General features: G+C 37.0%; 2 long non-coding RNA genes across 2 annotated transcripts; both read right to left on the bottom strand.

Annotated features, from left to right (window-relative positions):
• Positions 1-15,236: 15,236 nt before the first annotated feature.
• On the bottom strand, positions 15,237-17,745 carry LOC117010491. The gene is made up of 3 exons (XR_004420688.1): positions 17,582-17,745; positions 15,530-15,616; positions 15,237-15,441 (listed from the first exon to the last, which is right to left on the bottom strand). It is a non-coding gene; the product is annotated as an uncharacterized LOC117010491 (long non-coding RNA).
• A 4,306-nt stretch (positions 17,746-22,051) lies between these two features.
• Positions 22,052-68,763, bottom strand: LOC117010490. The gene is made up of 4 exons (XR_004420687.1): positions 68,642-68,763; positions 68,419-68,504; positions 29,940-30,019; positions 22,052-22,102 (listed from the first exon to the last, which is right to left on the bottom strand). It is a non-coding gene; the product is annotated as an uncharacterized LOC117010490 (long non-coding RNA).
• Positions 68,764-72,089: the final 3,326 nt, after the last annotated feature.

Here is a 72,089-nt window from a genome sequence, read left to right as displayed (position 1 = left end):
AAAGACATCTGTGAAAAAAGTAATCCTTAGACTTAGCCTAATATATTTCCCAGAAAATCTTCATGGAAAATCTGGACTGGTCACAGTAAATAGGGATGAAGAAGTGCATCTGTTCTGTACAGAAGGGTAAGAGTGTGGCGTGAGATGGAAAGATGTTGCTGGTTTCTTCTGTGTACAATTGTGCTAATAGATTTTCATTACTTATGGAACTTAATGATCACAACCTGCTAGGTACATCTGCTGTACTTCTAGCAAGGGGTTGTCTGTGGTTTAAAGTCAATGGATTTTTGTTTTGTGTTTCTGTGTTGAGCTGCAATCTTTGTTCTCTCTGGGGGATTTGCCTGCCTTAGAGTGGCTACAGAGAGGCAGACACTCATGCATGCACACACATGCATGCACACGTATACTGACAAGCACAGTTGGATAAGATAATTGCATTCTAAGTATTGCAGGGAGCAGAAGGCCAAAATAAGTACAAAGGTAAAATATATAAACAGCGATTTTAACAGTTAGGCAAAAGTAAAGGCAAGAAATTCTCAGAAAAACTAAATCTTTTTACGTGGAATTAAATTCAAGTCACAGAGTGCATTATCTGTCTGTGAGGTTTATCCTGAGAGATAGCACTGCTCAAGAAATAACACAGAAGGATAGCAGTTAAAATTGGTCTGTGCCAGGAAAATATTTTAAGCAAGTTTAATAGCTTGAACAGGTTACAATCTGGGTGTTTCATGCCGAGAAAATGAAATTTAGTTATAAGCATTTTTGCTGTTTATGCGCTCCTTCAGACATAAAACCCTGGTACCATAATGGAAAACTCAAATTTAGATATATTTTTAAACCTCTTACACATCTGAATTATTTTTACCAGAGATTGTTTCTCCCTAAGGGCTTGGTTTCTGGGAAGTATGGTTCAACTCCCACCTAACACTGCAGTCAAGGCCCTCAGCTGGTGCAAAGCACTGTAACTTCCTTCATTACATTGAGGCAAAGCATCCAAATTATTGACCTACAGAGATAAGTATCCCAGCTGTAATTTGCTCAAGCTATTTTTGTCAAGTAAAGTGTTTTACAAACTGAGTTTATTTTTAATTAGTGCGTTTATGTGGCTAAATTTGTCACGGGTGATCAGATGATTTACATTAGTGAAAATTCTAACTTGCTGAAAATATGCTTTGCTACACTTTATACATGACAAGAACAGCCTATAGTGATCTCTTTGCAGGTCTGATCACATTTTATTTGTGCTGAACTTCTCATAGTGGCTACCGTTACAAAAGGATTATGGAACATGTGCTTTTATTTTTTTAATTGTTATTTTTTTTTTTAAATGTGCCTGAAGTTCCTACATTGAAGAACAGCGAGTTTATCTTCACCTTGTGAATATTTTGTTGAGTTAGTACATTTCAAATTTCTTTACATAGATTGATTTCTCTGCTATTATTGATTTTTAAAAATTAATTGTGCCTAAAGTTATAGAGTAATCTTTAACACTGTGTGAAACATGCACAAGATTTGAAGAATAGGAGGACAAACAATGACAAATATGTAAGAATTAATGTTAAAAAAAGATCACGTTTAACTGAATATTCTATTCCCTTGATTTTTTTTTCCTCACTGCCAACTCTGTTGTATTTCATTCTCAGTAAGTTTTACCCAGAATCACAAATTTTGCTAAATAGATTAAAGGTTAGAATTATTCTTGTATTCATGATAAACATGAGACCATTCCTATCAAATACAAATGATGAAGGATGAATGTAAAATACTCTGTGATGCAAGCTCCGCACATCAAAGCAATAACTCCTTTGTGTAAAAAATCAGCTCCTCCTAAGACCAATTATAAATAGAGTCATGTGAAAAGTACTTATTAAACATTTTAACATTTTAGTAGAAGTTTCCTTTTCAGTGATCTTTTTATGAGGAAGGAGAAAAAATCTAACTACAGCATGTTATTTTGAATCACTTTATTACATTGATTAGAAGGGCAGGGAAATTAAAATTTCATCCCTCTTAGGGATTCCAGTTTTAGTCCAAAACTTGGCTCTAAAGAACTGTTAAAAAAAAAAAAAAAAAAAAGCCAACAAAACAAAAGAAAACATGAAATCCAAAAAAACTTAGGCCTTTTTTTTTTTTTTTTTACAAATTTTCATATAAAAATTCTTGGCAATATTCCTGCATTTCTAATGAAAATTTATAGAGGGCAGGAATAGAAATGCAGAATCCAATGGCAAGATGAATTACTTTTTCTTTGAATGAAGGCTTCTCTTGCCAGAATTTGCTAGTCATCATGACAGGGATGATTTTGTATAATTTTTCCATCTTTTGTAATCTGTGATTCATTAAATCATCTAAGCACATGTTGAACTAGACTAAAATTTTGTTGCAAAGGCATTTGGAGATCTTTGGACTTTGATGAATTTGAAACATAATGATCAAAACCAATAGCAAAATCTTTTTTTTCTGTGTTGCAATTTGGATGTAAATTTACTGGTAAAGTTCTGACTTCTAAATATTGGAAGTTCTTTGTTACCCTTTTGAGGAATGGAAATCTCCAAAATAAATCCTAGAAGTGTTATCTAGAAAAGCTGAATGGAGTTGACTGCATATACAGTTATTAAACTTAAATTTAAATATAATTCAGCTTCATATGGAGTTGTGTGAACAATTTCTAAATGTAGTATGAAATTTGCCAGCTTGAGGCTGGTTTTTAGACTCCAGAGGAAATGTTGTGATCATTCAATATTTGCATGGGTTGCTTACATTAGAAGTTTCAAGTAGTTGATTTGTTATTGGTTCAGTTGTTGATGTTTTCTTGCATCCTTCCATAAACCCGTTATCATGAAGATGATCTAATTAAGGAAACATTCTATTATTACAATTAATCTTCCCTCTTCCAGTTTAAGCTGTTATCCTTGTGCTGCACTCCTTGTGATAAAGATTCCCTCCTTATCTTTTTGGTAGGCCCCCTTTAAGTACTGTAAGATTACTACGGGACCTCCCTATGCCTTCCTTTCTCTAAGCCCCTCCTATGGGAGGTGCTTCAGCGCACTGATCATCCTCATGACCCTCCTCCAGACTTGCTTGAGTGGGTCCACATCTTTTTTTTGTGGGAGACACCAGGGATGGATGCAGAGTTCCAGGTGGAACCTCACCAGAGCAGAGCAGAGGGGCAGAATCTCCTCCCTCCCCTGCTGCCCATGCTGCTTTGGATGTAGCCCAGGACACGTTTGGCTTTCTGGGCTGGGAGTGCACATTGCCATCCCACATTAAGTTTTTCATCAGCAGTGCCCCCAAGTCCTTCTTCACAGGGCTGTTCTTAATCCACTTGATGTCACTCATAACCCTCACAGCCTATATCCATGTCCGGGATTGCCCTGACTCATGCAAGACTTGCTTGGTCTTGTTGAACTTGAGGTTCACACAAAGTCCAGCACCAAAATCCTGTCAGTTTTCCTCCGGATGGCATGCTGTCCCTCTGGTGTGTCAGCTGCACCACACAGCTTGGTGTCATCTATGAATTTGCTGATGAAGTGTTCAATCCCGCTGTAATGTCCTGGACAAAAATGTTCAGTAATGCTGGTCAGCCTCTGAGGGACACCATTCATTACTTGGACATGGAACCATTGAATGCAATGTCTTTGAGTGCAGCCAATCAGTCAATTCCTTATCCACAGAGTGGTCTACCCATAGTATCTGTGTCTCTCCATTTTAGTGACAAAAAACTTTCCTTCTCTGCACCAAGATGGCACCAAGCTGGGTGGGAGTCTTGACCTCCTGGAGGGCAGAAAGGCTCTGCAGAGGGATCTGGACAGGCAGGATCATGGGCTGAGGCCAATTGTTTGAGAAAGAAAGAAAGGTCTGGGGGATATGTCACCATGGAGTTAGAGCTGGTTTGAAGACTATCACTAAGTGGAGGGAGAAAGAGAGTAATTAATGTCTCAGAAAAAACTGCTTCAATAGATATAAAATACATATTTATGAGTTGTCACCTTATATAATTCTTGTTACCATCATACTGCAGTGTCTTAAAAAGCTGAAGAAGATTTACTTGGAATGCCACTGTGGCACAACAGAATCTGTCATCTTGTTGGAAGATATGATAGACCATGGAAAATAAGAAATCCCTTTCCTAAGGGAACTGAACATCATCTCCACTGTAAGTTTGTGAATTCATAGTATTTTTTTCATATATTCTTTTACTAATTTAGAAAGAAAACAGACAGTAACAGCCATTGTGAAATGTGCATTTCTGAATTGTTTAAGTCTTAACAAAGGATGTAAAGTATGAATACTACCATTTGGTTTACAAGAAATACTTTCCATGAGAAACTACCAAATAAATTTTGCTTCAAAAATGGGGAGTCAATACATCTAATATCCTATTTTCATAGCTGTAAGCCAGCAAAACTTCACTAGCTTATTTTTGCCAATCTTAATATTGGACTCAAATACTTTTCCAAATGCAGTACTATTATTATCCATTGTTCAGTATGCTCATCTCTATTGTTCTGTCTTCTGGGTATATAGCTTCAGAATGCAAGGAACTGTACCCTTGTGAAATATTTTGATTGTAGTAGTAGTAATAATAATAATAATAATAATAATAATAATAAGAAGAAGAAGAAGAAGAAGAAGAAGAAGAGGACATAGTTTTCTGTGTGCATCAAGACTGATACACTAAGTTCAGACTGATAACAGATTATGAACAGAGCTATGTTTCCTGTGCACAACAGCCCTCAAAACAAAGAATAAAGAAAGAATTTCTCAAAAATTCTTGTAAGAAAGTGTTTTCTTATGTGTGGTAGCACTTAAGTTAGGGGCTTTTGTATCACTTACATATGTAGGAAATATTACAGTCTATTTTTTCCACATCCAGGAAGATTAAAAAAATAAATATAAGCGCAGGAATTATCACTATCTGCAGAAGGATATGTTATCATGGAGTGAATGACACATTTGCTGACATTAGATCTTGTTGTTGAAAGAGCTCACTTCAACAACTATAAAACCATTTTCCTCTAAATTGCAGATATTTAAAACTTATTTAAATTGTAGTGTGTAGATCTGCTTGGAACAATCTGAAAGAAATACTGAGTGCCTAGTAGATTGTTTAAGGCTCTGAAATGACAAAAATGACATAAATGTTTTTTCAACAATCTCTCTGCACTCTCTGTTGTGGTAGAAACTTCATGATGCAGTAATATTTACTGTGACTTCAGAATGGGTGAGAGGTGCTTCCCTCTCTCTTTTTGTCTTGTTGAAGGTTGTGTAGTTGCTAGAATATCAAGAACAGTTGTGAGCTTTATGGCTTTTAGCTAATAAATAAGACTTAAATGACTGTACTTGCTATTTGTTGTATCATGTGTACTTTCATATTTTTATATTAAATTCCTGGAGTACAGCAGAGCTGTACTCTATTTTTTATGTGTTGATATCATTTCACTGTATAGATGCACACAGCTTCAACCGGATTAAAACAAAATACCTGCCTAATGTAACAGAGAGTTATATACTATCCCTAAGCTCTCTTCCATAGGACCTAAAATTTTCATCCTCTGCTCTTCCTTGTTGGTGGTATCCATAAGATTCTCAGCTCCTGTTTGTATTGAACTCTGTGCACGTAAACACTTATTAACAAAACTAAGCACTGACTTAGAAACTTTGCTCTTACTTAAGGTGTGAGTCCCACTGGAATTTTCAAGCCTACTGGAATTACACAGTTTACATTCATATATGACTGTTGTATTTCAAAAGATTTTTCTGAGAAGGGAATACTTTTTCCCCTTCCCAGTTAATTTTATTTATAGTAAAGCTATTAAGAGAAAGGGGACTACACTATTAGTTAGAGTTAATTAGGAAAAAAAAAAAAAAAGTCAGCAAAATTCCTTTAAGGAAATTGTAAATAAAAGTTTCCATAGCTTCCAAAGTTTAGTGGTGAATGCGTTGCTGAATGTATGGTTTGGCTCCTCCCAACAACAATAACTGTAGGATTAAATTAATTACGTTGAAAATTTTGCTTTAGACTACTGGTTCTGCTTCATTGATGAGAGAATTATCAATACTTTGAGGATTTTCAAGTCTTAATTCTTTTAAATTATTTGGAAAAAAATAATAAATAAGACAGATAGAGAAAGAGAAAGACAGAAGGGAATTGCAGAATGAGAGAAGCACATGGGTCTTGATCCTTTCTAGGAAAAGAAAGACATTGGTAAAAGTCTTTAGTCCGTGATTGTAAGTACACTAAATGAAGCTCTCGTTCAATAAAGATTTTGAAAAATTTAGTAGTTCTGAGATGACATGTAAACCCGTAAGTTTCAGAATCTACTACAGACTGCCTAATTAATGTTAAATATAGCCTCATGATACTGATTTTATAATTCAGTATATTTTTTATTGAGCTTTCACCCTCTCTCAAACACTGCTAGAAGATGTCAGCCAATGTCATCTGTTACATTCACTGCTAGAAGATGTCAGCCAATGTCATCTGTTACATTATCACCTTTGTGTTAATTGGAATCATCAGTAAAACCAGCAGGGTTTAGTTGGGTAAATATATCTATAAGTGTATCATCTCCATATATACATATAAATCTCATAAATATATAAACACATTGTGGCTTGGAAATCCTAGGAAACTTGGAGGAAATTTCACAAAAATCCAGCAAGATACCAGTCTTCTCAAATTCAACAGATCAAGAGTTGTGAGCTTAGAGAGCTCTCTTTCCTTGCGCACACCCACTTGTTGTATTACTATTTAATTTAAACCAGAGTACCAAAAATAAGGATAACAAACAGAAGGGAAGAGGTCAGTGAAGTAGGAACATATAGTGAAATTATACCATACATGCACTTATTTAAATCAGGAAATATGGAAAAAAATTTCTGTCTTGGCTTCCCAGCTTAGCTTTCTACTAATCCATAGTTACCTTCAGACACAGCAGAAGATATGTTAAAAAAAAATTGGAATAAAAGAAATCAATAGTGAAACTGATACCCAGAGCAATTAAATGATGTATCAAACTTCCCCCTATTTGGAGAAGCTTTAATCATTTCTGGAGAAGATTTATCCCAAATGGATTTTCCAAAGCCACAAACTACTAAGTCTGACAGGGAGCAGAAACTTTTTCTACTGTATTGTCACCAGCAATAAATACCCCCAAAAATGATGCTACTTCACTTGACGTGAAGTTACAACCCTTTTAATTGATCTTGAATAGGAAGTGGACATAAATCAGCAGCCTTTGAGTCTCACATATTCTGCACCGAAGAGCCTTCTTTAAAATTCTGTGCCTTTCTTTAAACTTTTGAAATAATAGCCTTAACTATGTGGCACCTCCCTACCTTCATAAAAAAGTGGACGAATTACTCAAATATTAAAACCAATTCCTGCAAAATTAATTTTGGCCAGTAACACAAAGTATAGGAACATGAGACTCCAAGAAAGTACTTAGTGACTTTCCATTCTTGCAACTGCCTTGTATATAATTTATGACTGTGAAGGTTGTGGAAAAGAGGCACGATACTGATGACTTTATAAATCTGTCTCCAGCTAAGCAACCTCTCTTACAGACTTCTTCCTGAAGGTGTAGACATCTACACTGCTCTTTACATCCCTTTAGTTTGCAAAGCCTGAGCCCAACCCAAATGTTGACTGAACACAGATGTTGGTCTTCCAGTCCTAGTAAGAAAACACTATGCTCCCTATTATCTGACCACAGTGACCAAATGTTTCCCATTTGGCCTTGTAAGAGTAGAAGACAAATTTCTTGCAGCTGCACCACCAGTGCTCAGCTCTTCAAGACCAAGGATATCTTTCCAGTGCTAGAATATCCAAAGTCATATCACATTGATATATGCCTAAGTGTCCGCATTCTGCGGTGTATCAGGCCATATTCAACCTTTCTTTCACTTCTACAAGTAAAAGGTGCTGTGGGACATTTTAGAATATTGAACTATTAAAGCCCTCACTTCCTCTGCAAGGGGATGAGCAGAAACAGAAAAATGCAGGACCCTCTGCAGTGAATTAAAAAAGAAAGTTGGTCCAGAATTAGAACATTTCAGTTGGAATTTAACTATGATGTAATGTGGGTTTTTTATGTTCTAAATTGGCCCAAATTTAGAAGTTTTTCAATCTACTTTCCAAAATACCAATGATAAGCACCGCATGTTATGCACAAAGATTGCACTCGCCAAGACTGTTAGGTGTGTTTGCCATATCATGTCAGTATCATGTATCAGAAAATATGTTCATGCATACCAAATTTGTGCAATAGGAGGGAGGGTTGAATCAGGGAAAAAAAAAAAAAAAAAGTTGTTTCTTTAATTTCTGTGGCTCCATTGCTATCAGAAATGCCCAGTTCAGTTTCAGGAACGTAAAAATAGAAAAACAGCCTCTTTTTTTGCTCAACACAGCACTATGAAATGCCACAAGGCAAGGAGGACTTTTTGCCACAAATAAGCTGCCTTGATATTTCAGAGCATATGGTATGTAAGATCACACACTGTTCTATGTATCCTACCATGAGTAAGAGCAGCAGGACAAGTGGAGGAGTTGAAAGTAGCATTATTTCAGACTTGCAAGCACTTATATTTGGATAATATTCCCTTGCGTCAGTGAAAATGATACTAATAGAAAAATTAACCCAGTGTGGCAAACAGTGCGAGAACACTAGGCCTTGAGAGGGAGGCTGATCTCAGGCAGGATAATTATCCAGCCTGCTTACTTTAGGAAGCTACTGATCCACTGTGTTATTGATGTGCTGAGACACAGTACCTTCATTAAGAGAAGAGGAATGAAGAGAGAGTTGTAGGTTAAATCCTCATCTCATGTTTCAATCCACATTTTTGGACATCTACAATTCCTTCCAGACAATCAAGATACTTATTTTCTCCAAGTACAAATACACTTATCGGTGTTCTTCTTTGTGTCTTCAAAACAGTGTGAGAATGTGTATTCATATGTTCCCTGCAGTGAAGAGTTCATATGCAATGCTCAATAGGTATGGCTTAAGAAAGCAGTGTAGTTTATCAACAGAAGATTCAGGGTCTATTTTCTATTTCAGTGTGTTTTAGGAAAATGGAAGGACAGCAGTGGAAAGACTTGCTTTTAAAAATCCGATCTCAACCACTAGACTATTTTGGACTGCTCAAAGAATATACTTGGTGCAATGTTTGTGGTCTTAAAATACTTCCCTTTTTCCCTCTTTCTTTCGTGTTTTAAGGCATGTTATGTATTTAAAAATTTGCTCCCTCTGTAGTACCTTTAGGATATTGTCAGGCCATACAAGTTGTGTCTGAGAAAGCAGTGTATCTATTTAAGAAGGTTTTTGTTGCAACTCACCTCTGAAGCTGGGCAACCAGGTTCATTGTTGAAGGATCCCATGAAAACCTGGGCTTCATAAAATCCTACTTCTTCCAGTGAACACCCCAATACCTCCTCTGTGATGAGTTCTGGACATGAGCAGTTTTCTTTCTGAAAGATTATGGAAGTCTGGTGGCAGAAAGAGTGGGGGGTGAGAGTGAGTGTGTGTGTGTGTGTGTATGTGTGTGTGTGTGTGTGTGTGTGTATGTGTGTGTGTGTGTGTGTGTGTGTGTGTGTGTGTGTGTGTGTGTGTGTCCATGCCTGGACAAAGTTTCTGAGTGAATGTTCTGAGTTTTGTGTGTGAGCTATGGTGATTCAAGGTATGATGAAGAGACTGACATAAAAAATGCACTACCCTGCCTCCACAGGATCTATTGCTTAATGGTGGTTTCTCTTTTAGTTTGAAAATAGCTTGTTGCTTGTTTAAGTCAACATTTAACTACAGGATCCAAGTGACCTACTGTAGTTTTCAGAAAGCTGAAAAAGCGAAACTGTAGAATGTGCCTTTATACAGACATATTTACACAAACTCATCAAATCTGTTGAATAAATGAAATGCAAAAAACCCCTAAAAACCAAAAACAAAACCAAACCCCAAAAAGATGTCAATAAGAGTAAGAAATAAATGAACATATTGGAAATTGAGAAAACACAGGTATTCTGAAGAAATAAAAAGAGGGATAATAAGTTCAGCAAATATGCTAAAATACTCTTCTATGAGGAAGCATTATTAAAAAGGCTTTCAAAATAGCTCTGTTGATGTAATTGGAGGGATAGGGACAGGTATGTATTAAATGAGGAAGAAGATGAATGAGAACAGTCATAAAGACAGAAAGAGAAATGAGAGGAAATGTTTATGAGAAGATTGTTTAGGTCTGGAGGAAAGGATGAAGGGATTTTAAACAGAGATATGAGGGGGTAAATAAATATAAAAATATAGCATAGTGGATATTTCTGAGTCCTGTCTCTACAAACAGGCTGATGTTTCAGAATAACAAAGACAGCATGCAAGTTTTGAAATTCCATTAACTTTATGATGATTCATCAGTTGAGAGTAGACTTTCATTTTAATATGAATGAACTGTCCTAAAATATAAATTTCACTTTTATAATATTTTTTTTCAAATTAAGATTATAGCATCACAAGACAATTCAAGTCAGCAGGAAAGTCTCCATTTTGACCTAGAACAAGCTCAGTTAAATGGTCAAACCTGGTCTCGGAGCATTATCTTTTATGTTCCTGGCTGGGAAACAGCACCACCTCTCTGAGAAATCCCCATTGTCAGCTTATCTCCAGACCCTCTAGCTCTGCTCAGCTCACCAGGACAGAGGGATCTGCTTAAGCCAGGCATTGCTACTGGAGAGAAGCAGAGATGATACCTGTGTGCTGTGTGACCAGGTAGTTGACGTGCTCAGCCTACTGGAAGAGCTTAAAGAAGAAGGGGAGAGGTGAGGAGAAATCAGCCATTGGGGACTTTTCCATCCCTGAGAGAAATGCAGAGGATGGAGGCTCAGCAAGAGTCAGAGGAGCCCTGGCCTTCTTGGAGGGGGCATAAAAGATGGTGGGGGAATGGAAAAAGGTCCTTACAAAAGAGGTCCAACAAAATGACAGCCAAGGAAAATCTCCATCCTTTATTGGATATAGAGGGGAATATTGTCACCAAGTATGAGGATAATTAGGTTCTTAATGCCTGCCTTTTCTCAGTCTTTAACATTAAGAAGAATTATCCTCAGGGCAACCAGACCTTGAGTTGGCAGACAGGAATGAGCAGCAGAATAGATGTCCTGCAATCCAGGAAGAAGTAGGTAGTGGCCTGCTGCACCACTAAGATACTCACAAGTCTGTGGGACTTCTTGGGATTCACCTGAGAGTACTGAGGGAGCATGGAAGAGCTCAGCAAGCCGCTCTCCACCATTTATCATCAGTCCTGGCTAACCAAGGAGGGCCCAGATGAGTGGAGGTTGACCAGTGTGGTGTCCATCCACAAGAAGGGATGAAAGGAGGATGCAAGGAACTACGGACCTGTCAGTCTGACCTCCGTGCCCACAGTTTATTGAGCAGATCATTTTGAGAGTCATCATATGGCACATGCAGAACAACTAAGGAGTCAGACCCAGCCAGCATGGGTTCAGGAATGGCAGATCCTGCTTGACCAGGCTGATCCCCCCTTCTATGACAAGGGTGACCTCCTTGATGGATGTTGCCCATCTGGACAGTAAAGACATTGACATAATTTCCCATGGAATTCTCCTGAAAAAGCAGGTAGCCCATGGCTTGGACAGGAGCACTCAGTGCTCGATTAAGAACTGGCTGGAGGCCAGACCCAGAGAGTGGTGGTGAACGGTGCTGCATCCAGCTGGGGGTCAGTCACCAGTGGTGTCCCCCAGGGGTCTGTGCTGGGGACAGTGCTGTTTTATGTCTTCATTGATGATCTGGATGAAGAGACCGAGTTCACCCTCAGCAAATTAGACTGAACTGAGGGCTGAGATCAATGAGATGAGGTTCAAAAAGTGCTGGGTTCAGCACTTGGGTCACAACAGGCCCATGAAGTGCTAAAGACTGGGGAAGAGTGGCTGGAAAGTTTCCCAGTAGAAAAGAACCTGGGAGTCCTGGTCAACAGTGGCTGAATGTTAGCTGGGAGTGTGCCCAGGTGGCCAAGAAGGCCAGTGGCATCCAGATTTTGTATCAGCAATACTGTGGCCAGCTGGACTTGGCCAGTGACTTTTCCCTTGTACTTGGCTCTGGTGAGACTTCTGCTTCAGTCCTGTGCCCAGTTCTGGGCCCCTCAGTTCAAGGAAGACATTGAGGTTCTGGACTGTGTCTGGAGAATCACAATGAAGTTCTTGAAGGGTCTAGAACACATGTCCAATAAGGAACTACTGAGACAGCTGGGGTTATTTAGTCTGGAGAAAAGGGGGCTTAGGAGGGAGCTTAATATTCTCTGCAACTACCTGAAAGGAGGGTGTAACCAGGCAGGGGTGGGCCTCTTATCCCAGGTAGCTGGGACAGTGACAGAACGAACACACAGCCTTAAGCTGTGCCATAAGGGGTTCGGACTGGATGCCAGGAGGAATTTTTTCACAGGAAGGGATGTTAAACTTTGGAATTGACTAACCAGTGAGGTAGTGGAACTAACACACCTAGAGGTTTTCAAGAAGTGACTGGTTGCAGCACTTAGTGTCATGGTCCACTTGACGATGAAGTGATCAGTAAAAGGCAGGACTTGATCATCTTAGATCTCTTTTCCAACCTAAAAGATTTTGTGATTCTGTGACTCACTCCATGATTTTGATACTCTTTGATGTGAAGCTGAACAGTAGCATCCTTTTACCCACTTTGAATAATAGGTGCAGTGTTTTCCTCCGTTTGCACACACTCACTGCACTTCAAAGCTGTTAGTGACTATGAATGCATCTTCCAGATCATTTGGTGTTTTTGGATGCAGGCTATCTACTCCTATGGACTAGTATGTGTGAAACTCATGCATATCTGCTCTGACTGAATCTAAATCCATGGCTAATTGTTCCCTTCCTTGAACTTAGTTTCTCAATGCAGAATCATGGGACACTTTTCTTGCTGAAATCTGACACTTGGGATGTGTTAAAAAGGAAGGACTGTGTGGAGAACTACAAGGTCATCATCAGAGTATGCAGGAGGACAATGAAGAAGATCACTTGACTTTGAATCTGTTAAGGGATATCAAGAACAAGAAAGGCTTCTATGAGTACATCAGCAGCAAAATGAAAATTAGTGAAAATGGGCATCTCTGCTGTATCAGATATGTGTCCTGATGACAGAGACATGGTGAAGGTGGAATTACTGAATACTTTCTTTGCATCAGTCTCTACTGCTGAGGTCAGTCTTCAGGGATCCCAGACCTTAATGGTAAGAGAGGAAGGTTGAAAAAATAAAGACTTCCTATGGTAATAGAGTTGTTTTGGAAATTGGCTAGGAAGACTCAGTATCCATGAATCCATGGGCACTGATAGGATACACCACAGGTTCATGAGGAGCTGGTAGATGTAGCTGCTAAGCCACTCTCCATCATCTTTGAATCATGGAGAACAGGAAAGATGCACAAATACTGAAGAAAAGTCAGTGTTAATCCCATCTTTGAAAAGTCTAAGAAAGAGGACATGAGAAAGTACTGGTTTCATCTCCATTGCTGGAAAGGGAATGAAATACGTAATTCTGGAGGTCATCCCCAAGCCTGTAAAACAAAAGGTGTAGTCAGCATGGATTAACCAAAAGGAAGTAAGCCATGCTTGACCGGTCTGACAGCTTTCCACTATGTATTGGCAGAAGAGGTTAACAAAGAATGAGTAGTGCTTGTTGCCTACCTTGACTCAAGCAAGGCTTTTGGCACTGTCTCCACATCTTCATAGGTGAGATTAGGAAATGAGAGTTAGATGAATGGACATTGAGGTAGATCAAAAATTGGCTGAATGTCAGAGCTCAGAGGGTCATGATCAGTGGAGTACAATCCAGTTGGAGTGCAGAAATAGAAGTTCTTTTTGTCCTTAACCTGTCACATGAGACTTAGAAATACTACCCAGGCATGCAGAGATGACATAGGGAAAGTTAAAGCTCAAGTGAAGTTAAGTTCTTTCCTTGAATCCTTTTCCTTTCACCACTCATATGCTGCCATTTTGTGTTAGATCTCTGTCATGAGTTCCCACTAACCAAACCACTGTCCTGAGATGCCTGTTTTCCTCCCTAAGTGTGTAGCCTTGTGCATTTACTTCTCCATCTTTGAAATCTAATTTTCAGTATTAAGCTACTTTGTTGTTGAAATTTCCTTTGCATTTATGATGTTATGTTGTACTGGTTTTCAATTTATTTTGTCAGTTGGAGCCCAGCACCCTAGGAAACAAAGCTTTTATGTTCCTTTTCATTCTACATTGGAGATGGAGCATGATCTAGTGCTCCAAAGAGTCAACTGCGAGACTTCTTGTCTTCTGGTTTGAGAACAGCTTTTAATAAAATCACGTATATTGCTAGGCCATGAGCATTGTTTTTGAAGAGTGGCTGGGCTTGTAGTTCAAAAATTGCTTCTGAGATAGAAATTTATTTTTTACAGATTGGACAGCTACAAAGAAGGAACTTGCCTGGAATAGGGCAGGTTCTCATATTCAAAAATTCTTGAGATTTAATTAATTTTTGTTTGATTTTCATTATTAAACTCCTTTCTTTGGTTGCTACTCTTTTAACAAGAGGTATAAGCTGCCTGAAAAAAGTGGCCTTGTTCTGTCTGAGGGAAATAAAATAAGCAATCATGCAAAGACAATTTTTCCCATTCTTCCCTCTTTGCTCAATCCTTTTTTCTGACAGTATCATTGTTCTTACAAAGAGCCAAGTATTTTAACTGAAAGACCCTGAGCTGTGAGATAGCAGGCATTAGGTTGGAGAACCATCTGTAATTTAGCACTGTTAGTAAAATTTCAAAAATAGGAAAGAGAGAAGCAGCTTCATAAATGACAGGCTTCTCCAGAGAGATAAGTGACTACTCCTAGCTGCTCCCATGTTAAGGGTTAAGATTAGCAGGAATTATGTTTTTTTTTTTTTTTTTATTTCATTAGTTTGCTTGTGGAATAAACAATTTTTTTCTGTTTTTGTTTTTATTCAATTTTCTTACTGCTATTATTCCTGTGATAAATAATAAAAAAATAAATTAATGCAAAATACTTTGCACTTACAGAAAATACTTCTAATCTAAGCACTACCTTTTTTCTCTTCCCTTCTGATCTTTTTACCTGTCTAACACATCACACAAAAAGACACTATCAACATGTGAAGGCTGGATTTTAAAAGGAAATATTTATTTACAAAATTGAGGTGTTATTCATACATTTTGTGAATTATGTCTGCCTAATAGTGTACATCTTACTTCTATGGATTATTTAATCTCACAGGATGCCGCCCTGAAAAAAGATTACTGTATTTTTCATTTTGCTTCCATAGCTGAAAGCTGGAAATGTTTTATTTGCTCAAAGTGATTATAAAATAGTATAGCTTAATATGTGGTAAGGGTGTCTTCCAGTAGATTGATGTTTTGGCTCCTGATTTTTCACGCAGGAACCTGCAAATCACAATAGACTTGTTATCTAACAGTCTCAGGTCATTATTTAAAAGTTATTTCTGCATTGTTGTGACACCAGTAGACATACCTGTGCAGCATATTAGGAATGGTAGTCAAGGAAGATATGATCTGGCTCTCTATTATGGCTCTTCCTCTCTTATCTGTTGTAACCATTCTGAAAAGATAACAGGACATATTGTTAGTGGACTGTTTTTGATTCTAATTATTTCTTGCTCACTTTTTATGAGTAAGTGAAATTAGATTATTTAGACATATTGTCCACAGGTGAAAAAAAAAAAAAAAAAAAAAAAAAAGTAGAGATTTGGGTTCTTGAATAGACTACCTAGACTCAAAATTCACCAATCTGAATAAATTCAAGAAAAGATGCTTATACCTAGACCAATTTTTTCCTCATTGTTTTTCAAGGAAGATATCAGAAAGCAGCACCCACAGAGATTTCTATCTACCCTCAGGAAAACATACTTTTGGTTACTTCATCTTTTAACATTCAGACTAAATAGACGGTCATTAAATTTTAGACCTGCTTTTCATGGTTCTTGGTATACTTGGTATATACTGTGTCTCAAATTTGATGGTATATTAAAAATAGCAGCAATAGTATCCAATATTATTATTCATCTCAGTTAATTCTAAAGATATTAACATTTATCCTTTTCTTATATTCCTTGAATAGTATTAGGTGAATGTTTTTTGAGAGGTGGTTGCAATGTCCCACATTTAACACAACTGGACCATTCAGGAATTATGTGAATCTGTATCATGCAATGGAAATAATCTATCTGAATTTTTAAAACTATATCAAATTCTCCAGAATTGCTTGAGAATAGCAAGTTCTACTATGTAAATAGAATGAGTTTTACTAACATATTGCATGCATTGAAGCATGTCCACATCACTTTGTAATAATGCAGAGAAGAGGTGGTAGGAAGCCATCTTGGCCAGCATGATAATTCTGTGATGGTTCCTCCAAGTAGCCACCCCCTTCATCAGATTGTAGTTAGCAGTTTGGGCCAGGTTTGGTCAGAGAAACCAAGATCAGATCCTAAAGAAATTCTTGCAAATTTAATCACACTTCCCTTGTCTTTGCCTTTCTCTACCCTTTCACTACCCTCTACCCTGCAATTTGTTAATTGCAATATCCTCCTCTTATTTTTTTGAAATTGGGTATGGTATCAGAACCATGTATATTTACAGACTACATAGTATATTTATTTGTTATATATATTTTCTTAACCCTCACTCCAATCAGTTAGCTAAAATAGACTCACTATATCTGAAGTGCAGCTGCTGACTTGGCATTCTCTTATATCCTGCGGTGCAGGATCTCTGTTGTGTATTTTCTTTTCTACATAATCTTTGAGACTATTGTTGAAGTCTTTCACAGTAAATGGTGATAAAAACTTGAGTGAACCAAGTTTATCTATCTACTGCTGCACTTAGTATTAGCTGATCACTTGAGACGTCAAGGCATTTGCCCCATTTTTGCAAGTGAGATGCTATGCAGTGTCATTTGTATTCACCTCGGGCAGATGCTGAGCCTCTGTTCATTTCATCAAAGAACTATTTATGAGGCTGTAAAAAAGATTAGTTTCTCCAAATAGTCTCCAAATTAAACTTTTGAAACTTTAATGTTGGCACACAAGAATAATTACAGTTATAAACCATTAAACATTTAGAGGAAATTTATAGTATTGGAGGAGAAAATTTGCAGCTGTGGGTAAATGCAATAAATTTCCTCTGAAGAGCATTTCCACAGAAACATTTCTGTCTGAGAAACAAAAAATGTAGAACTTTATTAACATCACCAAAATTCACAGATGATGTATTTACAAATTAATAAGATAGGAAGATTCACATTTTTAGAAAATGCTGTCAAAAAAATATAATACATAGTCACATATTTGTTTGTTTGTTTGTTTGTTTTTACATCAACAAGTATGGCTTTCTGAATCCACTTGTTATATTAGACCACATATACTATGTGATCTCTGAAAGGCATGAAATATTTCACAATATTCTTCTACAAATTAACGCATGCCTTCAGAGCAGTTAACATCTAAAAGGCTTTGTCAGTCCTTCAGGCAATCCTTAGACAATTCCTATTTTTCTGTTACCATACCTGTGATTTAACATTATGCAGAATAATCTCACTTTGATCCTCCAAATTTTTTCAAATCACAGAGAAAATTTTGTGGAACTTCTGCTCAGTCTCTTGATATCTGATAACCCTCTGTTTTCTAGAAAAATCCTCAAATTAAATTAATTTATTTGAGACAAAGTCCAATGCCTGTGGAAGGAAGTAAAAGGGTTCACATTAGTATACCTGGGCTTTGATTCATCTTATTTTTACTTTAATAATGGCATGCATGACCTTTTTTGAAATATTGGAACTTCTGTCTTTTCAAACAAAATAGGATAAAACATACTTCCTTTCAACACTTTATGCCTGAAAAAAGCAGTAGTATTTCAGATTCCTTAGCTAATTTTCAATTTAACCAAGTTACTTAATTCATTATTCACAGCAATCAATAATACATTTAAAATTGTTTAAAGGCAAAGCATCTCACTGGAATAGAATAAATCAGAAATATTTAATTAATCAGGTAAATTATACTCTAAATATTTTGGTATTTTGGTGGGAGACTGTACTTTTTATGATTATATGTTTGCACATCACAATAGGGCATGACAATGATCTCACAGTGTAAGAAATTATGTGTTGGCATTTTGCAGTTAATAACCATATAAATAAATATAGTTGCATAATTTATTTGTGACAAACTCTGTTACATGTTTACATTGTGACAGGAAATGCTATCTAGCACAAAAATCTCATATTTACCTTAAGAAGCAATGCTTTTCTTGCAGTCCTGTCTTAATGAACATCATGGGATTATTAAATTTTTAACGAATTATGGAATACTTAGTGATAAAAAATATTGATTTGGACAGCATTTGTCTGTGATTGATAAATAAATAAATAAATAAATAAATAAATAAATAAATAAACTGGAGAATCAGACTCCTAGGTGTGTGCCCTAGGTTTAGATGTACTTTTTTCAAAGGTGCTAGTCACTACACAGCATTCTTGTTTAGACAATTCAGATGTTATAGGTCTCAGCCCAAGATCTATAAAGAACATTAATGAAGACACCACAATGGTTTCCTGCAAACAGGGAGACTCTATTGTAAGAGACTTAAAGATGAAAAATATCTCATACACTGTTGAGATCACTGAAGGATTTTTCCCACTGTAGCAAAGTGTGAAAGAAGCAAATGCTCATCTGCACCACTGAAGCCCACCCCTGTTGCAGATACAAATGCCTCCTGGATTCTGGGAAAGTGGACTGTAAGTTAAGCTACTTAATAGGAACTCGAGATAAGATAAAACTGATACTATTATCCAAATATCTCAGCTTTAGGGTGAAGCAAATAAGGCTGGAGGACAAGTATGTATCCACAAGGAAAGCCAGCTCAGGAGATGTGCTAAATGTTGACTCTGGATGGGTGTAGAGGGCCAGAGGGCCCAGAATAAAGATGAGAGGCCCACCCACTTCAAAAGAGAGAAAGACAGACCATGGGACTTGGAAACAAAGAACCATTTAACCAGTAGATGAAGAGGATGTGTAGCCAGTGTACATAAATTACTTCATTTGCTAAAATATATGAGTGTTGAGAAGTTTTGAGCTACCTCAGGACCTCCACCACTGAGGGTGAAAAAGACCAACAGAACATCACTGGATCCACAGGGTGGTGTCTGTATTTTTACTTAATCTGTCCCTCTCTCACTCCCTTTCTTACTCTACTTTTCTATTTCTTTACATCTCTGTCTACCTTAACTTTACTGTTAAATACAATCCATACTATTGAATTCAGCATATGGTCTTATTACATGTTAATTCTGGGAGGGACATCTCTCTCTGGTAATCAGATCATAACACCTATGTTATCTATCAGCAAAATGGAGTGAACATAATGCATGTTTACATACATGAAACCACATTTCAAAGAGTAAGTGAAGGATCCAAAAGACCTTTGTACCATCTCATTTTTCCTTCTGTCCTGCTTTCTATAATCCCATTTATGCATTTCACGTATTTGCTAACTTTTACAATAGTTGCTTAACTAAAATTAGTCTTTTCATTTAAAAAGCAGTGAAAAAAGTTTTAAAATTACTTTTCTACTCAAACGTGGGGAATTATTCTTACCAAGGATATAAGAGAAGGTGACTTGTCTCACACAATTTATTCATTTATGCCAGCTGACAGAGCAAATGAGTCAGAAATTGCTGCCTGGCAGCATTAATAAGTGTTCAGATTGATCAAAAGGTCTGGACAGGTGAAATCATTCTAGTAACATATTGATAGTTATTGAGTATAGTCAGGACTTCAGGCATCATTTCTACTGGCTGATTATGATTCTGGTTGTATATTACACACACAGAATCAAGACTAGATAGACCAGATAAACACTGGTCTATCTAAATAGATAGAATATAGATATTTTATGTAATAGGCATTTGTAACTCACTGTCTTAGATTTCTCCACACAGATAACCAAGAATGCAATATTTGATGCTTTCTATCAGTCACCAGGAAGAAATTTCAGTTTTTATGCCTCCAGATATAAAGGAATACATCACAGTATTAAGCATACCGCTGATGGATGTATTGTTTGTAGAAGACGGAGAGGAAAAATGGAAAAAAAAAAAAAAAAAAGAAAACCAACAAAACCCACCCCCCCAAACTAAAACAACAGAGGAAAAAGCCCAAGTGAAAACAGTAAGGGAAAGACCTTCAAATAATCTCAGGAGTTTAGGTTTACATTCTGGGAAAAAAAACAAGGAAAAGATAAGTGGAAAAGAGAACATTGATTTTAACATTGTTAATATTTACTATTATAGGGTTTGTATGTACAGAAGTAGGATTACATAATATTAATATTATGTATTATAATATGATTAGCTAAGGGAAATATAGTGATGGATGACAGATTACTACAATTTCTGTGCTGCAAATGTATTGTAAGGCTGAGATGCTTTCAAGAAGTGTCATAGTTGCAACTATGATTCCTGAGCAATGATCACAACACTTTGCAAATACGTATTGATTAGTACATTACTAAAATGCAACTTTGAAATCAAGAAGTAGGGTGGCTCAGTTGTAGCTAGCAAATGTCCTGTGTGCTGAGAGCTGCAGATATTCCTGACTGTGAGGGGAGATGTGAGACACCCTTTCATGATGGTGTAATTATAAAAGATAAAATTAATATCTACATAAAAATCACTCCTCTACTTCTTCCTCCTTCAAGCAATGAAAAAAAAAAAACTGTTTCAGAATGAAAATTGAGGTTAAATCTTCTTTGTGCAGTAGATACAGGAAACTGCTGACTGGCTGCTTGAGCTAAGCTAAAGGTAATAATTACGTTTTTTATGTTTATGTGACAGAAGATCTTCCAAGAAATCTATACCTGATAAGGCTGAGATATTTGTTTTCATTAGTTTGATACACAGTCATCAGCAAAGTGTAATAAACCTGATTTCTTATATGTCCTAGGGATGGTTATAGACTTTATCATATGATGAGAAAATGGTTGTTTCTTTATCTGTGCATGACTGTTTCTCCTGCTTTTAAAGAAATTCATGTATGGGTTATATACTGGTTTCCTCAATAATCGGGGATGGAGGTGAGGATGCAAGTCTAATTGAAGTGCTTTTTAATTAAATTACTGTTAATTTTAAAAATAATTTTTCTAATTAAGAAAACAGGCATACTATCTGAAGGGCTATGTTTGGCATATTCTGACATCTTCTTTCCCTGCCTAAGTTTGTGAGGCTTTATTTTCTCTCCTATTCTAAATGCTAGGATAGGAAAACCTGTCAAAGAAAAACAAGAATTGAAAGCTTTTTAGACTGATGTTGTCTTACTTATTCAATAATGACTGTTACTGCACATTACATAATCAATCACATTGTTAAAAAAATTAATCATGCCTGAAGTTCTTTCAATATTAGGAAGACAGTTTATGTACTACACTTCAGGGAAACTGGATAGTACTGGCAGAGTGGCAGTATGATAGTACTAACTACCTCAAGTAAGAAGATGCTGACTATTGCTGGACCTCCTATTAGGGAACCAAAACTAATAAAAAAAGAATTGTTGAACCACAAATGCAATATAATTAGCTATTGAAGATCAAGTTGCAAGCTAGACCAGGTGTCCAGCATTGGTAAATTACATAAGCTAATATTCTTAAGCAGACACAGGAAAACATGAATGTGAATAGATTAAGCTTCATTTTCATTTATTGCATGTTAACAAGATAGCAACTACTTCTGTGGCCAAATCTAAAAAATGTTGGTAGATTATATTAAGATAATGGTTTTCATGCCTCTACACCTCAAAAATGCAGGTCTTTGTGTTTCCATTTCATAAAAAGTGAATTGTAAAACTGTATGTCAGGTGTAAAGGAGTATCTGTAAGTAATCCTTAGGCACACTGTGAAGAACATTCATCCCTGCAATAAAACTCAGCAGCTGCACAGTAGATCGTGTCCAGTGCCAAAGAATGATAGAAATGGAAGATGAAAACATTACCTTTTTTTTTGATTGACTCTCTCTTCCTGAGATGAAAATTCTAACCTTCAAGCAGAAAGAGAGAAATTACTTGAAACTCATAGATTTTCCCCACTTCTTAACCTGTGCTTGTATCTAGCACATCTTGACAGGCAAGTAAAGTAGAATCTTCCAATTTCATTAAATTTCACATATCAACATAAGATGTTTTAGCAATTGTTTCATAGAAACCAGAAAATCATGGTTCAGGGTTCAGTAGCTTGGGGCAATTTCATTCACCATTTTTTGGTTTTTTATTTTGTATCTACACTTTATGGAAGCAGACACACAGCCAAAATCTTTAAAACTTTTTATAATAATAATTAGCACCTGCTCACATCACTGCCATTAAATATAGAAACTGAATTGCGGTTTCCAAAACAATGATCATCACCTGAAGGAAATTGAGGGGAAAACTAATCTTTTTTTGCCTGTACAGCAAAGCCAACTTCTTCTCTATGAACTTTTTGACTTGACCAGGTGAAGCTAATGATTGAAAAATAAAACCTAAACTTGGGCAGCAGTATGTCCAGGGCAAGGAGTAGGGCAAGAGGAGAGAAAAATGGAAGATAACGGAAAATGAAGGAAGAAGGTGCAAGGGCAACTGGGTGAGATGAATAATGAAGATGATGATTAGAAAATTTTGTATAAATATTTTGTTTCTGTCTCTGTGAAAGGGAATTTTTGACCAGACATTCTTCAGATATTCATGAAGTCCAGCAGTGCCTCTCCAGTTCAGAAAGACTACACCAGTTCTAGGTTATGACTGTTCTCCAAGTAATTTGTCTTCACCTGCACTTAGTTACTTGGGTCTGAAAGGCTGATTTTTTCCCTCAGACCAATCAGGAATTAGGTTCACGAGAAGATGCTAGCAAAAAGCATTAAACAGTGCATAGTAAACAGGTTGTGGTGCTCGTGTGAAGTAAATGGAGGACACAATAGATCAAATTGTTCACCTATCCATGAAAGGTAAGAAATGTCTGTGGTTTTATGACAGTGATGTCAATTAAATATCAATTGACAGTTAAAAGAGCATTTACTGAGAGTTAATAGGAAAGATGATGTGTAATCTAGTTAAAATATAATTAGATTTTTTGCACAGACTTTAATTGGATTTTTAGAAGCTAGCTATATTAAGTTAATAATTGTGACAACCAGTAGAATATCTAAGTAAATGTCACTATTTTTATTAATTGATATTTAATTTTCTGTAGACTGCCTTGGCAAATGTTAATTAAGTGACAGAAAATTCCTTACAAATTTTAACATATTAATAACCTTAAATTATACCTTTATTGCTCACATAATTGGAAGTTAACCATACAGCTACATACTTGCTCTCTATCCCTTACACAGAGTTCAGGAGGATGAGGTTTCTTATGGGTCAATAAACTTATCAGTTGATTAGTTGTAGAAAGGAGAAGTGAAGGCTAATCCTATGTAGTTGTGGCGTAGAACATATTAATGTCTGCGAAACTCCTACTTCCATCCAAAGGAATTTGAACCAGGCACAGTGTATATTTTTCATGATTTCCAGAATATATATGGTAGGAGTTCATTAACCAGGGCTGTAATGGCTGGGATTCAGAAAAACAGTAAGTTAGAATGCTTACCTTCTTGATAATCAAAACCTTGTGGTTGTTTCTGATGAGTAAACACTGCCATTAACTGGTTGTAGAATTTGCAATTTAAATCATTCAGTAAAAGAGAAGAAAATTCAGGTCAACATGACCAAATACTTTACCTTTTGTCAAAACAGAGGACATATTTATTACTTTAAAAATGAGTATTTCTGAGAAACTTTTAACCTCAATCCAGAAGGCACTTTCATTCTCCTGACAAAGCAAGTTCTTCACAGGCAAGGCTCAATACTAGCCAAAAATACCAGCAAGTCCAGAACTCTTTTTCCTTCTTATGACCAGATATTTTTAGGATCCTTATGGAGATACTTAGGATTCCACATCTAAGAGGCAACCAGGATAGTGAACTTCTGGTGCTGTGTATTGGTTAGTTGTTTTTGGACTTACCAAGTTATAACTTTAAGTTGTCTTACTTGCAAAGGGGAGAGCTTTACAAATATTGATTTATATCTGTGTCTATTATGTGTCTACACATAATTTTCTTTAATAAAAGAATGGGATGCAGACAAGGAACTATCAAAGATGCAGACCTAAATTTTTTCAAGCAATATTTTTTAAACTTTCACTGAGTGAAAGCCATGGCCAGTCATACCTCAGTGATTTACATGAACAATTTTAGCACCGGTGGTTTGATCCTCGTTTTCCAGAGATTCTGTGCCAGAGTAAATTGGGGATGTTCTGTGAAAAATGGGCAGTCTACAGGGAAAGTAAGTGATGTTTTAGCTACTCTCTGTGGAGATGAGTGCGCTGGGCATGTGTACTCTTTTCTCATAAGTATCTGAAAATATTGAAAGAAACTTTGTCATATGAGTGAAAACATTGCTATCTTGTTTGGGAATTCAGCAGAAGGAGCATCATTTGTCTGAAAAGAGCAGACTGCCAGAAAAATCACTTGGGTGCAGTTATTTTAATCCATACACCAGCCCTTCTCAATGTGGTTGAGAAGGTACATATCTTGTACTTTTCTCCCCAGTAAATCACTTCTCCTTTCATTTCTAGCTAAAATAATTTTCTTCCACTCAGAAAGAATTAATATTAAATGCATCCTTATGTTATCTTTTTTTTTTTATCAATGTCTTAGTAATTGAATTGCTATTGATTACATGTAGAAAATTTTATTGAACTGGGCTTCTGCTGCCTTTTTTTTTCGAGATGGCACTTTGGAATTCAACTCTGAGTTGTTGTAGGTAAGACATACTGTCCAAAGCTGGGGAGAAGTTGTCTCTAGGGATATGGATGCAGCTGAAAGTCTGTTCTGCTGTCTTCTAACTGAATCCCAATTGTCATTGATGTAAGGTGATTTAATATGTATGACAAGGTATGATTTGTGTGATAACATCATCTATTATTTAATTTTCTTTCAACTTCCAGTCTAATATCTGTGTACTTTATTTATAATTATTCTGTTATATATTGTCATCTGAATAATTTTGACTAGTCAACTTCCTTATATTCCAGATTAATATTTCTTGATCTGTGTAATTTATTCCCGTGTTTAATGGACTATATTTTTCTACATGCCAACCCACATATTAGAAATAACACATGGCAAACTCTATTTGCATGGATATGAAAAGATAGGGTTCCAGATGTTTGTACATGGTTTTTCTAATTGTGCAATTTAGATGAAAATGTGCACATTATTTATATTGAGGTAGTTTGTGACGTCAAAATATACATTGCATATATTGATATCAAACAACATTTTTGTACCTGATTTTGTTAATTAAAGTGAGGGAGAAAATCAGAGATTTCTTGGTCATAATGGATTGTAGGGGATTCAAAGCATGCTCAAGTGATAACTTTCTGATCTTAGCAAATGTTTTACTCCTGTTAGAAATATTTTTAAGAACTTTCACTTCCAAGATATTTACAACTTTTACATCAATGTAAAAATATTGATGGACAGTGAAAAGAAATTTTTACATGCAAATACTCATATGAACAAACACTTTTATCTGGCACAAATCTTGTAGGGCAAATGTGATTATTGTGGGGACTGCAACTTTAAACTGGTTAAGATTTGTTTCTGTTTTCTGTCACATGAAGAGACAAGGGATAGCCATTTAACTAAGAGCTGTCTTGCATATGCATATTTTAAATATTTTTTTCTTGTGTAACCGATATGAAAAACTGAAACTAAAATATGTCTTAGCAATACATTCTTAAGGACATATTTTGAATAATACTCAGCTAATGGAATGATCATTACAGTGCTTCAGGACAAAATTTAAAATTATTTATTTGTACAAAAATGGTATTGAAATTTTTATGTTTTATTAAAATTAATATATCCCCCAAGAAACCAGATTATAGTAGTGTTATTTTCTGATAAAGTAGTTCCAGATATGCAAAATCCAATATTTAGACTTTTATTACCTCTGACCTCCAGATAATTTCTAGCAAGAAATTGTAACTGTTCACTGTGTAGGTAAATTTTACAGAAGATGATTTTGAGGACAATGAAACCATAGGCAAAATGCGTAGAATATTTATCCTTATGCAATTTATCTTTACTGTATAAGAGTTTAAATATATCTGCAGAGCTAATCTGATTGAGTATAAATCAGTTCTGAGTAATAAAACTGTCCTTTAATTTGAAAAAACATGTAAACATATCTTTTGTTTTGACTCTGCCTGGTGTTCATGGGTTCTTAAGGACATGGTATCTTGAGTTCAGATACTTTGATTTTTTTTTCTAGAAATAGCAGAAATATTAGTGAAAGAACTGGTGAATTATTTTGTAAGAAGCTTCTTAAAGACCATCTCCATGTGACATTTTTTCTCCCTAAATCCTCAATTCCTTGTTTGCAAGAGACCAAAATCCATGTCACGTGGTGGCATATGCTACTCTGCAATACTCATCTTGCAGAGTCCAAAACTGGGAAGACTCTCAACATAATTCAATTGTTCTTCTGTTCCAATTTGCATTGCCAATGGTTTGGCTCTGCTTTTAAACACACATAAAAATATATATTTAATTATCATGAAGAAAGGCCCTTTGTGCATATCTATTTAAATTGCATATTCTAGGATATTGCATCAAACTTATTGTTCTTCCCTGGAATAAACAAGCTAACCTTCTTCATGATCCTGTATACCTTCTGACATTTGAAGAAATTTTTGTTTTCTGTGGTGACAACACCAATTAGTTTGTTATAAACCTATTTCACTCACAGCTACCTATCAGTATGTAATTTTATGAGTATGTAATATGATCTTGATTTTTTAAAGGAAGAACCCCAAACATCAGTGAATGTAGAGATCTAGGATGCAATAGGTAAGTACCAATCATGCTCAGTAGCAGAGTTTAGGTTCCCTCTGCTGAGGCACCACAAAAATGTCTTGTTAACTTTACAGTTGCTATTACTGTCCTACTGAGGAATTTCTAGGGATCAGCAGTACATGTGAGAAAGTTCTCACTGAAGTGGTTAATCCTCCACTAATCTGAAGTGAATGGGACAACATAAACATTACTGCAGTCAGATGGGTATTTTTGCTCTAAATGGATTTTTCTTTCTTTTTTTTTTTTTTTTTTTAAGCTGGTTAAATAAGAAAGTTCAGGAATTCAGACTTAGCTATTGTAGGATATCTTATTTACAGTTGTATATCATATGTGCAGTTTAAACTGAAGATAAGAGTTTTGCAGTTTTGCTATAACTCTATAAAAAAGGTAAACTGCTGAAGATAAGCCATGAAAGTAAAAGAGTATTTCTGTGACTGTTCATAGTGGGCAATGATATAAAGTACAAAAAAGAGATGGAGACTAGTTGTTGCAATCTGCAATTTTTAACTTTGAGGAAAATTGAGGAATTTTAAAGATTGTGCTAAATAGGTCTATGTTGTGTGGAAAATGGGAAAAATATATAAAATAGATCTCAGACAAAAGAAGGTCTAAACAAAGATTGAGCAAAACTATTATTAAGTAAAATAAACAATTTTTTTTTTTCTGTCAGGACAATCGGAAGCAGAAGCCAAAAAATTAGAAAATTGGGTAAGAGAACTTGTTGCTGATGGTAATAAAGTGATATTTATTCTATTTTTTGGAACTCATACTAGACCTTCTAGGGCAAAATTTGAGCATAAATATTTCTGATAAGAAAGTTTAAACCTTTCAGGAAGAGCAGAGGAGTGAATAATGCCCCAGTTCAGTGGCTACTGTCACAAACAGAGGCTCGCCCCACATCACAGAGAGAGAGAGAGAGAGAGAGAGAGAAAGAGATAGAGAGAGAGCGAGCCAGCAGCTGAAGGGTATTGATTGCAAAATATGAAATGCAGACTGACATTGCAGAATTTTTGGAAGCAAAGTACCTTCTCTTTTTTCCAGCCTTAGTGACAATGAACTAAAGATTTTCCTGTTTCAGAACACAACATCCTCATGCCTGTTTAGGTAAACAGAGATTTATTGAAGAAACTACAATATCTGCTCTACCCTTGAAATAGAAATTATTTCATATTCACTGCCCTCTTTGATATGTGTGAGCTTAAATTTTTCTCTAAACCACCATAATTCCACCTGAAATACAACAATCTACTGGTCAAAGTTTACTGTATTACCTCCATACTTTAAACAAAAAATCTTCAAGGTATTGTCTCTATTCTAATTTCCCTCTTCACCATCTTAAAGCTGCACTGTACAGTTTTGATAATTTATAGCTACTCTACAGCAAAAGAAGAGAGTTATTCCTGTACTTCTGTGCCTGACTAATGTTTTGTTTTATTAGGAAATAATTGTTGCAATTGCAACTTGGAAGTGTCTTTTCCACCATCTTCCCATCTACAGGGAAACCAGCTGCATCTCATTTTGCCACCATTTACAATAACTAATTCATTTTTGTGTTCTTGGTGGGGGGAAGACAGACCATAGTTTCTAGTATTATGTGAGCACAACAGTCTGTGGACTGTATATTTTCCCTATGACACCAGCAATAGCTTAGACTACTTGTTTCAATTGTTAACATCTGATATAAACTAAGTTGCACTTTGAACTGTTTCCTTCAGATGATTATTCCTTTAATTTTTCTCATTGTTGTCAGATGTACTGATATATAGCTGGTCTTGCAAAGGACTGTTGACTTAAGAAACTTTCTATCTTGTTTTTCTGTATTTTTGTCCTCCCACAAATAAGTTTGGCCCCTGACTGACATATGTTTAGACATATATAATCTTTTCATCAAAGAAAGATTATTTGACACCAGCTCAGAATTGTGTTTGCCCTTCCTCTCTTCTTTTAGCAAAATAGTACCATCTGGCACTATATTACATTCCTTGAAAGACTGGAAAAGGATGGGAATTTTCTGGGATTAGTAGCTGAAAAAAAATCCTGAATAGTATAGTTATGTCTTTGTCCAAAAAGAGACACAAAATCAGTCATACAAAATCACTGGCTGGGAAAGCTCTTTTTTCCTTTCTCATTCCTTAAAGAAAAAAAAATTAGAAGGTTTTCTATTATTGGTTCTACTGCACAAAGAGATAGAACAAAACTCAACAGAACTCAAATCAAAATACTTTATTTAATAATGAAAGGATGAAATAGTATATTTTTATCTGTTCAAGAAATTTCTCCATAATGGCTTTTGGGACCTCAGTGCTCTAATACTCTATAAGGCTACTAATGGCTTTCTAATTTCATAATCTGCAATGCTAGAATTTTAAATCTATTTGCTTGAATTTCATGACATGTGTCAGGGGCAAAAGGATGTATTTAGTGGTTTCATGTTGCATGTTCCTATTCAATTAGAGGGTGCTCAAATGTCTTCATCAGGAACTCACACTGCAAGTTCTCAAAAAGAGAAGGTAAAGAAAGGAAAGGTTACTTTATCATTAATTTCAATTTTTCAATTAAGAAAAGCAAATCCTTCGTGAACTTTTGAATTGCAACATATCTCTGGCACTGTTTTCAGTCGGAATTCTTCTTTCAGGAGGCTGCAGCTTGCCTGTGTGGTATTAAACTTTTCCCCTTCCCCTTCCCCTTCCCCTTCCCCTTCCCCTTCCCCTTCCCCTTCCCCTTCCCCTTCCCCTTCCCCTTCCCCTTCCCCTTCCCCTTCCCCTTCCCCTTCCCTTTCCCCTTCCCTCGTATTAACAGACAAAACCTGTTAGTAACTTTCCTTTAATCTTGCTGATTTTTTTCTCCATCTCAGTGCAGAGTAAATTACAGGTCTTTCTGAGAGGAGAAATTTTGAACAGGAATGGGAAGGAAATAGCTTGAATGCACTGTTTCTCACCTTTACAAGCCTTGGAGGTATGAACGGATCTTTAAATCAAAATCAGATGGGGGTTTTAGGTCCAGAGATTTTCAAGTTAGCTGTTATACAAACAGAGTCCACAAAAAGAGGAAAAGGCTGGGCTTAGCAATTGATGCAAAATATCTATAAACCTGGATTTTTTCAGCCTATAGAGACTTGCAGATTTGATGGTGACTCTTGCTTATTCTTCATTGGAGAAATGAAACAGAACATTTTACCCTGTGGAGAAACTGGAATAGGAGGTAACACAGTGTGGTGTTTCCTTCTAAGAGAACAATCTTAAGCCTTCCAGTAAAGATATGACCCTCCAATCCATGCTGACTCTCTCTCTGTCCAACTTCCTTATGCTGAATGCTCAACCTGATTGCAAAAAAAACCCTTCCTCCAATGTTTCTGACTTGGAAGAGAAGCACTGGATGTCTCTTCCTCCCACTTTGGACCCATTAGTTCAGTAAAAGTATTTCACAAGCACCATAATATGAATGCAAAATTTGTCATTATTGTTGATGAAAACTAAAAATTGTACTAAAGGCTCTCTTCTGAACTTAGCAAACATATGAAATGAACCTTGAAAATAGTGATACTGAGCTTTCATGTATCTGATCTGCTGCCATGAGGGATCAGGTATTCACTGTAAATTTACATTACTCAGAAAATTTTCAACAAATCTGGATGTCTTAGCAGAAGATTCAAAGCTATTATTGCACTCTCCAGGAGAAAGCAAGTTGAAATAACACATTTCTGTTGTGATTGCAAGGGCCAGTTCAGGTTCTAGCATTCTGCTAAATCAATTTCTCTCAGAACAAGAGGACACAAATCTATCAGATCCAAACCTTGGCTGGGACTCTGCATTTTTTTGACCTTTGTTCAAATTAGATTGTTGCTATTCTGAACCACACCATAAACCTTCATAAGTAAAGAAGTTCAAAGGCTTCTTTGAACCTATTTGTGTTTCAGTTTAATGATTCATTTGTCATTTCTTTGTTCCAACTTCTGCATCTTAATGCCAAGAATCATGTAATAAATCATTCTTGTGCCCTGTAGTAGTATTTCACATAGTCCTTAAAACCATTAAAATACCTGATACATACCCCCTGTACTAAAGTAATTCAGGAGAATGAATCTTAGTTGCAAACAATAAAGTATGGATTTAGTCCTTGTGAGTTAAAATGAAAATATACACTCTTGTATCCTGAACACCATATGACATAGCAGTAGTGTCCATAATCATGTCTAGTTTTATAAGACTACATGTGTATCTTAAATTATTGTCTTTTCAGAAATAAGATTTAATGAACTGTTAGCTAAAAGTGCATACTGTAGTTGCAGTAAAGAAAAAATAGAGATTTGTCTAAAAATAGTATCAATTTACTTTCAATATCTTGAATAATTGCTGCTGAAAACTAGAGGAAACATTGCAGTAAATTTTAATAGTAGTCTTTTCTGCACCTTCATTAAAATTGCATGTAACATTCCTAATTTTATTATTTCCTGTTTTAGGATGCTAACTTAATGACTTTAGTTCATTTATTTATTTGTGATGGGAAAAAAAAAATCCATGCTTAATTAAAGAAGCATAAAAGGGAAAATAATGCCCTCAGATAGTCTAAGTGGCATTTATCACTGCTTGTGCTCTAATTTAAGTTTTTTTTGCATCTATGTAACATCAGTTTTTAAGCAGCATAAAATTGGTACAGTTGTATTGAGATTTGTTAACCTACACTGGGTAAAATAACTTTCAGCATAGTTTATTTGGTTTGTATGATCTGGGCATGGAGTGTAGCACAGGACAATGATTTCTGGACTCACCCTGGTGTCTCTCAGAGGAGGATTTTCTTTGTAAGGGCTTTCTACCAACACACTTTTCTGGGGCTGCTTGGCTGAATTTGACAGTCAGGCACCTAAAGGCTCTCTCAGAGGTCTTTTGGGAACATCGCTGTTAACTGCATCACCCCTTCTTTTAGGAGTTAGGAAAGTGTATTTGTCTTCATCTTTTTTTGTACTTTTAAATAATACTTTTTGTTCCCCCTCTATTGTGTTTTGTTAATAATTTTAAAGATTATTTGTACTTTCAGATCTTTTTTCTAACTGTAAATAGAAAACATGGCCCATGCAAAGGAATAGACTTGAGATAAAATCTGCTCACTGTATTTGTGTGCCATGGCTTACATATGTGATGAACATGACTTATATGATATGTGATGAAAACCCTTAATGCAGAGCACTAGTAAAATAAAATACAGCAATGCCTCTCCCATCTTTTGGTGCAAATCAGGACCAATCTGCTGGGGTAAATGAAAGCTGGTAGATCACAGGTGCTGACATTAGCAAGCATTTTTTTTCCCTATAATGTCAGAGTGACTGTGATGCTGTTCCTATTTAAAGACATTGCTGTAGAAGGAAACAGAATTTTCTGGACTGTGACTTTTAAAAGTGCCTCATAATTCAGATGTTTACCAGTTGCATTGAAATTATCTCTAACATCTGAACCTGTTTTCTTTCCAGACCAACAGTTTCCTGGAAAGAAAACACTCAATTCATTTCTAGTGATCCTTTTATGCTTTCTACAGATAAAACCTGAAATTAAAAGCTGATCTGTGCCATTTGTTTCTGTCATTACAACTTTTGCCAATCAGTCACTAAAATGTCAAAAACTTTTTGATACCATTCCAAATTAATATCCTAGGCACAGCAAGAATAACCAGGTAAGGAGAGCAGCCACACACTGTTTTAACTCTTGCTCTGAAGGTCAAGAAGGCTGCAGTCACCAACTTTTTTTTTTGTTTTACATAGAAGAATAAGGAGAAAACATAAATAAGTGTGACAAATAATACTTGTGCATGGATTATGTTTCATTCTTTCCTCCTCTTCTGCACACCTTAAACAGCTACGTTCAAAACTGTCAATCTTATACTGGGAGACCTCTTTCTTAGGCAGAGTAAATGCTTCTTAAAAAGAGGTAAAGAACCATTTATTTTCTCACATTGCTGTACAAGAACAGTTTTTGTTGTACTAGAGAGAATTACTGCACAAGGTAGTTAAGAGTGCTAGAGAAAATTTGATATTTGCTTGTCACAGTTGTCTTTTTCTGCCTCTCACTGGTGTAAGAGTGTTACATTTTAATTATATGCATGACTATCAGGTATCTTCACAAAGAATACTTTGACTGAAGAAGTCTGAGAACTTTTAAATAATCTAGCTTTCTTATATCCCTCCCTTTTTAAAGCAGCTGGATCCATTTAAAGTATAGATCCATATCACACATCTACATATAAACACTGCAGCAGCTGATCATTCATTGTTACTTTACAGCTTCCCAACTCAATTACAAGGTAATTATTATGTGGTCTTGTGAGTTTTTTAACAAATTCTCCATTGAAAACCTAGGGCAACTGTGTTAAATCACTCTTGAAATGATTTACCATTTTTTGATTCTCTTTTCCATATATTGGAAAATATGGATTAAATATGTTTGCTGCCTCCAAATGAAATGACCTCCAATGATTAATACATGAAGGCAAATAGTCAAGAGAGATTGATGCAGGATTAGCAACAGTGTAGGCAAAACAAGTAAATTATGAGTGATGATTCCACCATTTTCCCCAAGGAAATAGATATAGTTTTTAATGGTTCAACAGGCTGCAGTTTACAGCTCGACCATCTAATCATGAATATTGCATTTCCCTGCTTTACCAGTGTGATTGACTATCATTCTAAAAGGGGCCAAAATATGAGTGGAAGAGTGACTCGTAGCAATAAATGAAGACGAAACAAGCTGTTGTGAGATGAATTCAAGAACTCCCTTTTGGATGTTAAAGTCATCTGCCATAGCTGAGAAATTTCCTCTTGATTGCATCTCAGTGACTGAACAAGCAGCTCTGCCCTACACACCTTACATTCCAAGATTTCCTTAGCATTTTATTCTGATTTTACTCACAAACATTAAAGGTTGAAAAAATAATGTTATTAATTAATCACATTTTCTAATGTTACTCTAAAGAAAACTTCTTTTTTCAGAAGTGCCTAATTCCTTATTCAGAATTTGAGTACCCCCACGATAAAACTAGTGTGTTTTTTAATTGAGGCACTGCTAAAATATTTCAATCCAAATACAGTTTTCCTTCAGATTCATAGGAAAATCTGTATTATAGGGTCTTCATGATACTAAGCTTTTGTGTTTCTTATGATAAATTTAACTGGCCATAAGTATTATACCACTATTACTTTCCAAAAATACACTGAATTTCTTGAGTGAATTAACATCTAACATGTGGGATTTTTCAAAAATTATTTTTTATTCTGTAAAAAGGATACTTCAGTGAAAAGAAAATTCACTCTTCATGACACAATTTTATTGCAGCAACCTAAGAGAGCTAACTGGAGCTAAAATGGGAGGCAACCTGAGATACAGTGGTTGTGACTGGTAGAGTTTGCAGCCCTGAGGAATATGGATCAGGTAAGGATGAAGGCTAAGCTCTAACTTCCAGACTTCCTGCTCTTCAGGCAAAGTCAGTGAAATTCCCTGGAAGACTGCCCTCAGGGACAAAGGAGCAAAACAGAGCTGGCAGATCTTAGGGAAGTCTTCCATAGAGTGCAACAACAATCCTCCATTGTGAGAAATCAGTCAAGGAATGAAAGATTCTATTACATATTTCAATTTTAGTAAATTTTGCTGAATTATTTTGTTATAGTCATCTAATAAAAGCAGAAAAATACCATAACATGTAATATTGCTATAAACTGATTAAACACTAGAGTATTTCTTTAAAAATATTTTTATTAGGCAAGTGTAAGTATGCTTTGAAAACTTAATTGCCTTTGTCTGTATTTTATAATAAATTATTTTAAAACAATCAGTTTTTAAAAGCCAAGAATAAACCATTGTTATAGCCATGATATATCTGTATACTTGACACTATGTCACCATTTGCACATAATTTTTAACCTTTTTTTCATTATACTCTACATTTTTCGTCTAAATAATTTTGAGAAATTTTTTGTACAATACCTCTATGACCAGATGAGAGTGATAGACAATCCATTTCATGTGGAATGAGGGGAGAAAAAATATGCCTGATTTAACTTTAATCGGGTTAAGCATGAATCACTGACCAGTTCAAATTTGATGTGCCCTATAGATAACCAGGGCCAGTTTTATCTGTATCAACTTTCCAGTTCAGTACATTATTTAACCAAGGCAAGGCAGGGGAACCAGAAAGCATTTTCATGCATCACTTCACCCAGACTGCTCTGTTGTCAAGCATTGTTGAAAATTACAAGGAATTGTCATAAAATGAAAAGAAATCTCAGGTATAATGAATGCTTACTTGTCTTTTACTTGGGGGTTCATCTGATGCTCTGTATCAATGTAGAAAGAGCAAATGCTTCAAAGCCAACAAAATCTATTCCACATTATATTCTGCCACAACATGAGGAGCTGTAAAAGTTCCTTTATGTAATCTCATGTGAGGTACAGCAAAAGAAGGTTTCCATCCATTTTGAAAGGGTAAATTATCCTTGTTAAAAACTACTTTTAACAAAAAAAAATTAACTCATTCAGGTTGTCTGTCTCTTATCATGACTGGAATTTCTACCACTTGCTACAATTCACTGGTCTTCAGTAACTGCCGTTATTCAAGGCTTAAATATCCTAGGTAAGTTCAGCATCTTCTTACATATCTGGTTTAGGAAGAGAAAATTTTAGTGTCATTTCCACTATTGTTGAGCAAACCTTGGCAGCCTAATTTATGTGAGAAACACTGCTGAAACTGTCTTTATCAAAATAAGGGCTAGAGAATGACTAGGATCTAACATGGATATCCATATAGAATTCACTAACTCATTGTGGTTTTTTTAAAGGTCCATAAACTGCTACATTTACTGCAATAGACTATTCTCAAATTCTCTGCATATCTGTTTCATGCACTGGTTCCTTGACTGGTAATAGACAAGGTCAATATCTTTTTAATCCTGAGGCTCATTTGGTATGTTCATTGAAATGTTTAACAATGTGTTGTTTACTAAGAATTAATTCCTGTCAAGAGAACAATTGACTGTTTTCTTTCCTATTCTGAAATGAGTACATTGAAACTGACATACCCCATCTTGAAAGTATCCTGAAATACAGCTTTGTGAATGGGGCTGGGGGCTGTGATAGAGACCATCTGTACAAAATTCTGGAATGGTTTTGGATTCTTAAAGGCACATCCATTAAAAAAAAAAAAGAAAAGAAAAAACAGTCTTATTTTAAAGTTCCAATTTATGTCTTAGTCTTATGGCTATAAGAAAATGAATGTTAACATTCATTTTAATGAGGACAGACTTTGAGTCAGCTTGGCCAGATGCATGAGTTTGATGCTTAGTGGCAGATATTTGGGGCAATCCAATTTAACATGGGAAGAAGAAATGAACAGCATACCAGTTTTTATATAGTAGTAGTATTTGTTGTTAGGCTTATACCCAATATTTAGACTGATTAAATAGTCAGTGGCATTTGTATTATCTGTAGGTAACACAACATTATTTGATAAAGTCTGAATATTGTAGCCTTATCAACATGTAGACAGATAAACCGCACAAGCACAAAGGCTGCCTGGGATTAACAAGTCCTTCTTTTTCTCCATGTGATTTGTAAATCCACCAAAACAAAATTCTATGAGCAGGTAACACCAAAGTAAGCAAATAAAGTAACATATGTGGAAATGTAACATCTTAGCTCTTCTTAAAAAGCAGCCCAAACCTCATCAGTGAAGAAAAAAGATCACTTCAGCAGTAATACAAGCTATTAAGATTTTCTGCCATGTAGTGCTTTGATATAGTCATGTCAGATGCAGAACAAACTCTGTTAACATTCTGTTATTTTTTAATAGTTTCAAATTTAATTTCTGACTAGATCTGAAAACCTTTCATCATTTACATCTAATCCACAACAGTTTTGTACAGAAGAAAAAACAAGACAAAACAACACCCTAATCAAATAAAACAAAAACCAAACAACAAATGTACTAACAACAACAACAAAAAAAAAAATAAAGTAAAAACAACCACACAACCCTAATTGTACTATGCACCACTGACCTCCTATTGATGCTGGAGTACAAAGTGTGTGACCAGGTGGATGGCAATCATATTGTTGGTCTGGCCCAAAAAACATACAGACTGAGCAGTGTCATTCTGTGGCTGCTAATTCAAGCTACAAGCTCAAGAAAAAAAAGAGTCATAGAAGGCACACTAAACAGTGATCTGACTTTGTAATTGTATCTACACTGTAAAAATGTATGAGTGTGAATGGCTGTTTAATTTCTGTCTTCCTCCCTGTTCTGTCTCTTCACGACAGTGTCACCAATTACTGCTAATTACTGTGGTGCTTCTAGGTTTGGCAGCACTGGAACGAAAAAAAGTCACTCAAAATTTAACACGTTACTGGAACTTGAGGGTATCCCTAATGCTCATAAGCGACTGACTGAGACAGACAATTTCTTCTTAGCAGCCTCATACGGTGCAGTGCTTTGAGTCTGTGACCAAAACAGCACAGTAATCTAACTTCTGCTGAGCAGCCTTTGCACAGCATCAAGGCATTCACACTGACCCTCCAGCAAGGTGTTGGGAAAGGGCACATACAGGACAGCTGACCCAAACTATTCAAAGAGATATCCGTACCTTAAGGCATCATGCGTATCAGTGAGGGGAGGGTTTTAGGTTGGGGGGTATTGCTTGGAGACTGGTTGTGCATCAGTAGCTTGTGAAATTATTTTTCTGTTTGGGGTTGGGGTTATTTTTTCTTCTTTTTTTCCTTTGCAAGTTAAAATTTCTTCATCTTGGCCACTTTCAAAAGAGAGCTTTCTCTGTTTTGCTCTGTTATCTCCCTTGTCTTGCTAAGTGTGGGGTAGGAATGACCAGCTGTGTGGTGCTTAGCTCTTGGCTGGTGTCCAGTCACCACACAAGATGAGTACAAATTGTTTGCTCTGGAATTAAAAAAGATAAAACAAATTTTTGAACAATACTTTCAAACTTTTTTTTCAGCCTTAGAGAACATGAGAGGGAAAATAAGCACTGTCACCTCCCCAAACAAAATATAGAGAATTTCTCTTGAAAAGGGAGTCTTTTCTCCCTCTGTGATCACTAGTCACAGGCAGTAGTAGTTATAAGCAAAACTGCATTAAACTTCAAGATTTTTACTAATGCTTTATTTCTAAGAGAAGTTGCTGGTTTTATATTATATGAGGCTACATAGAAAGTTTTAAATTATTTTTAGTACTCTCTTATATACTAAGCAGCCCATCCAGACCTTCATTTTCTACAATGTCCATAAATATGGTAATTTTAGCATTTCCCACTTCTTTCCCTCTCAGAAATGATCCTTTCAGTGGGCCTGCCACTTCTGACATTTTCCTTCATTTTATAGAGATAAGTAGCAACCTGGAAGTGCCTTCCCAGAGCTCCTTGTGACAAGAATTCATAATATTGATTGCCAAAAATTACTGGCTGAAAGTAATTTTATCTAACAAAACCACTCTGTGGCTTACTCAAGATGATATAGTACCCTTTATGTTACAGCTAAGAGCTTAAGCATGTAAATAAGAAGAAGCCCAATGTCTAATTAATATTTAAAAATAAGATACCAGGCTCTTCTAAAAAGGTTTTAGCATTCATATTTTTTTTCTTAAAACCCATTTTCCTTAGAAGAATGTACTTTGGGGTCTAACTGAACAATTTTCAATTGATCAGGGCTTTAGTGTTTTACTGCAAAGTGGTGAGAACTACAGAGCTATGTAAGCCTCAGCTCTAAAATGGGGGGAAATGCCTTTAATTCTTAAATATCTGATCGCATAGAATTAACCTTTAAAAAAGTTTCTGCCTTTTTAAAAGAACTCAGAAGCAGGGGGGAAACCCCAAATGAATAAAGAAGGAAAATACAATTGGAGGAAATTCTGATACTGGATACAGAAAATAAAGAGAACTGCCTAATAAGCATATGTAAATGAAAACTCACATTTTATAATATTCTGAAGTCTGTGGTAAAATTAAAAGAGTTTTTTGCAGATATATGTCAACAATGTCAACTTTTGTACTCACAAGTTACTGAAAATTTATCTTTGTATTACAGAGCAGGAAATTACAGAGCAGAGATCTTAAATGAGATATCCAACTTTCTAAACAAGGTCAGAAGTCCTGTAATAGAAGTTGAAGATAAAGCAAAGCTGGTGTTCAGTCCTAGCCTTCAGAGATAAACTTAACTTTTCTACTAAAAACTATGGGGGAAAAGTATCTATCTATTTATTAGAAAGAATTTAACCCCTCAAATACCCCTTGTGAGGATGTTTAAGAGATCTCGCCTCTCTGCATCAAGTCTCTGGACTCTGCTGCCCCTCAAGACTGTCTCCCAAAGGAGTCTTTCAGTCAGACTCCTAAGCAGTCAAAAGTCTTACCTCTGGAGGTCAAAAGCAGCTGTTCAGCTGCCGTCTCTCCTTATTTCTACACGAATTTACATAATTTCATAACCACCTCTAGTCACATCACCCACCTGCCCTTCTTGTTCACAGACAACAGGTACAGCATTTTGTTTGATTTCCTTCAGGCATCTAGCAAGCTGACATGCCCCCTGAGAACAAAGCTAAGAATCACGAGACTCCTCCCTGCTGTTTCACCTTGACTGGGACTTCTACAACAGGTTCCTCTCTTGATACGTTAATGATCTTTTGTCTGGTTCCTGTCCATAAATGCTCAACCCTTTCCTTATCATCATCAAGGTGTAGATAATCAAAGCACTCCCCTACAAGTAGGACCACCCCACTCATTCTTCAGCTATCTCTTCTGAAGAGTTCATAGCATTTCATTGCGGCACTCCAGTCACGTGAATAATTCTACCATATTTCTGTAATTGTGACAGTGGCATAATTTTCTGTCTCCATAATGATTTCCACCATCTCTTGTTCTTGTTGGTGGAGAGATACTTTGGGTGGGCTAGTGACACCTTTTTGGGGGTGAGACCTTTATTTCTGAGTGAATGTTCTGTGATTTCCAGCACATGAACAACCCTTGTGTCTTTGTTGCCACACAGATCTCAATCCCCCACCCAAATGAGATGTCTGGGGTGTTGGATGCATTAGTGCAGGGACATTATAGATGTGCTCCAGTGCACTCAGGACATTGTGGAGCATGCTGAAGCACCTCACTAGCATACCCTTTCTGAAACACTGGCATGCCATCCCCAGGCTCATCTCCAAAAAGCTTGGTTTTATCTCTCTCCCTACTCAGACCTAGTTTAAAGCTCTTTCAAATACTGCTAATGCTTGTGCAAAGATTCTTTCCCCTTTAGGAAAGGCGAGCACCCCATCTCTTTTCAGCCAGTTTGGTGTAGACTAACCCATGATCAAAACCCCCAAAATTCTGCCAATAACACGAGTTTCAGAGCCAAGTGTTGGTCTTTCTGTGTCTTCCAATATTTCCTGCAGTTCAAAGGATAGAGGAAAACAAGTGTTTGAGTTCCTGATCCTTCAATGAATCAACATTCATCCAACACCTTTGCAAGGCTTACAGAACAGGTTTGAAATGAACATAAACAATCCATCTCTCTTAAAAATTAGTTATTGTTATTGTTATGAATAAAAAATAAATAATTATTATGGTAGGTATGAAGTTCTCCCAGGTAAGATTGAATTATTTTCTTAATTTTTATTTTTGAAAGCGTAAAACTACTCATATTTTTGTATTTTTCAAAAGCAGGGGAGGAATTGTATGGTGTGTATAAAATAATGCAGATAGTCCAGGAGGTAGAGATAAAGAATGTAAAACAAAAACTAAGGCCAGAAGTATTCTCTCAGACAGTGGATGAGTTTTTATTTAACTGTTTCTAAATGGTGCACTTTTGGGCACAGATGCAATTTGGAAATGTCATTAGAAAGGTGAATATTTTGAGTGACTTGGAAATAATAGTTGACAGTGGAAAATATTTTGCTTTGCAGCCACTCTCTGTAGCAGTTTCAGCCTTAAAAACATTTCCTTGATGTAAAAGTAGAAAGACTAAAAGTGAGTTGAGACTTTCAAACTATGCATATCTGAAATAGGAGATACCCCATATAGTACCTATCATTAGTTTTAATATCACACTCTTAAAAAAGGTCATTCTATTAAGAGACACTTATTATATTTGCAAAATATGATTCATAGCTGTAAAAATGCAATAGAATTACAAAATGTCATGACAGAAATGTTTTTGATTTATTGCTACAGAGTTATCGTCCATTTTAAGCACTTTGGTAAGTGGAAAAGAGAATTTGTGGTTAAACACTAGACTAGGAAACATGGGGTGAGCCATGTATGATCTTGGACAAGGTGCCTAGCCACTTCTCATAGATTGCTCTTTCCTAGATTACATGAATTGATTACATGCAAAATCTCCACAGATGTTGCAACCAGATGCTATAGGAGTAGAGTCGGTTAATACAGTCAACATATCCACTACAAGATGAGACTGCTGGGAAAAGGAAATTAAGCAGACTTTCTGGTTGATTCCCAGAAAAAATCCCCCAAAAGTCCCAGTAGCTATTTTTCCTCATAGAGTACTTGTATTATAGTGACACAGCTACTATAACAAATATGTTAGCATTGAGGGTGTGCAGTATTATCTCAAGGTAACAAAGGGATGTTCAATACAATAGTTTTTCTTCTGTTTGTCATACTCTGAGTATTTGTTAGGTAACTTGGAAGCATTTCTCTAATGTGATGGAGGCAATTTGTGCTGATAATTTTTTTTCCAGAGAGTTTTACCTTCTTCTTTTATTAGATAAAACCACTTCTTTCCTGGATATTTACAAACAGTAGACCATTAGCGGTATAGAGGACTCATCATCCATTTGATCACCTACGAGTCAAGTCCTTAGCTCATGTAAATGGACTGATTTATCCTTCTGAAGGGTCTGGCCCTACCTCCTAAAGGATAAAGTTATTTCCTTTTGGATTACAGTGAATGTACTCAGTAGATCTTTTATACTACTGCTGCAGAATAGGAGCGATGGCTGGTGACATACAGAACTCCAGGAGAAATACTTAACTTTTCTTGTAACCTAACAATGTACTACATTAAATCCTTGCAATGAAGAAATATTTAAACCACGATACTAAACAGTCTTCTTGGTGTGTGGCTGTGACAGTTTCATATTTACAAAATTGGCAAAGTTTGAAAGAAGGTGGCAAATTATTAAGAAAAAAATGACAAGTGGACTGACCGCATTTTAGCTAGATGACAAAGGCTGTGTTTATTTCTTCTGAAACTTCAGTTCCAGTCATACAGTTGTTGAGGTGTACACACATATACTTGCTGATGCAAGTTCCTGTATTCTGGTTTTGAAATAAAAGTTTATGTCATCTCCTCTGGTTTTTGAACCAAGTTGATGGATTTAAAGCTGTAATTCAAACCCAAAGACCTCTTTTTCTTTTGCAGTATTAGTCATGCCATACTGGAATATGGTTCCTGGGTATGACTTTGCTTTGTACACTGATTCAAACTTGCTGGATCAGACAGCAAAATTATTCAGCACAAAGCAATTGCCCTGGAATTGCACAGAAATACAGGTATGCAGCACCATGTTTCCCCTAGTGCACCTAGAGAGCAATTATGGACTGGGATGTTCTTCAGATTTACTATGTTTATTTGATCCATATATTTTGGGGTAGACCTCGTGCTCTCTGCTGAGAATGATGGAGAAAATCCAAGAGAGATAATATATTGTGTTGGGAGCAGGAGAACCCTACAGAATGATCCAGGAGTAGTTTTGTGAAATGCCAGAGCTGTCTAGGAAAAAGGACACATCTCTGGGGATGCAGGCAGCAACAGAGATTCCTGCTGTGCAACTATTCCTAACACACTCTTTTTAAGCATGTCCTAAGCTGCTGTTATAAAATATGTATTGATCCCTCAAAAAGTCATTGGGGGCTGACTGCTGGAGGTACAGCCATGTAGACTTCAGGGGTCTGCTTGTAAGCAGTCCCTACTTACCCCATTAAGGCTGCTCATGCTTTCTGCTCCATCAAGCACTGCGATGTCAGTGAGAAAGTGCTGAAGAAACCAGATTTTCTGACCATGGGTAGGTGACAAAAGTTTGTATCTTTTGTTCATTCTAACACAAGTCTTTATGCTGCTCAATACAGAAAAGTATTTTTCTTCCCTCCATGAATAGCAGTAATCACTGCAGGTGGTTAGTGACAGGTATTACTGCCAAGATCATCCCCACTTCTGCCAATATCGTTCTTTGCTTCTGCCACAGGGTCCCTCCCATAAGGCAACTCATGTGAGAAACCCCAAAGAGGCTGGGAAGTTTTTGTGTGGTACCATATGTCAGCTGAATCCAGTGGGCATTAGTTTCTGAATTTGTCAGTCTCAAAAGAGATGCAGCTGCACCAATTATCTCTTCTGACTATAAAGCAACATTTCCTTTTTCCAGTCAGTGGTCTGATATAATGCTGTAGCAATGGCAAAACCATTAACAAGCTGAAAGAGTCACATGTTGGTTTCCATTGTTGGTCCAGATTTACTGTATAATTTAGTTCTGCTGATCCTGTCTCTGAGTAGTCTGTTTTGCCTAGTTTCGTTTCTTCTCTCTTTTAAAATAACTTTAAGTTACTATTATCATCAGGAATAAAACTTACAGTAATTTCACGAATACAAGCCGCACGGACTATAAGCCGCATCTCTGGGTGTTGGCAAATATTTCGTTCTTTGTCCATAAATAAGCTGCACCTGAGTATAAGCCGCTCTGTCGTTCGCAGCGAGGACCTGCGTGCAACAAAGTTGCCAAATAGTAACAGAACCGTGGCAGGGCGGGGTTTACTGGCTCAGCTAAGGCTGTGCAGGCTCAGCCCGCTCGGGGCTGCTGACGGGGCCAGGTGGCCCAGCTCGGTGGAGCTGCTCCGCGGGGCCACTCGGGGCCGGCCGCCACTGTCACTGGGCTCAGTCACCCCGGCCCGGTGCTGCCCCATGGCAGCAGCAGCAGGTGGAGATGGAGCACCCCCCACGGCAGCGGGCGGGGACGGAGCTTCCCCGCTCCCACGGAGGTGGCGGCAGGTGGGAACGGAGCCTGCCTGCTCCTGCCGCGGCGGACAGGGACAGGAGCCCCCCACTTACCCCACAGGCCACGGAGGTGGCAATACGGGGCCCCCGCCTTCCTCCCAGGCCGTGGGGAAGGCAGCACGGGGTCCCCCCGTCTCTCCCCCGGGCTGCGGGAGAGGAGGGAAGGAGAGAACTCTCCCACCTCTCTCCCCGCCCCCCGTGCTGCCTGCAGGGAGCCAGGCTCCACCTGCAGTGCAACAGAGTAACAATTTGTAACAATCACTAAATACCGGCTTTTAGTGGCAAGTTGCTCGACTTAGCACCTCGGTTTCCACTTCTGGGGGTGGAAACGTCAGAAAACTATTCACATATTAGCCCGCTCCTCAGTATTAGCCGCATTTCCGGTGTGGGAGCCAAATTTTAGTCAAAATGCTGCGGCTTGTATTCATGAGATAACTGTACATGGTTTCCTCTTTCCAAAGACAAGCCAAGTTGTAAAGTTTTGCTCTGTTTTTATAAAATACTGATGGCATTAAAAGCCCCATTTTTGGCCCTGGAATTTCTACTTATTACTTTACTAGACCAAGCAACAATACCTTAATATCCTTTTTTTTTTCTGCATACACATAAGAAATTAAGTAACTACATTTGGTACTTCATAGGCAAAGAGGAGGATAAAATATTTGTTTGTTTAGTCGGTCATCTTGCTATGCAAACAGACAGGAGAAACTTGCAATAATATACATAATATATCTTCTAAAAGAAAATTAAAAGACATAGCATATAGGTATTGTGTCTTTCTGGTCATTTCTCTTTGTAGAATATGTTATCTGATAAACTGGTTACACCGTTGAACCTAGAATTCTTTTTTTAATTTCATAATTAGTTCCCAATAAGATAAGCAATATATTTTCTCTATAGCTGATCTGTCTAATTAGTAGACTTTCTGTTTGCAGTTGTAAGATTAAGCCTTATTAGTATACTTTTGTTTAAAAAATACTTCCTAAATCTCTATGAAATTCAAGCCGCAAAAGCTTTGCTTAGTCTTCTAACACCAATCACCTAGTTTTGAAACAATGTATAAGCATAAAAACCATCATCGTCCCCAGAGGAAAGTTTAAAACCTATGAGGTTTTATTTCTAACAATTAAATTTTATACCACATTCTTAAAGGTTTCAAAATACTGTTATGATCAGGAAGGGACTGAAATACTGTAACACAAGACAGATGTGTGAAGCAATGTTAAAAACTGCATAGAATATGATTGTCCCTGTACATTGTATGCAGTCTTCTGTCAACTAACTCATTTTATTCCTTATTGTTATAATAGATTTCTTTGGTACAAAAATAACCAAAAAAAGTATTTTCAAGAACAAAAAACTATCAGGTTTTAATTCTACATAAGGTAGCTGTTTTATAACTGTAATGAATGCAACAGGTTCTACAGGATGCTCTAGATGTTTTATGTGGTGCCTATGTATCGAATTCACTTTGTCCAGTCATCATTTTATGGTGAGCTCAATGGTTTAAGCAAAAACTGAAAGCCAAACTGTTCTGTCAAATCTGTCCAGAAGTCCACTAGTTGCGGTTTGTCTCCAAACCCCCTTGGCAGTTCAACCTCCAGCAGCAGGTGAGTCCCATGCTATAACTCACTCCTCCCCAGTGGTGTGGGGGAAAGTATGGGAAGGTTAAAAGGGCACAGTTTGAATTTAAAGCAATCATCTAGCAGGTGTTTAGCTATTTCCAGGAAAGCAAGGCTTCATCACACATCTGAGAAGGCCAATGCTGTGACTTCTAATGTTCCCTCTCCCTCTTCTTTCCCATCTCTTTAGTGCTGAGCAGTGACATCATGTAGTATGGAACATCCATTCAGTTCTCAACTGTACCAGCTGTGTTGCCTTCCCATCTAGTGCACCTCCAGCTGCTCACTGGAAGGGTAGCATGAGCCACTGAGTAGACTCTAGTGCTGCGCAAACAGTGCTCAGCAACAGCAGGAGCATGGGTCTGTAATCTATATTGTTTTGGTCTAAAACCTATCATCCTATGAGCTGCTATGAGACAACTGTATCGTAACAAGTTCTTGAACAGTGAAGGGTTTTTATTTGCTTTTTTTTTTGCAATAAGTTTATACATCGGTAAACCAATATTTAAGTGTTCCCTTGACTTACATAATATGCTGTGCTGATTTGGTACGACCTGATTTTTTGGTAGTGGATGGTGCCAGAGAGGTGGTTTCTGTGAGAAGCTGCTGGAAGTTTCCACCACGTCTGGCAGAGCTGGTCTCTGATGACTCTGAAGATGGACATGCTGCTGGCCCAATCAGAGATGTTAGTAGCACCTCTGTGATGAAGAAAATGAAGAAAAGAAGAAAATCAAAACAGCACTGGTGCAGTTTTTTTCCTGAGGTAGTGAAGTGCCACCCCTGGGACCATCACCAGAGGCGTTAAATAGCACCAGCACCACGGTACCACCACTGCCCGCGTGCCATGGAGCCACCTGGCCAGTAGTAGAGACATGGGGAGCAATTCCCCGATGTGGAACCTGGATGAGAGCAACTTCTCAGCACGGTGGGATCATGCAAGAATCTTTGAATTAGTGGAACTTGCTGGCAATGGTGCCTACAGGCAGCAGTTTTTCTTCTAGTCAGAGAAGAGGAGGAAGGGAGGACATGTGAGGGAAAACCACATGATGACACCAAGATCAGTGGAAAAGGAAGAGGGGAGGAGGTGCTCCAAGCCAATATTCCTCTGCAGACCTCTGTGGTGAGGACTATGACAAAACAAATTGTCACCCTGTAATGAATGGAGTCCACGGGGTGCAGAGACCCACCCGCAGGCTGCGGGAAAAGTGTTCACGCTGGAGCAGGTGGATGCCAGAGAAAGGTGTGGTCTAGTGGCAGACCCGAATAGAGAAAGAGGGTCCCTGATTCCAGAGACAGAGAGAACCCTGGCTTCCAAACTAGAGCAGCCTATCTTTAAACAGGATAACCCTGTGGACGAGTGACCCATGCTGCAATGGTTTTGAGAAGACGGTTTGGCTGTGGGAGGGACCCCACGGCATAGCAGAGAAAAGACTTCTGTCCCCAAAGGAACAGAAAAAGATCTCAAGTGACAAACTGAACAAAACCCCCATTCCCTGTCTTCCTGCACTGTCGGTGGGAAGGAGGGAGAGGCTGGAGGGGAAACAAAGTGTTTTAAAGGCTTCTATTTACTTCTCATTGTCCTCTTCTGACTTTGCTAATAATAAATTTACCTTATTCCTTTAAATTTGAACCTGTTTTATCCTTAGAGTATCTTCTCCCAATCCGTATCTTAACTCATGAGCCCTTCAATAATTTTTTTCCCCACTCCTCTGACCAACCATAACAGACTTTTGTGGGTGTTTGGCAATTGGCCGATACTAAACCATGACAGATTTCTATTGTCTAAAAAGGATTATAGGTTTGTGAATTCAGGTTCTCACAGAGTTCATTGTGCCTATACAGACCTGTATTGTCTGTATTTAAGTTTCAGTCTTGTAAAAACCTGAGGAAAATTAGTAAATAAAGTATCTCATAGACAATAAAATGTGAAAAAGAAATCAACAAAATCCATGAAAATAGACCTATTCTACTTTTATTAGTGGCTCAAAAATATTTATTTTCATTTCTTTATTTTAGTGAAACATTCAAGTCAATTAAATTATACTATCTTTTGGCATAAGGTAAGAAGATATATTTTCAGGGTGGGATATGAGATAAGCTAGGATAAATTCTTGGAAACAGTCACTTCTTTTTTCTTCTCAATAGACAGAATGATGAGGCACATTTCATCCCTTCCTCTATCAGGTAATTTGCAATTGGTCATCTCCAGAAAGAGACTGTGCAGGCAGAGTCATATATAATTTATGTTACGAATTACCTAATGTTTAATAGATATAAAAGGTAGCTGGAGGAAATATTGGTACATTCACTATTCCTACTGAGGGAATCTAATGCATTTCTACTGGACAGGCAGATATCAGCCCTGCTGGTGTTCATCAGATCTGTTCCAGGAAGTCCTTGGGAAGTCTGACCTTTGAATTTTCTCTGTTGCTTTTTTGACTTTGTTCATCTTTTGGACACCAATATACAATTTTGTTTCAGTATTAAAAAATCTTGTCAGTACTATTAATCAGGAGCACCGTGAGGTTTTTTGGTTTCTATGACAAATATCTCAGCTATAGCCAACGCCCTGCTGAGTAAAGTGCCAAAAACTGCTAATACCCCCAGTCCAGGTGTTGTGAAAAAGGAAGCACACCAAATCACTGAATTTTAAGCACTGTGCCATAGTAAGCCCAAAGAAAAGATGGCTGAAATTAAGAATGTGAAATACAAAACAGCTGCATCTTTTCCATGAAGTAGAAGGGACATATCAAGTTTAGCTTAGGTGTTGGATCCTCCTTTTGACTCACACAATCCAGCAGGACTGGTAATGACAGATAAATACCATGTTCTGACTCCCCTCAGAGTCAACAACCAAGTCAGTCTCAAAGGGAATTTATTCCTGTCCTCTCTCACACTCAGTTCTTCCACAGAACTTATGGTGGTCATCTGAATGGGGCTATTGCAAAGAAATTTCCAACTGTTCACCCTGGATGCTCTTGGGATAGGGTAGATAAAAATCTAAAGCATCCTGTTATATGTAGTCCATCAAAAGCATAAAGAATTTGAAACAGTGTTGATCAGGTAATTTTTCTTTTTAAAAACCTCCTAAAGAGGGAAGAATCAAGGTACAACACACACAGGGTTTCCTAGCCACTACAGCATTATACAGACTGCATGAGTACAGAAATATTATTAATTGGCTAACCCACATAGCATGGAGCAGACAGGCAAACATGCCAGCAGGCCATTATTGCAGTGTACTTATCACTCCCGGTACAGGCACTCAGAGAGCCTCTGCTGCCCACACACAAGACAGCTGGGAGTGGGCATGTGCTCTTTGTACCAGGTTTAATGTACCAGGCTTAACCTCAGTACTCTGAGAGGCTCTCTTTGTACCATGTGGTGTTTTTCTTGGGTATTCTAGACTCTTTATATCCTTGATATACTTTTCTGTTGGATGTTTTCTCTGACTGTCACATTTCACATCTAAGCTACAACTTCTTTAAAAAAGTCTGTGGCTGACTTACAGCTCAGGAGGATATTTTTCATTACAAAATCCAGGATTTGGTCTCAAGTCACATATCTTGTCTAAGGCACTTTTTTACACAACCATGAGCTCTGGGATGCAGTTTCCATGGTTGATGGCTCAAGGACGCTGACCTCACAATTTCTCTCCTGCTATAGGTTTAGTGCCAAGGGTCTGTGTCCTACTGCCTGTGAGTTGTGGTTGCAAGTCATTCTGATGTGATGATGATGATTCTTACTACATCTCTATTCAGACTTGCTCCTCTCCTTGTGGTTTGCTGAGGGTGTAGTACTCTTACTTATGGGTCTCACATATGAACATCCTCTGGTTTTATTAGCAAGTAAGTAATATCAACAACTTAACTAATAGCACTTATATACCTCAAAAGTGGAGCATTGTCTCCAACTGTAACACGGCTTCCAAAAGTTTAGGAAAAATAACATTTTGATTAATAAAGAATTTCAGCAGATTAAAATTCATTTAAAGCTGGTACTCTATTTCAGTGATAATTTTATAGAATTCTAAGACCGTTCATCTTGGAAAAGAGCTCCAAGATATAAATTCAACCTTTGGCTGAACACCATCATATAAACTAAACCATAGCACTAAGTATCACATTGAGTTGTCTTTCTAACACCTCTAGGGATGGTGAATCTCATCCAGTTCCATGAGTCTTTCAGTGACTAAGCGGCACAGTACGTCACTATTACTACTACTCCCTCCTGGGTTACATGAGGTCAGGCTGCTCCCTGTCCCTGTGTACCAGCTCAGGGGACTTGCCCTACTTGCAACTGGTCTTTCTGTGAAAGACTGAGACAAAGAAGACCTTAAGTATCTCAGCCTTTTCTTCATCCTTGGTGTAAGGTTTTCCTGCCCTGTGAATACTAATTTTCATTATCCATTTTTAAAAATTGTTTCCACACCTGATTATAGAAAATTTCCAGCAATGTCTCATACTGAGTGTCAAAACAGCTGGCACAAGTATTGCCTGTTTGTCACAACTCCTCAACATTCCCAGTGCTCACATTGTGGCCTGTGATAGTACAAAGCAGTGTCATTTCGTATGGCACATTTTAAAGCTGAAATACAATTATAAGAATGGATCTTATCTGTTACCCTGAGGAAAATCTGGGTTTTAACTCTTGTCAAAATATCTTTTAGAAAATCTTTAATGGTACTTGGGGTCTTGATAAAAATCTTCATACATCATAAAGGTGTTATTGTCAGCACAACACTGGAAAACCACTCAGAACCACTCTGTTTGGTATTTATCATGCATCATAATTAACTATTTAGTTAAAGAGGATTTTTTTTTCAGTCAGGGAGAAATAAATCATAATGGTTGTCTCTGAAAACCAGGAAATAAATTCCATCCCATTTTACTAGGTTAGATAGCTGACAGTACTTTATTAGCTGTGCTGGAAGGATGGGGCTTTCCCCTCAAAGCATGTATGCCCTGTAACCTAGCAGACTGGTTATATTTCTGAAACTAATACAAATCCATCACTTTCCTGAATACATGTGTATATGTTAATTATTTCAGTGGGCTTGTTTGGATATGGTTCCAGGTCCTCTGATAAATCTTTTCTCCTTGAAATTATCTCAAATATGTGGTCAGGTCATAATGTACTTGTCTCCTCAGTCTTTGCTCTGATACACAATCCTTGTTTTCAAAACTAAGCTATCAGCTAGTACTCATTAATCACTGATGTAAATAAACAAGAAAGCGTTAGCTGACACAAGGCTTATTAGTCACAGATGTAGAGAGCTAACACAAGGCCACATTAATCTCTGACTTTTGTACCAAGTACTGAATGGTACAAAACTAAGAATTAACCATGAATATACGGAACATACACCATGTGTTAAAGTTAAAAGAATTTCCCATCTTCTCATATTGCTGCAGAGACTTTTTCTTAAAGGAATGTAAATAGCCTTATAACAGAACTGTTCCATTTTAATCTTTATGTGCCTGAATATTTCCTCCTTTTTTTATTAGCTCTCATTTGTACAATAAATGAGGAATTGTGTATAAAATTTTATTTCCTTTTCCAGATATTTTTATTATATTTGTGATTCTACTGCTATATATTGTGCATGGGAGCACTAAACAGCCATACTTGAGCATTAGCTATTCATTTGAAAAAGTGGGTGTTTCAATTAATATAAATTTTTATCCTTAAATTATATCTACACAATTGCCATGGAAATAATTTATCATTCAGGTACAGCACAAAATGTAAAAAGAGATTAGTTTCAAGAGGGCTGTAATACTGTGGAGGTGCCCTCTGTGTCTTCTGTTTTAATAAAAGAGCTTGAAGTTTGCAAAATTTTCTCTTAGCTGATAAAAAGACAGCAATTGGTAACCTACGTCTTTTGGTATTGTCTAGTACTGCTGTGTAGTGCTAAAAACTAGTTACCCAGCACTGAACCTCAGAAATACCTACTTCTTATTAACCCATTTCTAAAGAAGGACTTGTTCTATATTCATTAAGACATTTAACACTTTTACTTTTGGGGGTATGTACAGCTTTCTACATCTTCAGAATACAGACCTGGCTGCAAAATTCTTCATGGCCAGTTCTCTTTAATCTTCAAAAAAGCAATACTTTTTTTACTTTTGTGCATGCTAAAGACCTAAAATTAGGTTTTTTCAGACAATGAAAATATTTTTTCTAAGAATTATGAGAGCTCTGTTTCTTGATCTGCTTTGATTTGACTTGATTTGGAACACTAATGAAATCTTCCCACTGAAATAAAGGAAAAGCCAAAAAGGGAGCATCTTGCTCTTCCTGTACTCTCAGATTGTCTGCCCTACTGATGTAAACATGAATAAGAATAGCCTGTATCAGACATATACTCAAAATGAGAGGACTGAAGCTTGATTGGGCAGTAGGCATTTGCTTTGTGGCCAAACTCATTGCTGAGTTGTGGATGACTGCAGATGCAGATCCCACCAAACTCAGGCATCAGGTGATGATTCAATGCTTGGGACAAGCTGCCTTTATGTGTGTGCCTATAGGAAGCCTTATAAAAAAAAAAGTGTTACAGTAATTTCATGACCATAAGGTGCACTGGACTATGAGGCGCACTTCCGGGTTTGGGACAAAATTTTAGTCAAAAGGGTGTGCCTTATAGTAGTGAAATTACTGTATATCTTCCAACTGTGCAAAAGGAAATGTCACAACCACACATCACACATATCACAGACCTGTAGAAGGTAACACACCCCAAGTACTGCTACCACAACTTTTATCCCATTAAAGTAGAGTAACAGGAATTTCTAGTTTAAGGAAGGTGTCCACTGACACTGAGATTTAGATGTTAACAGTTACTTTATTTGTATCTCCAACAAACAAAAAAAAATCCCAAAAAAAACCCCCAAAAACAGAAAAAAATTGACCTATACAAGAAATAATAAAGAAAAAGGAAGAATTTCAGAAAAGGAGTGATCGTATTTTTTATAAAGGAACTGATACTTTTACTGACTGAGAATAAGTAACTACCATCCATCCACTCTGTGAAAAATTATGTCTAATGGTGATCACAATTCCAACTCTAAAAAAGGAGGAAAACAAGGCCACAAGAGAAAATAAAGGATGTGTCTTTATCTCCTCATGTAAGAGAAATATGGTTTTAAAGAAAACCAAATGCAAAATCTTGCCCAAGTAATGGAAAACCAATCATCAAATTCCAAAGACAAAGGGCACCAGATCTTTCTTTAGCATGTTCTTTTCACTGTTTAAGTATTCTCTAATTCACAAACTTATTATGTGCCCAGATCTTCCAAGGCATTCAAGAGTCCAAGTTGTGCTTGGGATTTCAAGGGAAATTGGACTCCCATACAAGGACCAAAACACCTTAGAGAACATAAGACATGAGGAAAGATTCTGATACTGTCCTTTTTTCAGTTGCATTATAATTTTGCTGGTGAAGGCTTGATCTTGCAACACTTGTATTTTTAACTTAATGCAGTTTACAGCACCAATGATGAATATCATATTACTTGAAGTGCATGGACTTCCATGGTTCCAAACATGCACAAATTTTGGTTTTATGTAGCTCAAAGGCAAGTTGTTTTTCTCTTGAGATATTTCTTTCCTCATAGATGACCTCATTCCCTTTGTATGTAATACAGAATACTTTTATGTTCCAGAAATTCCAAGATTAAAGATGAAAATATGACTATCTAAGTTTGTCTTTAATCAGTGAAATTAGAAAAACAGTACCTAAATGGAAGTCGCTTTAAGCAATTACTCTTTCTGGTTTCCACAGCATTAATTTAGGTGAGTCAAAGCACTACTAAGTACAGAAGATAATTAGTGCATTGCAAGTCTAATTTTAATTCATATTGCCATCTGTAATGCATTTGATTTAGGTTCAAGTTTAAATGATGCATTGTTACAACACCTGACCAAACATCACCTGATCTGTTCAGGACACAATCAGGAATTCATAAGCAATATCACCCTGGATGGAGACGTAGCTTTTCTGACTACAGTACAGAATATTCTAGTTTTTGTATGAGATGCAGGGTGCTTGGTGAAAATAAATAGCTCAAACATGACCTCAGGTGTACTGACACAAAATATCAGTGTACTTTTGCCAGTTTGCACGAGCCCTTTTCTTCTGTAAGACTGGGGTACAGTTTGATGGCTTTTAGTTTCCCCATAAAGCGCCACTGAACTCTGAAGATGACAAAAGGTACTCAGTGATCTTCTGGTGAATCTTTCCCCCTACAGAACCACATACCCTCCCCTTTCAGATTATCTCTGATAGGCAATATGGTTTGTCCTAAGATGACAACATCAGGTGGGAATAGCAGGAGGAATTTTTGCCTACTTAAATAATAATGTTGATTTCAGAGATGGAGGAGTTGTGAAGATTTTAAATGACTTTGTCACACAGTGGTCCACAAAAAGATTTAAAATGCTGCTGGAGACTGGGCCAGCTGGGTAAACTGATCTCCCAAGGTTGCAGATAGCTTCCCTGAAGAGTCGTGTCCAGCCTGAAGATAGCGAACAAGTTCTTTTGGACAGGTGATTAAAATACTAAGGTCCAAGCTAATCTTGAAGCAGCTTCAGAGAAGCTTTTTTCTCCTTTGTAACTCTTTATTCTACAAGGTCAAAGACAGTAAACATGTACATTTCTAGATGAACCTGTTTATATGAGAGCCCTTTAGACCTTCTCATATTATATTGCATTGGCAATATTTAGACATCATATTAGCAATAAATCTAATCATAACAATCTGCTTAATTAGTGTCATACTTCTCACACCTTACTGACAGTCTTCTCTCTACTACTCTGTTACAAGCTTTCAGTGACATGGTTGACAAACCCCCTATAGCAAGCAAAAAATATCTAGACTCCTTCTACATATCAGTCTCAGTACAACTGATGGTCATGCAACCAATGTGACTTGGTTTTCTTGACTCTTCTAACTCCTTGAAATATGCAGAAACTCCTTCTTCCTCGCATCAGGCTACCCCATTCTTTTGCTTGAGTGCTCTCTCCTCAGCCCTGATGGGGATGATTTTGACGGTCTCATAGATATCAAACTGGGTTTAGACAATGATGCTTTCAGGTTTTGCTTTGTGGAAAGTCATTCTGAGTAAATGTATTATTTTTCAAGCGATGAGGAAAGAGGAGGAAGAAATAATTCATAAGCATACAAAAATGGAGGTGGCTTCTTTGAACGTTTCAACATGGGCAACACTGTGATCTTGTCAAGTGGCTGAAGAATGCTCATACTTTATCTTCCCCTGTATTCCTTCTGAAGCAAACAATACTAATAGAAATGTGAATTCTATTAGCTTTTGCACAGTGTTCATAAAAGCCTGTACCAGTCAGACTTACTTGAGAAACAAATTACAGTAGTTTCACGAATACAAGCCGCACGGATTATAAGCCGCACCCCCGGTGCCTCGACAATGTTGCTGTCTTTGTCAATAGATAAGCCGCACCCCGAATATTAGCCGCACTTTCGTTCGTCGCGAGAATCCGTGCGCAGCTTTCACAAATTGGCCAATTAGTAACAGGATCACGGCATAGCGGGCTTTACTGGCTCGGGGCGGGGCCAGGCAGGCTCGGCCCGCTCATGGTTGCTGACGGGGCCGGCCGGGTGGTGCTGCAGCCGCCGCCGGGCTCACTGGCCCCCCTCTCCCGTCAGCACCGCCCCACCGCTGCGTTAACGTAGTCGCCCTGCCGGCGGGCCAGGCACTGCCGCCACTGGCAGGCATGCCGGCCGCGTCGCCGCTGCGTTAACGTAGTCGCCCTGCCGGCGGGCCAGGCACTGCTGCCGCTGGCAGGCATGCCGGCCGCGTCGCCGCTGCGTTAACGTAGTCACCCTGCCGGCGGGCCAGCCGCTGCCACCGCCGCCAGGCTCGCCGGCCGCCCCCTCCCATCTGCACCGCCGCCGCGTTTCCTCGCCCTGACCGGCACTGCAGGCCCCCGCACCGCCGGGCTCCCCCACGCTGCTGGCCCCGATTCTGCTGGGCTTCCCCCGCTGCCAGGCAGACCCACCCGCCGACCTTCCTGCTTCTGCCATGCTCCCCTGCACTGCTAGCCCCAGTTCTCCCGGGCTCCCCCGCCCTGCTGGCCCGGGCTCTGCCGCCCCCCCTGCCCCGCCCTGCTGGCTCAGGCTCTGCCGCCCGCCCCCCACACTGCTGGCCCTGCCTCTGCCAGGCTTTCCCACCTCAGCCGGGGCTGGCCGGGCTCCAGCTTGGCTTGGGGCTGCCGCAGGCTCTCACTTCCATGTTGGCAGCTTTTAGAATTTTGTTAATGTATTAGCCGCCCCGGAATATTGGCCGCACTTCCGGGTTTCCACCAAAATTTTGGTCAAATTGGTGCGGCTTGTATTCGTGAAATTACTGTAATTTTAAATGCAAAGCCTCAAATTACTTAAAAAACTTCCAATAAGAGAATTTCTTCTCTTTAAGTATATTTGAAGCTATTATTCTAAATATTCAGGATTCATCATAAATCAATGTGTGTTTTTTTAGCATGAGTTGGTGTAGAATTGCAATTATATATCATTGTTCAGCAAAGATTTTACTGTCGAATTTGGCAAATCTGATACATGGTACAAATTCTCTTTTTCTTTGAAGAACCTGAGGATCAGTGAGGGTAAGAGTAAGATATTCATGAAGCATTGAGTTTCCAAAAATAGCATAGAATAACAATTGATATTTTTAAAAATATCAGTGTGGTACCATCATGAACTTAATGAATAAAGTTATTGTACCTATACCTTAAGGTATCGTCCTTATTTATGTGGAACCATGACTAAATACTGAGGGCCGCATAAGCTGAGACAGGTTGAGAATTCATTCCTTTTTATTTGGAGTGTACCATGGCAGAGACCCTCTGCAGAGCATGCACATCAACATACTTATGCGTCTTGGCCATGTCCCAACCTTTGTTATAACTGTACTGCAAGGGAGAATGACAGCAGGAATTAAAGGGTATCAACCAAGGTAAAATTATTACCATAAATAGAGATTATAAAAGTACAGTAATTTCACGATTATAAGCCGCACCATTTTGACTAATATTTTGGTCCAAACACGAAGTGCGGCTTATAATCAGGTGCGGCTTATATATGGACAAAGAACAAAAAGTTGCTGTTTTAGGAGGACAGGTGTCTGCTAAGAAAGGCAGGAGCTTCTCTTTGAAATAGAGAATGTAAACCCCCTCCCTCCAAATTACTATAATTTTGAAATCAAGGGGCTTTCAGGAAAAGATATGGGAATTAGGAATAACAGTTCTTTCCTAGGGAAATTAAAATAGAAATATTGTGCTACAAAGGAACAAACTCCAAACCCTGACAAAGTCAGAGTACAACCTGACACCCCGTCAGGCAGGGTGTTGGTAGCAGTCCCATTAAATGGTGGTTGCAGTTCTGTAGTGACAGATGGGGTACAGTTGAAGCAGTGCTCCTGCAGAAGGTGCGGTTTCCTTCCGGAGGACCAGTGGTGATGTGGAGAAATCCAGCTTCCCTCTGGAGTCCAGTGGAGAAAGGGGCTACCTTAGTGTCCCAAAACCTCTGTTTTTATCTTGGTAAGAAATGTTGGGCTCCTCCCCCTGGCTGGAGCAACTTTCAATGGGATGCAGTAATTTTATCAGTCCCACAGTGGGACTCAATGGCCATGAGCAGAAAATGACTGACTGGAGGAAGGATGGGTTGTGGAAAGATAAAGAACACTGCCCCGCCTGGTTTCAATGGATGGCCCATTAGCAGAATATCTACCGTTGAGATAAGGATCACTGCCCCTGTCCTCAACAGATGGTGATAGAATAGATACCTTTTATCACACTCTGTATTGTAACATGCGGCTTATAATCAGGTGTGGCTTATATATGGACAAGAATGAAAAGTTCCCGACACACGGAAGTGTGGCTTATAATCAGGTGCAGCTTGTAATAATGAAATTACTTGAATTGCAAATTTTTACCATAGCTTTTTTTAAATAGATGGTGTTTTTTCATTGCCATAATTCTGAATCTACATCTCAAATAAATTCAGAATTCCAATTACAAATTCTTATCAATTGATTTTTCAAAACCATTCAAGCCCAAAATTCAATGCATGTTTCAGATTCAAGTGCAGAGATTGTTTTTCCTTAAGAACTTTTTGGCAATAAAACTTACGTAAAGTTTTTCTTCCTTTAGTTTTTATTTGAATATTTTCTGAAGATACCCTAATTGTAGCACTCCAATGGAAAGCAAAGTTTCCAACAAAAACATTCACATTAAGACCAAAGGGTATATAGATGAAAATAAGCTACAGGGAAAGACTGAAGCTGAGTACTTGATGGCAAAATGAACTCACTACTACCTTGCTGCTCCACCTGGAAACAGAAGTTATTCTGAATTGCATTTAACTGCAAGTCTTGTGAAAAAATAGAACCATTGTAGTTATTGAGATAAACAAAATCTCATGTATTTCAACAATCTTTAGAATATAGATACCACTGTCCTAGAGCTTGTCTAACTTTCTGGGTTAATGACTCATATTTTATACTGCTATCTAAAAAGTGAACCTCATTAAAATTAATGTATGTCATTAAAAAAAGGTCTAGAAAAATTGATTAATTTAATTTCTCTCCCAGGAAAGCATAATATGTGAAAGAAGTTACCATATTTTCCTTAACACTTTTAAATGGTAGCAAAATAGCCAAAACTTCAGAATTATCTTAAGGACTTTGCAGAAAAAAATGTGATAAAAATGGAGGAACAGCTGCTGGATTTCTTTGGAAAAGCTTTGGCCTATTGAAAGAGGAACTCTATAACTTATGCATTGTGATTTACTTCAGAGAAGTTCTTTGATAACATCTGAGAGGAACTTTAATCCTTTGAAGCTGTACAGTAGAAAAGATGTGCATGAATTTTGCTCTATGCTGTCATTATAGTTATTGTGAGCATAAAAGATGATTAGTCAAGACATTGAAAAAGTTCGGCCTGAACCTAGAACTCCATCTGATCATTCCACTCTGTCAATGCAAAAACCTGTTTCAACTATGACTGTTTAAAACCCCCACAATATCAAAGACATTATGGATCCTTCAGTCAACTAAAAATAAATTTCTTTCCCTGAAGACCAAAATTACAAAACTTGAATTTTTTATCAAGGTGAGCACTATTAATGGTTATGGTGTAGAATATCACTAAGCTAATTAAATGTCTCAAAACAAACAAATCTATTAAATCTCTTTACAAAAATGTTCTGAATCAAAGCATTAAAAAAACACTTAAATACTTGCACAAATGAACAAGTAAATAAACAAAAAATAAAACAAAAAAAAAAAGAGAAGGAAAAGCAATAAGACAAGTAAAGTGTCTGTCAATGTTTTCGGATGAATATGTCACAAAATTTTTTGCAGTAATAAGACTGAGATCTTGACAGTTGCTCTTACATACAGTGTTATGATTCCCATTGCATTTTAGCAGCTTGTAAGTGACTGTGGCATTTCTTGAGAGGTCAGTTGGAAACATAACCTGCTGAAGAAGAATTGTCAACAGAGATAACAGCTAAGTTTCAAAGTTAAAAAAAATTATCATAACTGCTTTTTAAAAACCCAAATAGCCTCTCCAGTTAAGAAATTCTTCACTGTTTTTTCCCATGCAGGCTTAGATGCTGAGCCTTTACTTTCTTTAAAGAGACATGCTAATCTACAACTTTTTTCATTGGTTTTTACTTATTTCTTGTGCCAGACCATTGAAGATGACGAATTCTTGCAAATCATCTCAACTAACTTTAGATATAACAATGGCTAGTTTTCTTTAGAAAAGTTGATGCATTAAGTGAAGCCTGAACATACTGTTGATTAGTTACTGAGCAGTTATTTTCAAATGGTTGAAATTTGGTAAACCTGAATAGAAATCTCATTGACAGGATTTGTGTATCTCTCTCCCACACAGAGTTTTGCAAATCTCCATTACAAGAACAAAGCCAAAACAAATCAAACACAGGGGACAGAGATATTTTACACACCTTGTTTCTTGGACTTTGAATTAGTGGGAATTGGTTTAATGGTAAATTACTTTGGGGAAAATTACCTTAGTACTCTACACAGTTCATACATATAATTTAAACATCCTCTGTCATATTCCATAAGTGGTATTTTTTTTCAAATTGGGCTGGTTTTGGCTCTTAAACTACCTGAATTTACTCACAGAAGGAAGTACCAGCATTTATTCACAGAGGGATTTGAATATTTGATTATATGGAGTAGATGATGGTCATGATGTTTTTTATGCAGAATTATTATATATCAGTTCAAACTGATCTACTAGGAGCTTACATACACAGAAGTTAAATAATGTATTTTTATCATAACCTATTGCAAGTTGTTATTGTCAACACTAAAAGAGGTACTCCTGGTAATTAAGTGTGTGGATATATCTAGAATACTATGCCACAGAAGTTTCCTGACACACACAGTAAAATGACAGCATAATTAAACTGCATTCATATTGACTCAAACTTTGAAGTGCTAGTGGGTACAAGTCTCCTTGTCAGACTGTAAATTTAATTTTTACTTTTCAACCCAGTGTTGTACTCCTTCTCCCAAGGTTAAATTGATAAGGCAGCTGTGAAAACTCAATTCTCCCTGTGGATGTTCAGCCTTCACAGCAACCGTAATATCAGAAGGTTTGGTACCTGCAGCAGGATGCAAATGACTTCACCCAAGTTAGAAGAACTTGGAATGGATTGTAGGAATGGATTCATGCATACCTACAGTAGGTAAGGAATGGATTCATGCATCGTGCATAAGTCCTGGTAGTAAGAGTTCACAGGCTCATTAAGAGCTCCAGGTGCAATATTTTTCCTGTGGCCCCTTCCCTTTTCTTTGTGATGCACTTGCCTAGGGAGCCCTCTTCACAAGTTTCCTGCATGGGTAAAGGACAGCAGGCACTTCTGAGCATTGAACCTTGACATGCCAACCATGGACTCCCTCAGGAGCTCAGCAATAGGATTCTGGCCCTCATCTTGTTGTTTTACACCCACACGGGGCTGATTTTTTGGGGAAGAAAAGCAATCCTTTAGTTGGTACTTCTCCAAATGGAAGGAAAGGAGCATGAGCATCCATTGCTTTTCCAGGAATAGTAGCAGTGGGAGGAGTCCAACTGTGGACAGGATACCTCATAGGCGTTAAAACTCAACTTAGATGTGCATGTTGATTTCATAAATATACATTTAACTTTTGAGACTTAGAGCTGTGTGGGTCCTGTGCTCTCTCCTTGAGAAACTGTGGCACAATAACAAATAGAGAAATAAGTTTTTTATTTCAGTTTTTTGCACTTTGAACAAGCCATGTGCACGAGAGTTGTACACTTCCTGTTATCTGCCTATAATTCCTTCTCAAGTTTAGTATGAAAACTGTGACTAGGGGAGGTTAAGAATGGAGTTCTGAGGATACATGAGTAAGAGTTACAGAGTAGATGAAAAGGACAACTGCTTCTTCTTTCATCCTGGTTTCAATGATACTGCTTCTCGGTTACTACTGACTTAGCCGAGTTAAGCTTAACCCTTCTCTGATTCCAGAACCACTGTGGAAGAAAAGAAAATGCTTAAAATGCATTCAGAGGATAGCTGGGAATCTATACTCTCTTGTTCTCACTTATTTATGTGTGTGTTCAAGCACATAACTTACAAAAGGAGTTATCACTGCTGTGCACTAGACATGTTCAGAACAGTTTACCCATCTTCAGACCCATTTTTATCAACCTAGAAGCCTGGGAAAATCTGGCTGTTGCAGATTCAAGATACTTTATCTAGTGTCTTAAGGTGTCATCTGTAGAGCTGCACAACCAAACAATATCAAGCTAAGCTTTTTTTTTTTTCCAGACTACTACTTACGTACAGTAACCTTTTACACAGTAAACATTTTTTGGTTATTGTGGGCAATAAATACAAAGACTTTTGCTTGGCAGAGGGGCAAACCACATGCATTCAACAAACTCCTAAATGCTGTTACAGACTAACAAATCTGCTTAAAATTGCTTTGGTCAATAATGAACCATGATAAATTATTCATTACTGGACATGCTGGTCTATTATTCAGCATGGTGTATGTGCAATTGTCTTAGTGCAAGGATGCATGTAGCAGTTCACTGATATAAGTAGATTAATGTTTCTCTCACAGACAGCTACATCCTCTTGTACATCAGTAGAAATGAAATAAATTCAGTTTTAATTACAGACAGCCTCAAACTGTTACATGAGAGGGTAAGAGGAGAAGAGAGATGATTTTCTGATGCACAAGTCCCCTCCTTGGCTGTTTTTCAGTGCTTAAGGGACTTGTAACTTTAGCCTTGCAAAAGACACTCTTTCTCTTCTTATCCAAAAATCGATATGCGTTACTGGTAATAAATATGATGGTTTGGTTTCTTCCTGTCTGGACTGGAGACCGGCTATTTTCTAAATAAATTTTCTTAACCACCTACCGGTCATTACTGTCAGGAATCAAATTTACATTTTCCATGAATCTAATGACTGGTTTAAAATACACTTTTCTGTCTTTCACAGCACCCTTCCCAAACAGTCTCAACCAGTAAGTACATTTATTACATATCAAGAATCATTGCTGGGGATTTAAAAATCTGAATTTTGTTGAATATTTTACTATCTCACCACTTACCATTGTTATATATGGTAACATTGTGGGAACAGATGTATAGGTAAACTCATGAGCCTCAGAAAAATCCATAGACCCTGCTGATCACATATAAGCCCAGTACTAGCAGTGCATCAGCCTTCCATATTTAAGACAGGAAGGTGTGGTTACTTCCTCAAAGCAAATCTTGTGTCTAATATAACTCCATCATGAGATTTTTCTCCTGTGAATCATGCCCATTCTGTGGAGCTGAAAAAATATGCCTCTGACTCAATAAAACCTTCTATGGAGCTCAGCTGAACATAACCCATTCTAATGCAATTATCCATGTTTAATTTAGAAGAGTGATCATCCTGATGGTTCAGAGCATTGCTCCTTTAATACGTGAGAACATTTACATATCATTAAGATGCAAAGGATTTCTTTAGAGTGTTATGTGATAACTAAAGGAAACCCCATGACCATACCAAGGAATCTAGACTCAATCCTTTCTTTGTGCAATCTCAGCAGAGGTAATAATATTATAAGTAAAATGTTATACTAGATGTATTTATTTTTTTTACATGGACACTGTTATTTTCTTATTATGTACAAAATTATAAGGATGTTGTTAGGTTAGGTTAAAGATTTCAAGAGTTTTTACTGAAAAGCCTATAGGAACTTTCATTAGATAGGACCAAAATAATAGATGCATTTCTGCTGTTTGACACAGAATTCAGGTGTGTGTACTATGAAAGTCACAGTTGGCAATGACTCTCTTTGTGGAAATACCTACATCCCTATGCAAACAATTTCCTCTCTTGATTTCTGAGCAGTATAGTGACAGCATGGATGTGCAGCAGATACCCTCAATTCCTTGTCCAGAAATAGCAAACGCTTCCATTCTGTAGAAAGTTAAAAGGAATGCAAGATACATGTAAATTTTTTTTTCTAAAGTACTTATTTTAAATTTATGCAGGTAGTTGGACTAAATTTGAGTACAAAATCTAAAAATAACAACATTCAAATTCTTTCTTCTCTGGAGCCAAAGAGTGGCCAATGCAGATGCTTGACTAAACTGAAGAAGTCCTTATAAGGGTTAACATGATGCAGGGTGAGCTGCTGGGGGTGATCCAAGCAGCTCATGTCAGTTCTCAGTGTTATTCTGCAAGGCATCAAGGACTTGCAGAGCACCATAGTGAAGCTTCAAAGGTGCTGGAAATGGTGTGGCTAAAGGCTGCTTCATGATTATCACATTATCATGTATTGATTGCACCTCTTATTCTGTTGCATGTGAAGCAGAACAGGACTTCTGATAGAACAGAAGTACAAAATTACAATCCTGTGAGAAGTGGGAAGAAGTGTTACTCCTATGGAAATATCAGAAATAGAGTTTTCTAATGTGTTTCAGTGTATTTTGGCAGATGGGAAATTATGTGAATTTTATAGAAAATAAAAAATAAGAAGTGAAACATAATAGACACTTTTGTGGTTTCTTGTGAGGGTTACTTTGCACTCTGCAATCACATTCCTTTTTGTTCTTTCTGGAACAGCTTGTTTTGCAGTCTTGTAACTCTGTGCAACTTTTACATGGGATGAAATAGTTGCCTCTGGGAATAAAGCTTTTTTTTTTTTTTTTGATGAATGTTACAATGCTTTGATTCCAAAGGATTTTTCTTTCTAACACCAACTAAAAGAGCAGTAAAGGAAACTAGAACTAGAGTTCATGAAGATAAACCGTGATATTTACTTTCGTGATTATCTGGCGCGCATTGTTTCTCATGCTTCTTCTGCTCTTGCTACACTTCAGCTTTTGCTATGGCAAATTTGGACTTGGACAAAATGTGTCAGCAAGGCATATAAAAATAGATAATGAGCAACAACATTCCTTAGAAACTTTTCCTTCATCATGATGAGGCTTGAAAGGAACCCACTATGAAACAGAGCAAATTAATTTTACTTCTAAACTCCTACCTCATGAAACTGTATTATTATAGTGTACTTCAAGGCTCTTGCAGCCACTCCAGAATCCTTAGGAAATGGCATTTGCATAGTCAAACTTCTTCAAGAGAAGAAAGTTTTCTGAGGACAGTTTCTGTCAATATGTTCTCTGTTTCCCTTGTGATTCTTGAGATTTCCTTGGGTGGGAGAGGTGTTGATATCCAGTTTTCTTTCACGTGGACATATTAATGTAATCAGCAGTAATTTCAAGTAAAATTTATTTTTATGTTTACCTAATACTAATTATTAGTACTGGTAAGTGGAAATTCTGTTGCCTGTGGAATCTGTTCTAGTTTTCCAAATTGAGAAATTCTGATCTAAGAGAATCAGTGAATAACCTTTTTTCCTTCAACAAAATAGGCCCTGCAGTTTAAAATCTAATTTGCACAGATTTAAGCTTTAAAATTATATTTTCTTCATGTATACAAATTGATAGAAGTTACATATTGGACAAAAAGGAAATAGAAAAGGAAGAGAGGTCTAAAATTCTGCAAATCCTATTTGCTGCAGAAAGCTTTAAAGACTTACTGATCAGCAAAAGGGTGAAAGAAAACATAGAAAGCAGAAATCTGACAGCTGACGAAGAATTTGAATTTGCTCTTTGAACAGAAGAAGCTGTGTATGAACAAGGGTAACAATACTGGAAGCCAGCTGGAAAACCTGCTGTCTGTGACTCCAGCTTAATGGAACACTAGATATTGTGACCATGTCATTCATAAATTGTTAACCCTGACAGATTCCAGAGTGACTGCTGCCAATCTAGTGAGACCAAATCTTGTGTGATTATGTAAAGTTAAATGGGGGTCATGCTTACCATGAATATTGGTATTTCCCTGAATTTAGACATATATTGTCAATTTTGGCAGATATTGTAAATTTTTATTTGTGGTTTTCAAGAAAAAAGGTTTTATGTACTGTAGATTAATTAGTTAATGCAGCCCTCCAGAGTATGTAGGCTGTGAAGTAAGACTTAAGTTTACTAAGCATAAGACAACAGCTACCCTTAAATAACAGTAGAGGTGTAATGAAATTTAATGAATTCCAAGCCAAGGCTGATAATTTATTCTCCCTTTGTGCTGAGGAATCAACACAAGCTACTTGATAATAAGGGCATCTTGACTGTTGAAGCTTTATTATATTCCTGCCTACATCTTTGTTGCTATTCAAGCGTTGTCTTCTATATTGCTCTCAAAAAAACACAATACTATTATGTATATTTAATAACTGTACTTATTTAGGTCTCTCTTCCTAAAGTGTTGGCTGGCTTCTTACAAAGTTTTAACTGCATGAAAATGCAGAATAAAGCTACTCCAAATTAATTGTAATTTAATAACCTAATGGAATTAAGTCTTAAACATTATGTTGAGCTCTTAAACCTTTGATTGTTTTCAAGAAGTGAAAGCTGTTATATAGGTCGTCGGCTGTCACAAAAAAACAGCAACTGAAACACACTGGTTAAATTTAAAGCAGAACCAGACACAAAGACAATCTCTAGTCTGCAGATACAAAACCCCTATTTTAAAATTATGGCTAAAATGCTGATAAAGTTTTGCCAAAGTAATCACTGCAATATTTATAATCACTGCTTTCTTCAACACTCAGTTTGAGTTATGCTGCAAGGCTGTACAACACATTCTGCGAAGAAAATGTCTTGCATATTTTTAGACTTTATAAGAGTCTAGTCCAAATAATTTACTGTCCTGTAATAATTTGAAAATAATCCAAATGTTATACTAATCTGACTTATTTTGCTGTAGTTTATTTAATAAATTAAGAGAAACTAATACAAGTTATACTTCTGCCTCATATTGCCTAAAATCAGGGGTAACAAAGTGCTGTTTGTGGCAGATTTTTCAAGCTGTTCTGCCTTTAGAAAAAACATGCACATTTTTGTCTGAATTTTAGTCAAAATCCAGAGATATGTCCTAGGAAATAATAACTGAAGAATGATAACAGTCACATGATTTAGAAATATTTAGAGAAGAAATTGAAGTTAAAACTTTCACCTTAAGGTTTCTTTATGTAAAATCTTGATTTCTGCCAAGGCTGTCATTTTTTTGTTCCATATCTATGTATTGCTATACAGGCATGACTAAGAGATGGTTCACTTCAGAAAATATATCCAGGCTACTATTTCCTCTTTTTGCCTTTTGATGGTTAATGCTCATTAAAAACTCTCTCCAGTGCTGCTGCTAAATCCAATATCAGTTTTCTTCTTCAGCCTCAGGGCTCAGGGCTTTTTATTTTTTTGTCATTTATTATTTTATTTCTTCTTTTCTGCTTGAAAATGCATCTTTATAGTCCACTGCTACATAATGAATAATGTAAGCAGTGGCAGGGTTATCATATACTCATTAGTATAATAAAAAAATGTTTCCTGAAGATATCAGGAATTTGCTTTAGCCTCAGACTAATGAAAGTATCTTGGTCAATGTTTAATCTCTATTGACTCATAGCTTGATTACAATGCATAATGCTGACCACATCAATCTTCCCGTAAAGCCTGTCTTTGGCTTCTGACAAAACTCTATTGATACATTTGATTCATCCTCATATTGCATCACTAAAAAACTGCTGAGATTTTCACTCCCTATAAATTTGTGTATATTTTTACCCTGAAAGGGCACACAGCAACATCTTACTCGATTAACTGCTACATCTTTTTGTCCTTTTTGGCTTCAAATGCAAAAATGAAACAAAGAAATATCTTGTTTCTAAGATGAAAATATACATTCCACATAATATAAATTCATTTTTCAATTTTAATCATGTATTGGGTTCCCTTTGGGAATTTGATTCCTAAAGTCAATTAATTTGTATGAAAATTACCACATGTTCACATGAACACACAGTTCATCAGAACATTTCTGTTCTAAGGTTTGGATCAGATAGTTATTAGAAGTAGATGTAGACAGGGATTGTCTGAAAAACCTAAAATATATTGCATGCAAGTATTAATATATGCAGAAGTGATTTTTTTTTGGATGACAAGTCAAAAAGGCAACAAATTAAAACTAATAGATAAATATCTTGCTGCCTCAAGGCATACTTGAACAAATATCTCAGGCTTAAAAAAAAAAACAAACCAAAAAAACCAACTATTTAAATGTGTTGTATCTATTTACCTTTACAGACACAACATTCAAATCTGTGATAACTTCTCACTGTCAACAAATGCCCACACTCACAAGTGTCCCCATGCAAGATTTGGTATAGCAGATGCATACAGAAATCTGACAGAATAAAGAAAAGCTGGTACATCCAACACAGTTGGGTAGTCAAAAATGGACAAACATCTGCACTGCTACTTTCCACACAACTTTGTTTAGAATATAGAAAAGCAGGTTAGAGTCTCAAGTATGCTTTCTATTCATGACAACATAATTTTGTTGCAGGGTTGACAAACTTAATGCACTATACAAGAAGAAATGGTATAAATAAATATTAAGGATCCAATCATAGATTTTTAAGAATGAACATGGAGTAAAATCCTTGCTGCTTATTAATTGTATACTGCTTGGTATTTGTGTTTAGGTAGTCAGTTTCTTGAAGTCAGTTCTCCTTCCTCTGACATCCCCTACCAGTTCATCGACTCAGATGTAATTATATATGTCAACTAAAAATTGAACATTGTATTTGGCCCAAAACATTTATGGGACAATTTGTCTACATCAGCTTGGGCTGACAAGCTTTGAGTTGAATAAGTTCAGAGGCTGCCCTTTATTTTTGCATTTAAGTTGCATTTTTGCAAATTAATTTTTGATCCACCTGGGAGTTGTGATAGCATTTGCCTCAGGAGATTTCTAGTCAGTTCTGCATATTTGATTGAGAGTCTGCAGTTAGTGATATGTAACAATGATTTTGCATTTTTGCATTGCCTGCGATGCTTCTTTTATTCACGTAGAGACAATATTAAAAAGTCATGCTTGTGCAGTCAGTCTTATTAATGATACTTTTTTGTTTACTGGCTCAATTCTTAGTTTAGACATCAACATTTTGTAATTTGACAGAAAACAATGACTGGGAGGAGCTCTGACACACTAATAATTTTATGGCCACGGCTTATTATAGGAATGCTCAGACTCTGCCAATGCAAAAATTCAAGGTGAATCCTGCACATACCCACATGATGAATTTATTGAATTGTCAAGAAACCTACTTCTTTATTTCATTGTCCACAATGTGTTGCTTTTTGACTTATGACAAGTTATGTCTAAATCTACATACCCGTGAAGATACAGGAATCTGCAGAGAAAGCAAAAAAGAAAGAAAAGGACAAAACATAAGCTCTATGGTTATAGTAGCAAAAGTTTAGATGTAAAGATGACAGCAAATTCTTGCCCACTGTTAATCCAAATAAATAAATAATTGAATAATCTTACTGTCTTTCAGAAGCATGTTTTGGGATCTCAAGTGCAAAGCAAAGCTCTTCTCCACCAGCACTATGCAGTACGGGCTCACTTCTGCATTTGGTAAATCTCCATTCGTCATAACAACCAATGATCTCAAGATGTGTCTGCAGCTGTACTGAAATACAAAAACACCACAATGTGACCAAGTCCTCACCTGCCTTCTTTAGAATCTAAGACACACTGGTCACCTCAGGATCTCTGACAACAAAAGATTTTGTACCTCACAAAGGGATCTTCTGATTCATGGTGAAGCTACCTTTACAAATGCACAGCAGTATACCTGTGACCTTGGTAGGGTGCAGGGATATGGTTTGATTGTGTAGGGAGGGATCAGGAAAAGAAAGACAGATTAAATAACACAAAACAAGGGATGAAAATAATAACAAGAAGAGTTAATGGAAAATTTACTTGTTGTCCAGTTATGCTTTCCCTTAAAATTTATTTCATATTTCTTGAATACTTTGTGAAATATATATATATATATATATAAATATATTAATATGGATTTTTAATATAACAGACAAAATACACCTAGAAAGCCAACTAAATACTTATTTTAAAGAGTATCTATGAGGTTAAGGCTGAAAATTCACTGCAGTTCTCACACCGGCATTTATAGATTTTCCTCAAGCTCAATCTTTTGCGTCAGCAACACGGTGACAGGCAGCAGTGAAAATGGGAAGGAATATTTATGGCGGTTTTTTCTACCTTCTTCTCATAACATTACTGTTCTCTGACCTTCAGAAACACAGTCATTTGGCACTGTTGTTAGATGAAGCAACAAAATGCCTCATACTCCAGGCAGGAAAGATACATTTTGAAGTATTAACTATTTGGGAGTATACAGAAAGATTGTGAAAATTCTTATTTAACTTAATTCCATTCTTTGTTTTATAATTAAATTAATCAAATGGGTACATATTTTCCATACTTAATTTATACAATTAATGTTGCAATAATGAAATACTATTTTTAAAAGAAAATAGGATCTCTAAATTAAGGGTTGCTATTTATCAGCACACTACAGTGTCCAGCCTGCACGTAAGGAGTGATTTATGCTAATGTCATCCTGACTGCAGATGAGTTTTTTCTTGCAGATTATCCATTTTAAAAATTTGAATATACATTGGTTCACTGTAATGTTCTAAACTTGTGTTTCAAAGTCATAAGCACACTTGGAAAACCGAGTGAACATTTCTTTTCAGCCACAAGGAATAGCTGCATACATGGAGTATATACACCCTCTCCTGCAATATGTGGGTGAATAGGAAAGTCCATGTTTTGGGGACAGATAATCTGGTGAGAGTATAATCTGGACCTGAAAAAGTGTGAGAAGTGAGAAGTTATGGAGAGGATATTGTTTTTGCTGGTAACTGCTGAAGTAGGGGAGGGAAGGCCAAGGATATCCAGTTTCAGCCTAGAATCTGTTGAATGATCTACTCAAGGCACAGACTAAGACTGAGGCTGACATAGCATGTGGGTAAATGCCCAAGAACTGGAAGCACAGCATACCCTTGAATTTACTGATAATTTCTTGGTTTAAGGAGCTTCTGACATTAAGGAGTTATCCAAAGCCTATAGATCCCAAAAGTGATGCTTTCCAAGGAAAAGTAGGAGGAATTAATTATAATCTCTCCATATATGGAATTGGTGTGATGTTGTTCCAATGAAATTGGAATAGAATAGAATAGAATAGAATAGAATAGAATAGAATAGAATAGAATAGAATAGAATAGAATAGAATAGAATAGAATAGAATAGAATAGAATAGAATAGAATAGAATAGAATAGAATAGAATAGGTTGGAACCTACAACAATCATCCTGTCCAACTGCCTGACCACTTCACAGGACTGACCTAAATTTACAGCAGTTTTTAAGAATATTGTCCAAATGCCTTGGCCACTGAGAGGACTGGGATATCAAACACCTTTCAAAGAAGCCTTTTCCAGTGTTTGACTATTGTCATGGTAAAGAAGTGTTTACTAATGTCCAGTCTGAATTTCCACTGGTGCAAAGTTTAACCATTCCCACAACTTATCGTTGGATCCCAGGGAGAGGAGCTCAGTACCTCCTTCTCCAGGTCCTTCCCTTGGGAAGCTGCAGAGAAGCATGAGGCTCTTCATCAGCCTCTTTTCTTCCCAACAGAACAAAAAGCAACATCCTCAGCTGCTCCTCACAGAACATGCCATGGTGTGGACAAAAGGTCAAACAAAAACACCCTTGGAAGGAGAACTGAATACTGTGGAGAAAGAGGCAGGTCTCATTCATTCTTCAGACTTAGGTATTAATTGAACAGAAAAAGCAAATACGCGAGGTGAGAGTTCTACACTGAAGGGAGATCCCTTCTGCAGATTTCATTCTCTGTTCCGCAAAGAAGGCTGAAGTAGCTTGTGTACAGATAAATATGACCAGCTTTGCTTGGTTGAGACATGCTGACATATTATTTTACCCATCAAAGCAGCTGAGCCAGGCTTGAAAGCCACCTGAAAGCAGAAAAATAGATTAAATTATTAGTTTCATTCAGCAACATAAAAATGGGAACAAAGTAAAAAGGATCAAGATAGAAACATGACAAAGTATATAATATAGCGGGATGCAGATTTAGACTTTCTCATTTTTGTTGGAAAAAGCCATTGCTGGAGTAAAAATGGAAGATTATAAAGTTAAAACAACAGAGAAGTGGGACAATTTTTCAAAAGTAGGCAGTAGTCATGCTTAGACAGGTAATAGGTATGTGAAGTGCAATAGAAATTCCATGCTATAACTGTAAGATGCCTTAATGTCGAGGGCAATGTACACTGTAGATTCTGAGAAAATATATTTTGTCTGTTTAAACAGATCAAGCACAAAACATTGTGTTTTATTATGCTCCTACTTACACGGTTCATACTTGAAGTAAAAGAGAAATATAAGTAATTTCAATATTTTTTTTTAATATTTAGATGAATGAAGATGCATTAAAACACCGGGATAATACATAAACCCAAATATTTTCGTAGCAATTAAAATATTTAAAGAAATACTTTTCAACAGCTTTGTATCTTTATGGAACATGGTTATGCATGTTGAATTCTACAAATATTGATGTTAGTTTTATTAAACCCTTGGTTTTGAGCTTTGAGTTTTACGAAATAGAAATCCACAAACATTACAGAAATACACTGTCTATTCTTAGATCATAACAAATATCGATCTCAATAGCAGCAAGAAACTACTGCTGTTTGGCTAAAGTTTGCATAAGTTTCTTATGTAAATTAATACACCAAGAAGACTGCAGTAAAAATTAAAATGAACCCTTAGCATCTTGGTTCACTTATGAGATTTTTTTTAAAATGGATTTTATACCTAAACTTTTTTGTTCAATGGTCAATTATTGCATTCTAACCTTTTTTTCAATGGTCAATATGTTTCTACCA

Source organism: Catharus ustulatus, chromosome Z (assembly GCF_009819885.2).
Source record: "Catharus ustulatus isolate bCatUst1 chromosome Z, bCatUst1.pri.v2, whole genome shotgun sequence".
Taxonomy (NCBI): Eukaryota; Metazoa; Chordata; class Aves; order Passeriformes; family Turdidae; genus Catharus; species Catharus ustulatus.
Note: the sequence above shows the minus strand (reverse complement) of the source record. Positions and strands in the feature narration are given on the sequence as shown.